At 46.2% G+C, this 70018-nt stretch overlaps 3 protein-coding genes across 12 annotated transcripts in view; 2 read left to right on the top strand and 1 right to left on the bottom strand.

The window, feature by feature from the left end:
- The first annotated feature begins 8979 nt into the window (after positions 1–8979).
- EIF4H (eukaryotic translation initiation factor 4H) lies at positions 8980–29918 on the top strand. Of its 2 annotated transcripts, XM_004380761.2 has the most exons (7): positions 9035–9140; positions 21462–21649; positions 23491–23555; positions 23640–23736; positions 24059–24118; positions 27369–27506; positions 27792–29918. In XM_004380761.2, the coding sequence occupies exons 1-7, from the start codon at positions 9082–9084 to the stop codon at positions 27929–27931; spliced, it is 747 nt and encodes a 248-aa protein (XP_004380818.1). In that variant the 5' UTR covers positions 9035–9081; the 3' UTR covers positions 27932–29918. The 2 variants fall into 2 exon arrangements, with proteins under 2 accessions (XP_004380819.1, XP_004380818.1); XM_004380762.2 differs by lacking the exon at positions 24059–24118 and having other exon boundaries at positions 8980–9140.
- Positions 29919–42427: 12509 nt separating this feature from the next.
- Positions 42428–59489, top strand: LAT2 (linker for activation of T cells family member 2). Of its 8 annotated transcripts, none has more exons than XM_023735285.1 (13): positions 43185–44465; positions 47737–47850; positions 48263–48302; positions 50906–50949; positions 51115–51175; positions 51429–51466; positions 51757–51792; positions 51864–51894; positions 52395–52450; positions 53399–53461; positions 53767–53835; positions 54156–54274; positions 58912–59489. In XM_023735285.1, the coding sequence occupies exons 1-12, from the start codon at positions 44336–44338 to the stop codon at positions 54257–54259; spliced, it is 786 nt and encodes a 261-aa protein (XP_023591053.1). In that variant the 5' UTR covers positions 43185–44335; the 3' UTR covers positions 54260–54274; positions 58912–59489. The 8 variants fall into 8 exon arrangements, with proteins under 8 accessions (XP_023591059.1, XP_023591058.1, XP_023591057.1 ...); XM_023735284.1 differs by having other exon boundaries at positions 43187–44465; positions 58907–59489; XM_023735289.1 differs by lacking the exon at positions 53767–53835 and having other exon boundaries at positions 42437–44465.
- Positions 59490–62719: 3230 nt separating this feature from the next.
- The window catches only part of RFC2 (replication factor C subunit 2), a 37744-nt gene continuing 30445 nt past the window's right edge, over positions 62720–70018 (bottom strand). For both annotated transcript variants that reach the window (XM_023735292.1, XM_004380763.3), the window contains 3 exons: positions 69527–69607; positions 68082–68195; positions 62720–63095 (listed from right to left, as the gene is read on the bottom strand). In XM_023735292.1, the coding sequence (XP_023591060.1) occupies positions 62985–63095; positions 68082–68195; positions 69527–69607 (306 nt within the window). In that variant the 3' untranslated portion in view covers positions 62720–62984. The remainder of the gene's footprint in view (positions 63096–68081; positions 68196–69526; positions 69608–70018) is intronic.

The following is a 70018-nucleotide window of genomic DNA, read 5'->3' on the forward strand; positions in this document are numbered from 1 at the left end:
GCAGAATGGGGTGAGCAATTATGGTCTCATAACAATGTATGTAAAAAAATTTTTTTTCGTATGGGCGACTAACTTGAAATGTCAACTTCATTTAATTACAAGAATAAAAAAATTAAAGACAGAAATCAAATGATGCATCGCATCGGGCAAATCTGCTGCAAAAGACCTCTTTAAAATGTTAAAAACCAAAGAGGTCATCTTAAAGACTACGGTGCACCTGATCCAAGCCATGGTGTTTTCAATCACATCATATGCATGCAAAAGCTAGATAATGAAAAAGGAAGACTGAAGAAGAATCGATGCATTTGAAGTATGGTGTTGGTGAAGAATACTGAATATACCATGGACTGCCAGAAGAACAAACAAATCTGTCTTGGAAGAAGTACAGCCAGAATGCTCCTTAGAAGCAAAAATGGCAAGACTTTGTCTCATGTACTTTGGACATGTTATCAGGAGTGATCAGTCCCTGGAGAATGACATCATGCTTGGTAACGTAGAGGGTCATCGAAAAAGAGGAAGATCCTGAATGAGATGGACTGATGCGGTGGTTGCCACAGTGGGCTCAAGCATAACGACGACTGTGAGGATGGCGCAGCACCAGGCTGTGTTTTGTTCTGTTGTACGTAGGGTCGCTATGAGTTGGAACAGACTCGACGTCACCGAACAACAGCATACTTTTAGTTACAGTCCCATTTGGGAATGGGTTTTCTGTTATGTCAATGAGGTAATATTAGTGTAGGGTGTGTCTTAAATCAATCTCTTTTGAGATATAAAGAAGAGCAGATTAAACAAGCGACTAAGTAAGCAAGCAGAGATGGGAGAAGACAGATGGCACACCATGTGAAGATCACCAAGAAACCAAGAGACAAGGACCCCCTCAAAGCTGACAGAGACAGAAAGACTTCCCCTAGATCCGGTACCCTGAATTTGGACTTCTAGCCTTCTCAACTGTGAGAAAATAAATGTCTGTTAAAGCCACCTGCTTGTGGTATTTCTGTTATAGCTGCACTAGATAACTAAGACAACCACTAACTAAAAGAATAGTGGTTTGAGACCACCCAGAGGCAACTTGGAAGAAAGCCTGGCAATCTGCATCTGAAAGGAGTGCAGTTCTACTCTACATACATGGGGTTGCGAAGAGTCGGACTTGATTCAATGGCAGTGGGTTTGGTTTTGGTTTTATAGAGTCAGAAAGCAGATTAGTGGTAGACTACGGCTGGGGGATTTGTGAGGGTAAGGCATGATAGCTAAGAGGAACGTGATTTCTTCTGGGCAATGACAATGTTCTAAAATTGTGTTGATGGATGCACAACCCTGTGGCTATACTAAAAGTTATTGAGTTGTACACTTTAAAACAGTGAATTATATATAAATCATATCTCAACAAAGCTGTTAAAGAGCCCTGGTAGCACAATGGTTAAGAGCTAAGGCTGCTAACCAAAAAGATCGGCAGTTTGAATCCACCAGCTGCTCCTTGGAAACTCTATGGGGCAATTCTACTCTGCCCTGTAAGGTCGCTATAAGTTGGAATCGACTCAACAGCAATGCGTAAAGCTGTTAAAAAATGAATGAATGGTGCCACTATTGAGTCACAAGTATATTATTTATCCAGTTGCTGCAAAGCTCTTAGGGATGCTACCTGTGGTGAAATGAGTTCCTTTATGTAGCTTTTCACCTTGGTTCTTAGTAGAAACAGCTTAAGAGACTTCCCCCCAAAGCCCTGTGGAGTTACCTTTGTCCTAGTTTTCTACCCCAGAGGGTTTGTTACTTTTGTCCAGGTTGATGATATTTCCAGAGTAAGATGTAAGCAACTTGAAGGTTTGATACTATTTGTCTGGCCCTGGGCTGCAGCCTGCCCCATGATTGATCTATTTTACACACCTTTCAGGGATTGGTCAATTGTTGTTGTCAGGTGCCGTTGTTGGTTGTGACTCATAGCGACCCTATGTACAACAGAACCAAACACTGCCCAGACCCGTGCCATCCTCACAATCTTTGTTAGTTTGAGCTCATTGTTGCAATCTTAATGCACATCTTTCCTGATTTTAAACCATGCAGTGTCCCATTGTTCTGTTCCAAAAAGTGCCTCTTGATCTATGTACAAGTACCACATGAGCCCAATGAAGTGTTCTGGAATTCCCATTCTTTGCAATGTTATCCATAATTTGTTATGATCCACACAGCTGAATACCTTTGCATAGTCAATAAAACACAGGTAAACATCTTTCTGGTATTGTCTGCTTTCAGCCAGAATCCATCTGACATCAGCAATGATATCCCTGGATATCCCTGGTTCCACGCCCTCTTCTGAATCTGGCTTCAATTTCTGGCAGTTCCCTGTTGATGTACTGCTGCAGCCACTTTTGAATGATCTTCAGCAAAAATCTACTTGCATGTGATATTAATGATATTGTTCGATGATATTGTTCGATAATTTCCACGTTCTGTTGGATCACCTTTCTTCGGAAAGGGCACAAATAACGACCTCTTCCAGTCGGTTTGCCAGGTAGCTGTCTTCCAAATTTCTTGGCATAGATGGGTGAGCGCTTCCAGCATTGCATCTGCTTGTTGAAATATCTCAGTTGGTATTCCATCAATTCCTACAGCCTTGTTTTTCGCCAGTGCCTTCAGTGCAGTTTGGACTTCTTCTTTCAATACCTTCAACACTTGAAATCTGCTGCAAAAGACCTCTTTCAAGTGTTGAAAAGAGTTGATCAGTTCCTGATCATATGCCATCTCCTGAAATGGTTGAACATTGACCAAATCTTTTTGGTACAGTGACTTTGTGTATTCCTTCCATTTTCTGATGCTTTCTGCGTCATTCAACATTTTGCCCATGGAATCCTTCAGAAGTACAACTCAAGGCTTGAATTTTTTTCTTCAATTCTTTCAGCTTGAGAATGCTGAGCGTGTTCTTCCCTTTCGGTTTTCTAACTCCAGGTCTTTGCATATTTCATTATAATACTTTACTTTGTCTTCTCAAGCTGCCCTGTGGAATCTTCTGTTCAGTTCTTTTACTTCATCATTTCTTCCATTTGCTTTAGCTACTCGATGTTCAAGAGCAAGTCTGGGTCTCTTCTAACATCAATTTTGGTCTTTTTTTTCTTTCCTGTCTCTTTAATGACCTTTCGCTCTCTTCATGTATAATGTCCTTGATGTCATTCCACAACTCATCTGGTCTTCGGTCATTAGTGTTCAATGCATCTATTCTTGAGATGGTCTCTAAATTCAGTGGTCTCTAAATTCAGTATGGTATACTCAAGGTCGTACTTCGGCTCTCGTGGACTTACTTTAATTTTCAGCTTCAACTTGAACTTGCATAGGAGCAACTGATGGTCTGTTCTGCAGTTGGCCCCCGGCTTTGTTCTGACTGATGATATTGAGCTTCTCCATCATCTCTTCCCAAAGATGTAGTCAATTTGATTCCTGTATGTTCCATCCAGCAAGGTCCATGTATATAGTCACGGTTATAGTGAGAAAAAGGTATCTGCAATGAATAAGTCATTGGTCTTGCAAAATTCTATCATGCAATCTCCAGCGTTGTTCTTATCACCAAAGCCACATTTTCCAACTACTGATCCTTCTTCCTTGTTTCCAACTTTTACATTCCAATCTTCAGTAATTATCAACACATCATGATTGCAGGTTTGATCAATTTCAGACTGCAGAAGTTGGTAAGTCTTCAGTTTCTTCATCTTTGGCATTAGTGGGTGGTGTATAAATTTGAATAACATTTGTATTAACTGTTCTTCTTTGTAGGCATATGGATATTATCCTATCACTGACAGCACTATACTTCAGAATAGATCTTGAAATATTGTTTTTGAGGATGAATGCAATACCATTCCTCTTCAAGCTGTCATTCCGAGCACAGCAGACCATATGACTGTTCGACTCAAAATGGCCAATACCACTCCATTTCAGCTCACTAATGCCTAGGATGTTGATCTCTGCGTTCTATTTCATTTTTGATAATTTCCAATTTTCCTAGGTTCATATGTCATACATTCCATGTTCCAGTTCTTAACGGATGTTTGCTGTTTCTTCTCATTTTGAGCAAATGAAGGCCCCAAAAGCTTGATTCCATCCACATCATTAAGGTTGACTCTACTTTGAAGAGGCAGCTCTTCCCCAGTCATCTTTTGAGTGCCTTACAACCTGAGGGACTCATCTTCCACCACTATATTAGACAATGTTTTCCTGCTATTCATAAAGTTTTCGCTGGCCAATTTTTTCAGAAGTAGACTGCCAAGTTCTTCTTCCTAGCTTGTCTTAGTCTAGCAGCTCTGCTGAAACCTACCCACCATGGATGACCTTGCTGGTATTTGAAATACTGGTGACATAGTTTCCAGCATCTCAGCAACATGCAAGCCACCACAGTATGACAAGCTGACAGACGAGTGGTGGGATTGGTCAATATACTTATGCAAATGAAGTGACTATAGCCTACTATGCAAATGAAACATCTGTAGCCTACTGAGAGGGGACTGATCAGTTTTTTGGTCCTGGTGGGAGGACCATGCCTTGAAATTGGCCAGAAGTTTGCTTATACTGGTAGTCCCTGACTTATGACATACTCGAGTTATGACAAAATGCACTTATGTCTTTTTTTTTGTACATCTTCTTAGTAATATGTACTACATACAAAGTTACAACACATAATTTGCTGATATTATCATTCTCAGGCCAACCCCCAAAGAGAAATAAAGATCAGATTTATAGACACTGAGAATAAAAGGCAATAATAATGAAAAAAAAAACCTGAGGTATTCAACTTATGTCAGAACCAACTTACAACAGAGTCGTCAGAACGGAACCCCATTGTAAGTTGGGGACTACCTGTATATGCAGTCAACCAGACAGAAGAAGGAAGAAAGAAGCAAGAAAGTAGAAAAGGCAAGACAGGCAAGAAGAGAGAAGCAGAGAGAGGAGGCAAGGAAACTCCTAAAAGAGCTGTAACACAGGTCAACCTCTCTAACACTGAAGACAGCAAGGGCCTGAAAGCGGTCCTGTGGCAGAGCTGACAGTGACAGCAGAAACCTGCTGCTAGGAATGCAGCTAAGAGAGCTGAACAAAACTGCTCCACTGGCTGTGAGCTGGGTCAGTTAGCAGTGAGAGGCTGTCAGCAGGGAGGCAGAAGACAAAAAGGCCTGTCTTGATGAGGATGAGAGGAAGTCTGTCCTCAAAGGGCCGAGAGGAATCCTGTACGGCTGAGAGGAGTCATGTACAGCAGAGAGAAGGACTTGCTTGCTTGCTTGCATGGCTGAGAGAACTGTCCTACACTGAAAGAAGGGATGTGCTCCCCTCTTTGAAAGAGCCTTCCAGGCTTTGTCTAGATGCTTCCTGATCCTAATCCCAAGTTGTACCTGTTACTTCCTTACTAAACCATTTAAATGTAAGTATGGTCTGTGAGTTCAGTGTAGTCATTTCAACAGATTATCAAACCCAGAAGTAGAGAGTGTCGTGGGAGACGGCTGATGTCAGAATTAGTAAAAAGATGGGAGAGTGAAAGTATGTTGGACCTCCACCTCATAGTAATCAGCTTTGGGCTGATCCTGGTCATTATCCCCTCTAAAGTTAGACAGGTTCTGACGCTACTGCTAGAATTTTACACTACCCAAGTTGAGGAAACGATGAGAAAATCGTTTTAATCTAACTAAATATTTCTGCCTGATTCTAGTTTTCATCGAAGCAACAACTATTGAGCGCCTTCTATGATGCAGGCCCTGAGCAAAACAAACTCCCTGTTTTCAGGGAAGACACATAAGTCAGGTGGCGACAAGTGCTAGGAAAAGAAACCAAGCAGGGTATTGGAGAAACAATTGGGATCTGTGAGAAAGGAAGAAAAGGTGGGAGCCTTGGGGGCATCAAAGGAAGAGTAATCCAGGCGGAGGGAGAGCAGAGGTGGGAGAGCAATGGTATTAGAGGAATAGCAAAGAGGCCAGCGTGGTGGGGAAAATGAGCAGACCGCACCTGGCCTTGTAGGCCACAGTAAGGACTTTGACTCCCACTGTGAGAAAGGAGGGTTTGAGCAGAGTGAAATGACCTGATTTGGGCTTTAGACAGAACACCACGACTGCTACATGAAAAACAGACAGGGTGGAGGAGGGGCACAAGAGCTGAAGCATCTTCTTCAAACGTTTCCATCTCTTACTTGATATATTTCAGGAGATCTTTTCTTTTCAGCTATATTGCAAAGTCTGTGTGTACTTAGTGCTAGCAAGCTAGTTTTGGTTTCAAAGGAAACATTTTTCGGTACATTTTTGTCTTTTTTTTTTTTTATCATGTATAGATGGAGATTCCATGTGTCAGTTTCAATTTCCTCACATTCACACTCTGGGAGTCTGGGAGTGTGGTCCAAGTGATTGGGCTAGGGTTCTGGCTGGATGGAAATGGCAACTAAGCCAGGAGCGAGGGGATAACCCATGGAGGTGCTGCTGCTGAGGGAGGCCCAGCCTTCCCAGAAGTTCTCCTTCCCTTTACTTTATTAATAATAAATTACCCCATTTTCCTCTCCTGTGGGGTTCTGTGGGAGATAACAGAGAGAACCTCTTCTACACAGTCCCTGTCCTCCAGGTATCACCTTGAGGTGACTTTGGACTAAAAATGAGGAGACTTTGGAATAAAAAATATAAGGCTACCCAAGAATAATTACTAAGGTTTCACTTACTAGAATGTGTTTGTTCGCCCTGACAGGGAATACAACAGAAAGTCCCTGATGGTGCAGGAGAAAGGTGGGGTGCAGAACTCAAATTCTAGTAATTAGACCAGACTTAATGGTCTGAGACTGGAGGAACCCTGGAAAGCATGGCCCCTGGATTCTCTATTGGCCCAGAACTAAAACAATTTCCGAGGCCAACTCTTCAGACAGGGATTGGACTGGACTGGAGGACATAAAGTGATATTTGTGAGGAGTGTGCCTCTTAGTCAAGTAGATACAAGGGACCAAAGGGGCAGCTTCTGTCCAGAGGTGAGATGGGAAGGCAGAGAGGGTTAGGAGCTGGTTGAGTGGACATGGGAAATCACAGGTGGAAAGGAGGAGTGTGCTGTCACAGAATAGGGAGAGCAATTAGGGTCACATAACAATGTATGTATAAATTTTTGTATGGGAGACTAACTTGAAATGTAAACTTCATTTAAACTACAACAATAAACAAAAATAAAATGCATTTGTTGTTGTTAACTGCCATCAAGTTGGCCTCCAACCCATGGTGACACCATGTACAACAGGATCAAACTGTTGTGATCCATAGGGTTTCCACTGGCTGACAGTCTGGAAGCTCCACTGAAACCTATTCAGCATCAAAGCAACACCAACGCTTCCACTGACAGACAGGTGGTGACGGTGCTTAAGGTATACTGATTTGGAATCGAACCCAGATCTCCTGCATGAAAGGTGAGAATTCTACCTCTGAACCACCACTGCCCCTAAAATGCATTCAGGTGCATTTTAACACTAATGGAGTTATGCGGCAGGGATGTAGAAGAGGGATCTAAGTTTAAACTGTGGAGGAAGAGAAAAAACCATTGGTTCTTCTCTGAGTCATGTGTAAGAGGTCAAAGCTGTGTGATCTCACTCAAGTCACTTGCTCAGTCTGGGCCTTTTCCGCAGCTGTAAATAAATTTGGAAATTATAAATGTAAAACACCCAGAATGGTACCAGACACATAGTACATGCCTTATATTATTGTGTGCCACGAATTTAACAAATATTTACTCATTTAATCTTTACAACATTGAAGAGTAGGTGCTGTCATTCCTTGATAGGTGAGAAAACTTAACTGTTAGAGAAGGAGCTTGCGTGAGGTCACAACCAGTAAGAGGCAGAATCCAGGTTAAGTCTGTTGTTGTTGTTAGGTACCATGTAACAGAGTAGAACTACCCCATAGGGTTTTCTAGGCTGTAATCTTTAGGGGAGCAGATAGTTAGGTCTTTCCCTCGAGGAGCCACTGGGTGGGTTCAAACCAGCAACCTTTTGGTTAGCAAACAAGCTCTTACCAGATGTCAAAGTTCCTGTTCTCTTACTCGGAAAGAAAAAGGGATAGAAAAACAAAAAATGAGTTAATAGCTGCTTTGCCAACCCCAGTATTGGAATAAAGTAGTGGAAAATGCTTAATATATAAAAGTACTCTGTAACGGTAAGATACCTGGGTATACACTGCAAGAACATTCTGTGAGATTCTTTTAAATTGGGCCTAAAACACAGTAGAGCTTGTCAACACTGGTGCACCCCAGGGTAGGAGTATCTGATATTACTACCATCTCAGTCTCAAATCTGAGAAATTAGCCAGTTTAATTAATCTGCATTGCAAATTCTTTCTTTCCAATTGCTATCCAATGGAATTCACGTCAGGATTGAATTGTTTTAATTGTTTTACGGCCCAACAATTTCCTAGTTTACTAACAACCTACACTCTCTAATCTCAAAACCCTCAATACCCAGGCAAGGGAGTGGATCCTTGAAGGCAGATTTCATCTCTGCAACCCACTGTCTCGGACGCTTGGATTTTAACCCCAGCTTTCTCAGCGTGTGCCAGCTCTGCGTGGTCCGTACCCTGGAGAAGGTGACTCTGGTGTTCTCGGGCGACCACCTGGCCGGAAAGAGGGGTATCGGGGCAGGCCTCCGGGGTTCCTGCCAGGTCTGGAGTTCGAAAAGCTAACCAACAGTAGAGAGGGCAGCGGGTACTATGCAGAGTCCAAGGCGAATCCGAAGAGGTGCAGTCAGCGAGCGCGGAGGCAGCCACGGGAAGCTCCCTCGGGGGCTGAAGGCCACGTCGGGGCGGGGCGCTGGACAACAGCCGGTTGCGGATGAGGCCGTCAGGCTAGCACACAATGGGCCGGAGCAGGAAGTCCGGCGCGAGGCCAAAGCGCCGCCGCACCACGTGTGCCAGAGAGCGCGCCGGGGCCAGGAGCGGCCCGGCGGCCCAGGCCGGGCGCGGCACGGCGTGCGTGCGCGCGCGCGCGCGTGCGTGCGATTTGCGATCAGGCGGCGCGGCGGACAGCCCCGCGGCGGGGCGGGGGGAGTTATATTGCGGGGTCCTTCCTCGCTCACCCTGGTTCCTCTCGGAGCGCAGACGACAAATGGCGGACTTTGATACCTACGACGATCGGGCCTACAGCAGCTTCGGCGGCGGCAGAGGGTGAGGCGAGCGTGCGCGGGCCGTGGCCAGGCGCGGGGGACGGGCGCAGTCGGGGACTCCGGGGCGGCGGCTTTCCCGCGCTCCCCTGGTATGGTGAGAGCTAGGGGCCCGGTGGGGCCCGTGGAGGCCTGGGAGGGGCGCTTGGAGAGCCGGAGCCTGGAAATGGCGCGCTCGGGGAGGGGGCGGTGGCGGTTAGGCTCCCGGGGTCTTGCTCGCAGGGCGGATCCCTTCCTCTCCCTCCCGCCGACGACAACTTGTCGTCTTATTCGTGCCACCGCCGCTAGGCCAGGCAGCAGCGGCAGTGCCAGGGAGGACGAGCTCTTGCTTGCAACCCCATCCCCCAGGACAGCAGGGCTAGCACGGGGCTCTGCTGCAGCGCGGGGGTGAGGGGCCGCCGCCTGCCCTGCTCCGGTGCTGGCCTCTCCCGCGGCCTCCTGTTGTCTGCCTCCGCTCCTGGCGCCTTGGTCCTCTTCGCCATGAGGCCAGCAGGCTGGGTAAGGTCGGGAGGCCGAGAGAGGGGCGATTTCCTTTCTCCCATGTGGGGACAGATTTGGCGGCTGGAGCCCGGGAATGGCCTGATTCACTCACTGCGGGCGGCGAGAGGGGGAACCAACGAAAACAAATAGATCATAACCTTTTTGTTATTTTCCTTTTAAATCTTTCTTGGGTCATGGTACTTATTGACAAGTACTGTGTGCTTCCTGGCAGAAAAATTTCTTTCTCCCTAGTTTTCTGTTCTGACCTGGAAAGGGAATTGCCTTTAGCATTTTTCTGATTTTGATCAAATACAGAAGACTGTAATTGAAGCACTTTGTTTAAAAGAAAGATCCTTGACTGGTGAATAAAAAGCTTACGGTGTTTAATTCCAGGAACCTTAACTGTTGTTGTTGTGTGTTTTTTTCGCCTCTAACACAACTTAACCTCGTACAGTATTTAGAAGATAGGGTATAAAACATCTTCCTATTTGTCAAGGGCACACTTGGCCTTTGTAAAAGAAACAGATTACTTTCCCAGGATAACACCACAGTAGTACCTACTGAGATGTCCAGTCTCCTGGGTTACAGCCCAAAAGTATCTTTGTTTGGTGACGAATGATCACTTTTAATACCTGACTTTGGGAAGGACTCGAACAAAGGCTTGTTTTGGTGCAGGAGTGTACCCAGTATCAATCGTGACACTATAACGTGGAAGTTGGGGGGTGGAGCTACCAGTTATTTCAAAGGATATTTTATTTGCTAATAAAAAAGAAATAGGTGTTGAACGATATAGAATTATTGCCTTTGGGATAGGTTTCTAGACACCAAATTTGTACTTCAGTCATCTTGAATCTAGTAATTAGTTGTTTTGAGGTGTTCCCCCCCCCCCAGGTTCGAAAAACGTTCAGTAGTACTTAGGAACTCTTCTGTGCTTAAACAGGGGAATGCAATTTAAGGCAGATCCAGTGGGGTTTAGTTGTAATGGAACTGTACAATAAGGTGGTCATAATATACTGAGCCTGGGTTCTTTGTTTTGTTTTTTAAATTCTCCCTTTAGACAATCAGCTATTCTGGTGACTTTAGGAGTTCAAGTTAGACTCTTCTGAGCCTCCTAATTTAAAGTCCCTGGTGGCGCAGTGGTTAAGAGCTTGGCTGCTAACCAAAAGGTCAGCAGTTTGAATCCACCAGCTGCTCCTTGGAAACCCTATAGGGCAGTTCTTCTCTGTCCTATAGTGTCATTATGGGTTGGAATCAACTCGATGGCAATGAGGTGTTTTTTTGTTTGTTTTGTTTTTTTCCTTTTAAGCATCTTCTACATGTGACCCCCTTGGAATTTTCCATTTGGCTTTATATTCATGTAAAAGTACATAGAAAATATTGGTGTTTCCTAAAAGTAGTTTTTAAAACCTGTTGGTGATATTTTGTGTTGATTTATGCTGTGTGTGGAGTGGGTCAGGGAACTTCACAGAGGACCAAGCATGGAGTGGTGTGGTTTCTGAAGAAGCTTTTGTATTCCAAAGCGTCACTGTTTTTAATTTTAGGAGATCAGGAGTTATCAGTTATTGCCATCTGAAATTTAGCAATACGGTGTTATAGTTGACCAACCAAAAAAAACGAAACCCCTTGCTGTCGAGTCATTTCCAACTCGTAGCGACCCTGTAGTTGACTAGATACCCTTTAATGATAATTTTTATTGCTGTTTGAATTATGCTTGTATCAACAAATGTCTCAGCGCTGTTGTTTGCTGACATCCAGATACACTGCTTGAGCATTAAAGATTCCTCCTATGGAAGGCCAGCCTCACGTTGTTTTGTTTGGTACTTTTGGGAGGCATCTTCCTCCTAGTCTAAAACACCTTAGACTAGATAAGAGGTCTCAACGCTTAGCCACTTGGGTCATAGGTGATCCAGGTCTGAAATGTACAGTTATAATCTAAAAACTTAGTATTAATCGATAGGTGTATATTCCCTGTAAGTTTATTTTGTGGTTGTGTTTGATAATCAGAACAGTTGTCAGGAAGCACTGTTGAATGGCTTGAATTTCAGATGCTTTATTTTCCAGTCCTATACTTGGAGGCATGTGGAATGTGCCAGCAGCCAAGGAGAGAACCAGAGACTTAGTAGTTGCTCAAAAGCAAATGTTCAAGAGTTGATTGTAACAGATCTTGAATGTACTTTGTTTTGCAGTTTGCTAATTATTTTTCGCCTGTCATTGGTGATAAAGTGGAGAGTAATTGCAACAAAGCTTTATGAGTGCTTAACAAAAAAAAAAAAAAATCAACTCTGAGAACTAGATCGGAACTTGGAGGTAGCAAGAGTTGAATTCTAGCCTTTGTGTCTTGGGGGCTTAAGCTTGTCATCTCTGCCTGAATGTATAGGCTTATACGTTAAGACTTATATTGAGAAGGAAAGCAGTATATAAAAAAGTTAGCTGTTTCCATTGATAGTAGAATTGTAAAGGTATTGAAAAGCTTATTCTAAAATCCCTTTTACCTGTCAGATGTTAAGTTTAGTTGTCATCCTTTTTTCTTCCCTCCCCAGTGTTCCACCAACATTACCATGATCACCAGTGCTTGATTTCAATTCATTATGAAAAGATTTACTAAGAGATCTCTGGGAAACAGTGCAGGCAAAACACCCTGGCTGTGGATTCAGGCAGACCAGAGTTTGAGTGTCAGCTCTGCCATGTTATTAGCTGATCTGTAGCAAGCTACTTTACCTCTCTGGGCTTCATTTCCCCAAATGTGAGGTAGAAACTCCTCTGTAGGGCTGTTGAGAGAATTAAATGAGATACTCTACTTAAAACATGGTGCCTCCAGTTAGCACTGTGTAGGACAGGCTGCACCCATAATCTCCCTTGTTCTGCACACTGTTCTATTAATTTATGTAGTCAGGTGCATTCTTGGAGCCTTTTAATAGCTTTTCAATCAACTAAAAGGCCTCTAACCTCTTCTATGGTGTTTACTTTGTCTGGAGTCCCTGGGTGGTGCCAACGATTAACGTGCTCAGCTGCTAACCAAAAAGTTGGAGATTCAAGTCCACCCAGAGCTCCTTGGAAGAAAGGCCTGGCGATCTGCTTTCGGAAAATCACCATTTGAAAACCTTATGGAGCACAGTTCTGTCCTAACTCATAAGGGGTCACCATGAGTCAGAATCGACTTGATGGCAACTGGTACTGGTATACTTTGTCTAGAATAGCAAATCACAAACTTATTGGTCTCAAAACCTCTTTACTCTTAAAATTATTGAGTTCTCCAAAGAGGTTTTTTTCTTTTCTTTTTATTTATTTTATTGTGGTTTAGGTGAAAGTTTACAGCGGAAATTATTTTGTGTTATTGGTTGCAGTCCCCACAATGTGTCAGCACTCTCGCCCTTTCCACCTTGGGTTCCCCATGTCCATCTGTCTAGGTTTCCTGTCCCTTCTACTCATCTTGCTTTTGGACGGAGTTGCCCATTGGGTCTTACATGCTTGATTGAACTAACAGCATGTTCCTCACGTGTGTTATTGTTTTATAGGCCTGTCTGATCTTTGGCTGAGAAGTGGGCTTCAGGAGTGGCTTCAGTTCTTAGCAGGGTGTTCAGGGGCCATAGTCTTGGGGGTTCCTCCAGTCTCTATCAGACCAGTAAGTGTGGTCTTTTTTTGTGAATTTAATTTTGTTCTACATTTGTTCTCCCACTCTGTCCTCTATCGTGATCCCTGTCAGAGCGGTCTATGGTGGTAGCCGGGCACAATCTAGTTCTTCTGGGCTCAGACTGTTGAAAGATGTGGTTCATGTAGTCCTTTAGTCCTTTGGACTAATATTTTCCTTTTTCTTTGATTTTCTTCATTCTCATTTACTCTGGATGGGATGGGACCATTACAAGCTTTTAAGACCCCAGATGCTACTCACCAAAGTAGGATGTAGAACATGCTTTATGAACTGTGTTATGCTAGTTGACCTAGATGTCTTCCAAGACATGGTCCCCAGCCCTCAGGCCCAGCAACGCGGTCCCTCAAGGTATTTGGATGTGTCTAGGAAGCTTCTGTGACTTTGCCTTGGTCAAGTTGTGCTGACTTCCGCTATATTGTGTGCTGTCTTTCCCTTCACCACAGTTGACCCTTGTCTACTCTCTAGTTAGTGATTTTCTCTCTCCAGAGCTTTTTTTCATATATGGACTATATCTCTCAACATTTTCCTTATTAGAAATTAAAACTAAGAACTTTTAAAAAAAAACCATAAATTTATTTTCCAAGACAAACAACGTTTGGCAATAATAGTGTCGCTGTTTTACATTTTACAAACTTTTAAAATATCTGGTTTAATAAAAGACAACTGGTTTCTCATAGGTGCTTTTGCATTCACTTTTTGCGATATGTTGTGTTGGAAATTGAAGGAGTATTTTAATAGCCTTTTCAGATAAGTCAGTATTCTTGCTTGATACTGCACCAAAACTCTGACAAGTGGTAGTTTCTTTAAATGTTAGTTGCATTGTGGAATCTGAAACCTTACCAGTGAACTTTTCATACTGTTCTATTAAAATGCATTGATAATAACTTGCACTTTTACTTTGAATGGATCCTTTACAATGCATGGTTTTGGAAATTGATGCATTGATCATTTGTAAAAAAAAAAAAAAAAAATCAGTCCTCGGAATTATGCAGATCTTCCAAATGTTGACACATTTTATTATACAGTATCAAAATCACATTGGCTAATCTCACCTCCAGTTTCATCAGACAAGCTTTCAATATTGGTGGCTGTCAAGTTTATGTTGGTGAATAAAAGTTTTCTGAAATTCTAATTTTTTTTTAAAGTTCAGATTTTATCATTGAAAATGAATAGTGTTAGTTGTTTTCCTTGAAGTGACAGGCTTACTTCGTTAATTTTCAAGAAAATGTCCACCCTAATACCCAAGTCTGAAGACTAGTTTGTCAGTCTTTTCAGGTAAAAATAGTGTTTCATGAGAAGAGCGGAGTTCAGCATACAGCTCAGTTGTGTGAGTGCTTTGCCTGGAGCCAGCCCTGTCTGTGCAGCAAGAGTGCTTTATGTGCCACCTATTTCATAATATGTACTATTTAAAAAACATGTTCAGAGGATCAAGATTTAATAAAACTAATAATTTTTACTGCTTCAAGGACATTCTTAATTGAAGCTGGCTTTAAAAAAAAAAAAAAAATACTGCGAGTGCTTGGTGGTGAAGAATACAATGAGTGATGGAGTTTAGTGCTACTGCCCTGATTCTGACTAAGTCCAGTTGCAAGATCAGTGTCAGTCTCTGCTAAATCTGGAATGTTATGATCAGTTCTGGAATCATATTTGAAGATGGCAACAAACTAGAGTCTATAAAGAAGAGAGTCAGGTGGGTAAGCTCTGGAAACTTCATACATAAAACTAGTTGCTGTTGAGTCGGTTCCAACTCAGCGACTCTAGGACAGAGTAGCACTGCCCCATAGGGTTTCCAAGGCTGTAAATCTAAGGAAGCAGACTGCCACATCTTTCTCCCGCGGAGCTGCTGATGGGTTGCAACTGCCACCCTTTCGGTTGGCAGCTGAGCGCTTAACCACTGGGCCGCTAGGCACCTTTAGTTAATGATAACTAAAGTATCAGTATTGATTCATCAGTTGTAACAAATGTACCACACTAATGCGAGATGTTAATAATACCAGAAACTGCAGTGGAGGTGGTTATATGAGAACTCTATGCTTAAGCTGCTCAAATTTTTTGTAAATCTAAAACTGTTCTAAAAAAAAGTCTATTAATGAAGTTTGAAAACTAAATGAAGTTACCTATTAGCATTTTAAAAAAGAAAAACTAAGCTAGTCTTGCCGACGTAAGAGAAAAAAACCCCAGAAGGAATGGATGTATTACTTGATTTTACATAATAAATAATTACATGCAAACATTTTGTTTAATTTTTAGGATCAGTTTTGTTTTTTATAGTATAAAATGGTTTTTATGAAATAAGAGTTTGAGAGGTTGGAGAGTTTAACCTTTTTTTATTATTATCCAGAAACCAATTAGGTTACAAATTGACTGTCATTTCTTTCTCTTTTTCTTTGATTTTTTAAAGCATGCTTACTGAATTTTGTTGCTTACCTGCATTTTATTGTTATAAAGACAGTCTTACTGAGATGATTTTGTATAGGATCTAGCATGGTGCCACATTTCAAATGATAGGTGCTAATAAGTGTTTCTGGTGGTACTTGAAAGACCCAAGTTGTTGGGCAGCCTGATGACATGATCTCAGTTATTCCCTGAGGAAAAGAGGAACTGCTTAATGTTGCTGATACCATGGAAGGAGCTTCATACTCTCCAGTCCGTGTATCTTGGCATTTGTTTTGAAGTTTTCATAGTGGTAGAGTGCAACAGTATTTGAATTCAGTGTAGTGTCTAATGCATCTAGAAATATTTATCCCAAAAATCGTTTCCCAAATATATTCTAGGTATAGCATGTGTCCTTCATTTTTTTTCGTTATCTTTTATATGCTGGAAATAAGTCTTGAGCACCTTAAGTTCTATTTCATCTGCTTACTGAATCTAATCTCAGCCCTAATAACCTCTACTCTTTTTTCTTTAGTTTCTTTTCTATTCACCCATCCTCTATTCGCCTTGCTCATGCATGTCTTTGCTAATTCACATGTAGTGGCCTTGTTAAGAGCTCAGTGGTTCCGGATCTGCTCTCTGGAAAGTGGAGTCCAAGTTTCCTGTTGCTCTATCATTTGGTCAGACCATCCCTCAACTGTTCTACTACGGAGAGGCAGCTCAGTAGTGTCTCCTAAATTTTCTGCAGTCCTTTGCTTGTGGTGTGATTTCTTTTGTCCAGATACCTTGATCCCTCAGTTAAATGATCAGCTCCTGAGGGCAGTAACTGGGTCTAAGGTTTGCACCCAATACTGCTGTGCTCTGGACTTCATAGACATTCAGATATTTGAGTGAAGAAAAGTGATTTGTCTGTAAAGGATTTTGATCATACTTGGAGTTGAAAGTTGGGTTCCTAAGGTTGATAGCTGGATTTCCTAAATTACTAAGAGTGTAATTTATTACTTTAAAACTTCTGCATGTTGTTTTTTAAAATCAGTAGACTGTTCCCAAGGGATGATGAGAAGCAGTAACAAACCAGGGAGGCTTATTGCTTGGTGGTGGGGGTAATATGGCCTGAATTTGCAGCACAGACCCTGAGTTCGGGTGCCTGTTCTGAACTGGGCTTTGGGGAGGAGGACCGGTCTGCACAGAACCTGTGACCTTTAGTTCTGTTGACTAGTTTCCTGTTCTGCCTTCGCCAGCTGCCCGTCCACATGCTTCTGTGTGAACAGTGTAGCCTCAAGCATTGTTCACTTCTACCATCAACACTGTAGAATTTTTATCAAGCCCTTCGGTTGCCATCAGTACTTATGAAGTGCTTTATGATCAATTTTAAAGTCTTTATAAAGGTTCGAAATATTTTTAAAATAACAGACAAGAAAACTAAGGCACAGAGGTCCCACACCAAGCCAGCTAATGTGTCAAATGCATCTGTTCTCCCCATGTGTTATTAGAACCTGTTTTAGAAAGTATTTTCATGCAACGCAGTTTTATCTGTTCAGATAATAGTATTGTGTCCACCCCCCCCCCTATTTTAAATCTAATGTCAAATCTAATCTCATAGGAATTTGAGCTCAGAGTTTTCTGACATTTGACTCATAATTGTTAGGTGGGTGGTAGGGTTGTATCCTTTTATTATATACGTATGCTCTGCAGGGTTTGTCTTACTCACCCTTGTCTCCAGTTTCTGACACACAGGGTACACTTCATAAGTGTTAGTATGAAGAAATTGAAATGTACCTAGATGGCCCTAACCCTCCTGCTCCATGAAAAGCTAAAAATCACTTAAGTCCTAGGACTGGCTAGATCAGGTAAGATAGTGTTCATGGCTGTTTTGTATTGTCTGTGCTCTGGAATTACATTACCAGTTAGCTGTTGGATGCTTTCAGTTAGTGATTAGCTAGCTCTTCAAATATTGCTTGCCTAAAATGGGATTCTTTTTGTCTTTCCCAAAGCCAGAGCAGACTCCTTATCCTATTGCATTTTTATCAATGCCCCATCATGTTATATTAGGGTTCACCTGGACAACAACCTGTGTCCTTATCAAGGGACTCGTTGCCCTTTTACTCAATAAGAAGTCAGAGCTGACTCATCTTTTCAGTCCTCCCTCTAGCGCCTTCCCTAAGTTTTCATGCAAGTTTTAAAAATCACTGTAGCTTTTTGCTTTTTTACATGTGTGTGTATATATACACACATATATACGCGTATATATAGTTATATATGATTCGTATATAGTAAGTTAAATGTTGAATAAATGAATATAAAGTAGGGGTTTTTAATTATAATTCATCCTTTGTGTTCTGACAGTCTTCCAAATGTTTATACTAAATCTCTATATATTTAGTATACAGTCCCAAAGAGTGTCTTACTGGAACTATTAGGTTTTATGGTTGTGGAGATAAGAATAATGAAGTGGTATTGCAAAGGATATTGAAATGCAAGGTAAATCACATTGACCTGGGGAAGTAGGAATAAGTGGGATACAATTCACTAGTAAACCTGTCTTTCTGGTGTTCTTAGAACCGAATGCAGGACATCTTGTTGGGAAGTAGAATTCTGAATTATTAAACTTAAAAATTTTAGTCATTTAAGAACCTTCATTGCTTAGTTCTTCTGTTTTAGAAAAATATCATTTTAGATAATGATATTATTCATTATCAAATATTTAAGATTGCTGGAATTTATCTCAGGGAAGGTGTGAGATTTCCTTATGATATTCTAGCAATGTAGAGATAGAAAATGAAATTGCTTTCCAAGACATTTTTAAATGATATTTCCCTGGAAAAGAGGATGACTGAACAGATCTTTGTTATGAGAGGACTTTTTGTTTTTAAATGTCCCTTAAAAAAGAAACAACACCCTCTGTAAAAATTTTTTTCTCCTGAGTTTTCCATATTTCCAACGTTTTATTTTGAAAAATTTCAAGCCTCCAGTAAAATTGAAAGAATGACACAGTGAACACTTGACAAACTCACAAGTTGTTAACATTTTGCCACGTTTTCTTTATCTCTCTCTATGTATATCTGTACACATACACTTTATGCCAGGCCATTTGAAAATAAATATTGGATATCTTGACAATTTACTGCTGAATATTTTAAGTCTCTCCTGAGAACAGAGGCATTCTACTACTACTGACTGCTGCAATATTATTATCACTTCTAAGGAATTTAACATTAATAAAATAGTATCTGTGCACACGATATTCACTTTTCCCCACCTGTCCTAGTGAATTCTGTTATAGCTGTTTGCTCATTCTAGGACGCAAAGATTGTACATATCATTTAGTTGCCGTGTTTCCTCCGTCCCCTGCCATTTTTGCCTTTCATGACCTTGGCATAGTGAAAGAATCCATGCCAAAATCAGGAGGCACATAATATAAGTTTGTCCCATTATTGACCATACTGAGTTCAGTCACCTGGTTAAGATGATGACTGCCAGGTTTCTCCATTTGAGATTAATAATAATCCATGGCTGCCTCATGGGATTGGTTTCCTGGGTTTGAAGAATTAGGACCATAGTCTTGGGACATCTTGGTCATTTGACATAATATAGTTCATAAAGTTTATGTTCTTCATCCTAGTTTGGTGAGAGGTGTCTAGGGTCTTAAATGCGTGCGAGTGGCCATCTAAGATACAGCTATTGGTCTCTCCTCATCCAGAGCAAAAGAAAAAGGAGGAAACCAAAGACTCAAGGAAGAAACTAGTCTACAGGGCAAATAGTCTACACAAACCGCAGCCTCATCGACCCTGAGACCAGAAGAACCAGATGGTGCCTGGCTATCACTACGAACCATTCTGATTAGGGCCACAATAAATAGATGGACCCTGATAGAATGGGAGAAAAGTGGGGGACAGAACCTCAAATTCCTTTTTTACAAAACCGACTTACTGGACTGGGTGAGACTGGAGGACTCCCGGAAACTTATGCCCTGAGTGAAATACTCTTTAAAGGGAGCCAAAACTAAGCCCCTGAGGTCACCTTGTAGCTAAATAACAGATTGGCTCACAAAATAGAGTATCAGCCATGAATACTGTGCTCCTTTGAAAAATTATCTCCGTGAGGCCAAATGGTCAACAATTACTTGAAAACAAAGATGAGAATATAAGCGGGCAGGGAAACTAGATTAATGGAAACAACAACCAGAAGGGAAATAATGAGAATGTTCACGCATTGTGAAGAATATAGCCAATGTCACTGAACAAGTTGTGTAGAAATTGTTGAATGGGAACCTAAACTGTGTAAACCTTCACCGAAAACACAGTGAAATACTATTTAAATATATATATATAATCTGTGGGTGAGGTCATGTGGGTATCTTGTTCCCCAAAAATCTTTCAGTCAGTGGTTTTAGCATCCATTGATGAGCCTTGCCTGAATTAGTCACTATGTTGGTGGTTGTAGGTAGTGATTTTCTAATTACACGAGTCTTTCTGCATTTATTAGCTGACATTCAGCTAATGTAAAAAAGAGCTTCCTTTCTCATTTATGTTTTCAGTATCAGTATATTTTTAACCTCAGGCTGTAGATGAGGTGATGGTGGTAATTGCTACTGTACACATGTAAACTGTCAGGCATTTCAATAACTCAAGGTCTGTGTTAGTATTAACCCAGTTTTTTTCCCAGTTGCCATCAAGTGGATTCTGACTCGTGACAACCCCGTGTGCGTGTCAGAGTAGATCTGTGCTCCGTAGGTTTTTTAGTGACTGGTTTTTCCAAGCTTTTCTTCTGAGGCACCTCTGGGTGGACTCAAACAGCCAACCTTTTGGTTAGCAGCCGAGCACTGTAACTGCACCACCCAGTGACTGCAAGCTTAGAGATGAGTAACTCCTCAAGGTTATGTGGCTAGGAAGTGGCAGAGCTGGACTTTAAACTAGTACCTCTGCACATTAATACTGGTGTGGTAGTCAGAGTCCTGCCTTTACCACTTTTAGCTATGTGACTGCTGACAAAGAAATAACTCTTACAGTTTAGGAATGACATTGAAGTGTAAATGGGTTAGTAATATGTACCATACATTTTAAGGACCCAGTGAAGTAGTCCATGAAGAGTATTATCTAAATGGTACTTGCTGCACAAAATCTAAAGTGTTAATTAGAGCATTCTTATTATCCATAATCAGACAATAGAGAAAAACAGTTGGACTATGAGTGTGTTTAACTCCAGCGGCTTCAGTAATCCCTCCTGTGCATACCGTGAGAGTCCGCAGGACTGCCTTTTTCTCCCGGATCACGCAGATTTCCGCCTCTGACAGGGTGCAGTCTTACCACTTTTTTGTCACTCTTATTAGTGGAAAATATTTGAGTTTTCCTTCTCTGGCAGGTTTCCACCTTAGACGAGTACTGACTTTCGCAGGTTTTATCATATAATGCATTCCTTCAGGACAGTCCACTTCTGTATATTATTGGGTGTGAGGGAGGGTATTTGCTCAGGTTTTAGGGTATTAACACTTTGCAGGTACTAATCCTAAATGAATAGGAAGGAACTAGTTGTCTTAGGATATATTATGTTTGAATTTGATTTTGCAGAGAAGAAGTTAATTTACATACTTTCTGCATTTCAGTGGACATTTCTTTTACCATTTTTCGTAAATGATACTTCATAACACTCTTTGTAATTTCCAAAAATGTTACTGTACATGACTGGGTAATGAATTAAAGCTGAACGTTTCACCTGTGATGCTGGTGCTGGCTGATGGGGCTGACTGGAACGTGGGCTTTCTTGTCCCCTGCGCTGGGCCATGAGTACACCACAGACCTGAATCCTGTCTGTCTGTCCTCTCAGGTCTCGCGGCAGTGCTGGTGGCCATGGTTCCCGTAGCCAGAAGGAGCTGCCCACAGAGCCCCCCTACACAGCATATGTAGGAAATCTACCTTTTAATACGGTTCAGGGCGACATAGATGCTATCTTTAAGGATCTCAGCATAAGGAGTGTACGGCTAGTCAGAGACAAAGACACAGACAAATTTAAAGGTGAGTTTGGGGGAAATCTTATTATGTATTACTGTAAAGGTGGGTCTGAGAGCCAGAATATATTAGTGAATCAGAGGACTCGCATCATGAATGCATTGTAAATATTTGCCTGGTCTGAGGAGCTGAAATGAGCATAGGTCTTTAACTCCTAGATCTCCAGTTTCACTTGGGCAAAAAATGTTTAACAGATACCTAGTTTGTAGAAATATGTGGCATATGCCCAGGTAAGTACTGCTGTATGCCTAGCCTGTATAGCAGTCCCATCTCTGCCAGTAAAAGAGACAAATAAAACTGAGGACTTTCAAAGAGGTGTTTTACTTTGGCAGACAACGAGATTTTTCTTGATAGTTTTCCTGTTACCTAGCTGTTTATTATAAAATCCAGAAGATAATCTAGTAAGTGTTGTCACTATGTACTCGTGACTTCAAAGCATGTGTTTCTGGGGTGGGTGGATCAGATTACAGGTACGGTTACAGAGTGTCTGTAGATGGCCTCGTTAGGGCACTTGAGCAGGAGAGGAGTGAGAATGAAGGCTCAGATGAACATTATCTTCCCGCTTCCAAGGTTTCCTTAAGGGAAATGTGTCCAGTATTTAAGTGCGTGCTGCAAGGCATAAGGACGTTGGGTTTCCATTATTCTCCCAGAGTACATCTGTGGAAAGTACAGAGTAACTTCTGGCAGGGGTGCCCAAGAAGTAGAGACTGTCTTGCTGACCTGAGTGGTTTTGTGTGTAGGTGGTAGGTACTCTTATCTTTCTGAGAGCTTTTTTACTTTAGAACCTGAGGCCGTGAACAGTACGTGAGCAGTGTGTCAGCTAAGCTTCTGAAAGCAGACATGTGAGTGGACCAGCCCTTGGGCTGGATTTGTAGCAGCAGGTTTAGAGTTGGTCTCCGAGACGATCGTCGTCAGTCCCAGCAGCCGTAGAGTTTGGCGGTCGTTCTTTGTGAAGTACTTGTTAAGCAGATGGTGAACAAGAATAATTTGGTCCCAAGCCGTCAGAGCAGTTACGATCTACTGGGCCTTGAAGATAAAATGTAATTATGACATAGGCTGATGAACGCTCTGGTTGGGGGCGGTGGGTACAGGGTGCAGTGCAAGCATATGGGGGCAGGGGGGTGGTGCTTAATCCAGATTAGAGTCCAGACAGGAGGACGGGACTTCAAAACTGAGGTTTGAGGCTAAATAGAAAATGGGTAAGAGAGGCAGGGACATGGACACGAGTGTTCCAGGTAGAGGGAACAGCTTGTTCTGAGCTTAGAGATGAGAGAGAAGGGGCAGAGCTGTGCCTAGAATTCTCTCCTCCCTCCTCTGCTTCCAAGCTCCGTCAGAATCCAGTATTGGGAAGATGGGTTATTGGTGACACCTGCGTCTGTCTTTTAATAACATCTGGAGGAGGTTGCCCTTGTTTCCTAGGGTCTGTTTTTTAGCTTTGTAAAGCAACTCTTAAATCTACTACCTGAATATTAATAGGCACCTTCAGACTCTTCCTTCAGAGCACTTTAGGTACTGAATTTGACGTTTGTGTCTTAAGGCTCCAGTTAGGTTCGATTAGAGAAAGTCATTCGGAAGTCGGAACTGAGAGCTCTGCAGTGGCCCAAGAAAGGTTTTTGCTGTTATGGTAAACACATAAAGAAGAAAAAGCTTTATAAAAATATAACTGCCATTTCAGTGCCTATTTGTTTAGCACTTTCTCACTGAAGTTCTATTTACTGAAAAGTAAAGTATGTTTTTACAGACTCAAAAATGGTAGTTCTGATGTGGGGAAAATAGTATGGATAGTTATCCCACCATGTCCTTAACCCAGAAGTACTTGAGTTGGGGCTTTCTTTTCTCTCTTCCAGGATTCTGCTATGTAGAGTTTGATGAGGTGGATTCCCTTAAGGAAGCGTTGACATACGACGGTGCAGTAAGTATCTTCAGGCTTTTTCAGTCATGATAGCAGTTGAGATGTTTTTTCTTGCCATTACTTACACTGTTTTCCCCTTATTAGCTGTTGGGTGATCGGTCACTTCGTGTGGACATTGCAGAAGGCAGAAAACAAGATAAAGGTGGCTTTGGATTCAGGAAAGGTGGACCAGATGACAGAGGTGATTGGTACTTCTAAAACTGAACATATAAACTTGCTGTATGCCCACAGATTACAACTCTTGAAAGTTACTAGTAGAACTCTCCCTCATACATCTGATAGGTTTTTGTGAGCTTTTAAAAATATGTATAAAATCCTAGAAAGAATGGATGATGCTTCTGCAGGCCTGGTATTTTTTTTCTCTCTTGACAGCAAAAACTCTTTTAAAATGATTTCATTGACTTCCCATCACATGACTTGTACATCTTCCAAGTGAATTTTTCCATGTTTGTGCAGCAGGGTAATGATACGACCTCAACTTTATCTTTTTTGTGTATCCTCAGGAATGGGTGGCTCTCGAGAATCTAGAGGTGGATGGGATTCCCGGGATGACTTCAATTCCGGTATCAGTATTTACAGTATCACCACATACCTTTTTTCCAGTGGCCTTGCTGCTGTTGCACAATTCTTGTGAGTAGCCCGCTTGGCCGGACTACTTCTCTAGTTCCTTTCACAAGTAAAACTTTCCTAAATGGTACCCAGGCATGCAAGTAAGCCTCTGTTAGACCCTCACTGTTTTGAGTAGGACCTGAAAGTTACCCCTGGGCAAGTAGGACTGATCCACCTCGTCTCGTTACCGTGCCTTGGCCTGCTGCTTCTCTTCTGTTTGTTGCCTTTCTCTCATTCAGAGTCCTCCTCAGGACCAAGGCTGGGGAGATTCCTTGGTGGGGGTTTTGTTACTGCACAAATAGAAGGACCTGTACTTCTAGTAATAGTACAGAGGTTCTAGAAACTTACAGAAAGCCTCATAACTGGTTCCTGGTGACTCCTGAGATGGTAAAGGTAGTCCTGATGGCCTGTTTTTTTCTCAAAGATAGTAGACTTGAATCCCATAATGGCAAACATGATCTTCTTTACCATTTCTTTTCTTAACCAGCCAAGACTGACCCAGGTGCCTCCATGGCTCACTCAAGAGGTCAGTTTGCACATCAGGCCTCTACTTTGAAGGGTTGATCTCCTAAGAACTTGTTAACCTCTAATGTATATATTTTTTAATTATAAAAGTAATTTGTATACATGGCAAAAATATCAGATATTACAGAAAGATAGAAAATGAAAAAAAATCAGTTTCTTTCCCACAAACTTGATTCTCTCTGCAATCACTACAATATAAGATAAGAATGTCAGGATCCCCTCTGTCCTACAATCCCTCCCCCCACCCCCACCCCCGAGTCAGAACAAAATTCAGTGTAAAGTAATTGGTAAGTCTGAGAAAGGCTGCTGCAAGGCATCTTGTGAGTCTAAAATTTTTTAAAAATTCATTTCCAGTACTGCTTTAGTTAAGCAGATGACTAATTATCTGTTCAATAATTTTATTCTTAAAAGTCCTATAGCCAATCAGAAATGAGCTTATTCATAAAAGTACAGCATAATCCAGTAAACCTGTAATTTTATTTATAAGCTAGTCTCTGCTTGAAACATACAACAAACAAATGTCTTCTCAGAGCCAACCCCAGTGCAGTAGCGGATCAGTGAGTATTGGTCTCTGACCCAGCAGTCTCGTGTTCCTTGGTGGTGTAGAAACCACATGGTAAGCTCCCAGGTCAGGAGCTGTGGAAGTTAACCTTGGTGGCTAAGGCCTTTCTACTTTGGCTTAGTTTGGGCTTGGGTTCTCGAGCAGAGACAGACAGTGAACGTAGCCACGGAGACTACCTTGCAACCCATCTGTTAAAATGTGAACTTCAGTGTTTTGGTGACATTTAAAACCAAAAGTGTTCACTTCTAAGTAATGTCTAATTTGATGTCTTATACATTATTTGTGAAAATAGATCTTTTTCCCTCTTTAGAAGAATGGTACTAATTTTTAAAATGACACATGCTTGTTAAAAAAAAAAAAATTCAAGCAATGCAGGAAAGTACAAAGAAAGCAGATTTAAAAATCCTACCACCAGTGTGTTAAACTAAACTTTGTAGCAGAAACTGAGAAGATTTTCATCAATACTGGGCTTCTTAGAAGCTATCAAAAGACTTGATTAAAGATACTTGTTAATGTCATACCTTGCTTTCCCTGCATAATCTCCCTGGTAATGGTATCATAAGCGATTTTGAAATGAGGCTGTCACTTGATATTAATGTCCACTGATTTTTTTCCCTCTGTGGTACTTTGTCTTGCTTGCCATTGTGGGCGTGAGCTTTTATCTGTTTTATGCTAAACTTTGGTAGTGAAAGTTTGCTTAATCTCATATTAAAAGGGAGTATCTGTACTTCATACTCACGTGGAAAGTTACCCTTCATAGTTCAGAATAGTTTGGGGAAATATCAGGTTAAATGTTTCAATCTTAACTTTGTTTAATGAACTGTATAAGGTCTGGTTGTTAAAGAGACTTCGTGAAGAATCTGATACTTGATTATATGCATCCAAATGCTTTTTCATCCAAAGCAGTGCTCCGGTTGGTCCAGATCTTTTTAGAATTATTTTCACTACTTGTTTTGTTAAAATTGATACTTGTTCAGCTCAGTCTCTGAACTGGGTTCCAGATAACTTGAGCTATTTCCAAATACCTTACCACCCTTCAAGACCAGCAGTGTTCCTCGTGTTGGAGGGTCTTCTCAGAGGTGAGGTCCTAAAAACTGTTGCGCATTGGCTCCATCCTGGGAGTAAGTGAAAGTAGTCATCTTTGAGAATTAAAAAAAAGGAGGAAGCTTGTTTGTTCAGTTACCATCTTTATTTCTTAAAGCTGGTTTTACTGAAAGCTCACTCTAACTTTCATAGGCTGTCGTGTTAAAAAGTTTGTTAGCTTGACACCCTCCCCCCAGGAAAGACTTTCACTTAAATACAAAACTAAAGCCTAAGCTTCTTAAAATCCGTGAGGAAATATTCTTCCTTCACCACACTGATGAGAATTGCAACTTACCCTTAACAGTTCTCAATGAAATGCAGTTTGTTTCTTTTATGGTTGTTTGAGCAGATGTGCAAGCGAGTGGAGAAGGTAGAAACCCTTTGCACAGAGAGGAGGCGCAGGTTGGGTCTGAGGCGCTCTTGCTCTCAGCACGCGCCGTCTGGAGGCAGTGGGCCTTACTTGGATAACTGCTTTGTTTACCACACAGGTGCTTTGATTTTAGAATGATCCACATCCGAAAAGCAGCAGGAACAGGAAAATGGGGAGTGTCACCCAGAGGTGACTTCGTTTTTTTATTTTGTCTTCATAGCTAACTTTTCTTGTGATTTTGTGTTCTAAATTGTAAATGCTTCTAAATTTCAGGTTTATCTTTTTCATTGACTAGATTTATGTTAGAAAACAGAATAAAGCCTGCTTTGAGGATTCGTTTTGTTTTGTTTGATGCTGTATTAGAACATCACTCTCGTAGTATTTTTCACTTCCACTGCAAGCTAAGAATTTCAACAACAGCTCATTTTATTTTTCTCTCCTAAGATTCTGATTCTTTTTTGCTTAAAGAGCCTGTTAGTGTTGTAATTGTCCAGCAGGTTCACATTTGGACTCATTTTCGGTGTATTTTCTTTGTTTTGGAAAAACTTCAGACTTTGGACAAGCTAACGAATTTGAAAATTAAACTCAAACAATTCTCAAAATACTGTGTAACCAGCTTGAGACAATAGTTTAAAAATAATTCGGTGTCATCTTCCTTCTTCAGGTTTCAGGGATGACTTCTTAGGAGGCAGGGGAGGGAGTCGCCCCGGTGACCGGCGGACAGGCCCTCCAATGGGAAGTCGTTTTCGAGATGGCCCTCCCCTTCGTGGATCCAATATGGATTTCAGAGAACCAACAGAAGGTATGGCAATAACTTGGAAACAGGGCCTCTTACATTGTAACATTGACTTCACCCCACAGAAGTAATTTGCCTTCAGGTACTAGACAGCTTTTACAGTAGACGGTCCTCTTCATCATAAGTGGAACATCGTCTACCTTTCGTCCAATACCTGCTGTTGGAATAGTCATTCCTCAAGGCTGTTAATTTTAGAAGTTGGCCTGGGTTGTTGAGATCAACCTCTTTGATCATTCTGCCTGGGTAGGGAGTGGGATCCATTCTTTACAAACCTTGTTTTTTCTCCCCCAGAGGAAAGAGCACAGAGACCACGGCTTCAGCTTAAACCTCGAACAGTCGCAACACCCCTCAATCAAGTAGCCAATCCCAACTCTGCTATCTTCGGGGGAGCCAGGCCCAGAGAGGAAGTCGTTCACAAAGAGCAAGAATGAGATTGCGGTTGGGAGGGAATGGGGTGTGGGGAGAGTTAGAGCGAGACAACAGCCTGGTCAGCCCCCTGGACCGGCGGCCCTGCAGTTACCGTTCCTGCGCCTGACGTTTGTCGTCCTTTCTTACAGCGGAGACACAGAGCTTGTGAATGCATGTCAGCCGTTAACAAGTGGTTTTTAGTACATTCTTGGCTTTGCTGTATCTATCTGGTGCCTGTTTTGTGCCTTTTTTTTTTTTTTTTTCCCTACCACCTCTTGCCCATTTTTCCTTCTGTCCTTTTTTCTTCTTGCTCCTTTTTTTCCTCACAGCACATGGCTTTCTGTAGAGGAGTTAGGCAGCCACATGTGGGAGGAGCTCTTTGGGTTGAAGTGCTGCTTCATCTGTCTCCTTTGCGTTCTCTCTCTTACTTTAGACACACTGGCCAGACTCCAGTCGTCCCCTTTGGTTTTCCTCACTGCTTCTCTTCTGACCTGCATGTGGAGTTTTGTATTGCTGTGGCTTCCAAGAAAAAAAGTTAGAAAAGAAGTCACTGACAAATTGAATGGCATCTTGGTTTTGTTCAGATCAACATAGAGAATTTGAGGCACCTTGTTTTCAAAACAAGAAAAAAAATCTGTTGATGCCTCGCAGATTCCTGCCTGTCCGCATTTCTAGGTGGTCCTATCTCCACTGCCCCTCCCCAAATGGATTATTGAAGCAGAATAGACTCACGTTTCAAAAGGCGAAACCTGAAAGAAGAGTGTTGTGAGGTGCTGGTGGGCATTCACGTGGAAGATGGGTTGATTGTGCTCATGGGCTGATGTTTTCTTTATGGGAGCCCTTTCAGGACCACGGTCCAGGCTAGTGACTCTTACCCTGGGCGTGTTGGAGGGCTCCTTCCTCTGGCTAGATGTAGCAGACTGCCTTCTTGTTCCGTTTCTGCTGGGATGAGGCGCTGTGGGGATCGGGGGGTGGTGGTAGAGCTGTGCCAGGCTGACTTTAAAATGCTGACATTGCTTTCCCAAATCCACGTTGTCCGTGTATTTTGCATCTGTCCCTGTGTTTTTAATCTCTTCCCCGGTATAAGTAACGTAATGAGAGATGTACGTCCCACCATCCCTTAAATTTGTAGTAAAAATGGGCGTAGATTCTGGCACTTTACTCTATTTCACTTGATGAATTGAAAATTTTACTATGCAGAACTATCAAGAATCTTAAAATAGCTTCCAGGTAGCTATAAATAACTAGTCTTGCTCCTCGTCTTCGGGACAGAGTTCATTATTCCCATGTATAGTGTTCAGCACTTACCTGTGGGTAGGGGGTCAGGCAGTCAGTTTTGAGCTTGAATACCTATGTGTGAACAACATAAACATTCTTTAAGCCCCAAGTCCCAGCCTGTCCCATTGGGAGCAGTTCAGGGTCAGCCAGCAGCTAGAGTCCTAGGGCAAGAGACCCTGGCCAGCATAGTGGGGAGCTGAATGGCAGCCTGGCCTGTGCAGTGTAGTGTGCTTAGGGTGGGGAGCTGAGTGGTAGCCTGGCCTGTGGGGTGGAGTGTGCTTAGGGTGGGGAGCTGAGCGGCAGCCTGGCCCGTGGGGTGGAGTGTGCTTATGTGGCAGCATACCGCTCACTTTCCAGCCTCGGCTTCTGCTGTGTCTTTGTTACAAGGTCTTGGCAGTTTACAGAACTCTCCTTCCTTGCCGTCCTCCTACCTGTCTTCTCTGCTTCTGAGATAAGAACCATTTGTGTAACACCAACACTTAATTTAAGAAAGACATGCATTATGTGGTTGTAGTCAAACCTGATGCTTTCAGATGACCTACTTACATCTTCAATGTGGAAAAGATTAAGAACAAAACAAATTCATCTAAACTTTTGGGCAATCCAGTTGACTTTTAAATGTAAGAATGGGATTCCAAACACTTAACACATTCAGCTATATGACAGAAAGTAAATCTATGGATATGGTATTTTGTGAATGATCTTTTAAATAAAAGAAAACCTTACATAATATTTAATGCTTGTCTTTTATTTTTTAGTTCTTTTTCAGCTGCTCATAAAATTAAAGTCAGTTTCAAATTTGGGTAGCAGTGTCCAAATTTAGAAGTGCATGCTGTAATTTAAATGAGAGAAGCATCTTGCTTTTGAAAGTTACAAATTTAGTGAGAGATTATTTCAGAAGCTAGTGATTAGAAATATGGTGCCAATCCCCCCCCCCCCCACGCCCCTTTTCCTATCCAGTAACAGTCTGGCAGTAGTTTTTGGTTAGGTAAATGGATGTAATTTTTTTACATAATATGTACCTGCTTTTAGTAACTGCTTGCCTTAAAGAGATTCTAGGTAGTCTCCATGCCAGGGAGTGGTGCTACCTCACAGCAAACCCGTCGTTTGTTTCTCTGGGATGCTGCTGGGTATTTGCAATCTGGCTTATTTTTCTTATCACTTCTGTAGGCAAAAAAAGGCCAACCAAGTGGGAAAGATGCAGAGTTTGAGGTATGTTTGGGAGAGCGCTGGCCCCATGCAGAACCCGCTCCCCTGAGGCAGGGGTGTCATTGGGTGGGGAGGGGGTGCTATTCCAGTAAGTGCCTGGAGTAGCAGTTTGCTTTGACTGCTCCCTGGCTGAGAGTGTTGTGGAAAGGACTTTTGAAGCCTTCTGGTCTTCCTTTTGAGAGGGGAAATATCTAAGACTAAAAAGCTCTTCTCTTGTAAGCTGGGCTGAGACTTTGTCCTCTGTAGAAGTGTCCTGGGGCTGTCTAGCCAGAGGCTTGAAGTTCAGCTTCATGAGACTTTTCCAAGGATCCATTGGATTCCATCTTTGGAGGGCCTGTGGAATGGTCAAATGTTTAAAAGGGTCCACTAGGTCTACCAGTAATCCAAGGTTTCCTCATGATTGAAATGAAGCTCTTGTGTGCAGCTCTCCCTGTCTCCCCCTATTGTTGCTATTTTAGAATGATTGCTTCTCACAGGCACCTATACCCTTGGGATGTACCATATTTTATGCAAATAACATGTGCCTTCTATGTTTGTTTGCCGGCTGCTCCCTTCTCCCATGAGGTATTTTTGTAAGCACTGCCATGCCTTTTTTTTAATTCTCGATTTATTTAAAAAATTGGTATAGCGGCACTTTGTGGAGGAGGGAGTGACTGGCAAACAGACATAGAAGGCACATGTTATTTGTGTAAAAATACAGTAAATATTTACAGAATGCCTTTTTAGTACCTACTTCCCATCTCTAAGTAACTGAATAAAGGGGCATTTATACATCTTCCCCAAATAAGCACCTGAATGAGTAGGGTTGTTTCCATTAGAGTTTGTTCCAACTACATCACTGTTCCAGAGACGGATTGCAACAGGTGGTTAATACCAGGTTTCTCTTTGGCATTCTTGAACTTAACATCAGAGAAACCAAACCAATGTAATGAAGTTCCCTTTTTGTTGTTGTTGAGAATACATGCAGCAAAGCATACACCAGTTCAGCAGTTTCTACATGTACAATTCAGTGACACTGATTACATTCTTCAAGTTGGGCAACCATTCTCACCTTTTCCGAATTGTTCCTCCCCCAGTAACGTAAACTCACTGCCCCCTAGGGTTCCTATCTCATCTTTTGAGTTGCTGTTGTCAGTTTGATCCCATATAGATCGATCTTAAAAGAGCATAATGTTCAAGGCAGTCATTACGAGTTAAACCTAACTACTGTTTGGTTTTAAGACTTCCAGGATATCTTCAGTATAACGTTTAAAGATTATCTTGGGGCAGTAGTTTCAGAGGTTCATCCAGCCTGCATGGCTCCAGAAGGTCTAGAGCTGAGAATTTGAAATTCTGTTCTACATTTTTCCCCTTTTGATCAGGATTCTTCCAAGTGAGGTCCTTTTAATAAGGGCTTAAGTTTCTAAAGAATGTGCTTGCCACTGGGGCCCATTTTGTCATGGACCAGATTGTTTCTCCAAGAGCAGCCTGGCACTGGGTTACTCACTTTTGACAGCATAGTCCTGTGGTAAAGGCATAGTTGGGCTCCAGGTCCAAGGAGGGGGAAGTGTCCACTGCTGACTTCAAGAAACCTGGGTTTCCACTATGATTCAAAAATGTTTTCCTCCTCTTCTTTTTTTTTTTTTCTTGTGCTTTAAGTGAAAGTTTACAGTTCAAGTTAGTCTCTCATATAGAAATTTATACATGCATTGTTATGTGACCCTGGTTGCTCTTCCTATACTGTGATAGCACACTCCTTTCCACCCTGGATTTCCCATGTCCATTCAACCAGCTCCTCACCCTCTCTGTCTTCTCATCTCACCCCTGGACAGGAGCTGCGATTTAGTCACATGTATCTGCTTGAGCTAAGAAGCACACTCTTCACAAGGGCCATTTTATATCCCAGAGTCCAGTCTAATCTTTATCTGAAGAGTTGGCCTCAAGAATGGTTTTAGTTCTGGGCTAACAGAGTTCAGGGGCCATGTCTTCCAGGGTCCCTCCAGTCTCAGTCAAACTATTATTAAGTCTGGTTTTTTTATTAGAATTTGAGTTCTGCAGCCCACTTTTTTCCTTCTCCGTCAGGGACTCTTGTGTTCCTTGTCAGGGTGGTCATTGGTGGTAGCCAGGCACCATCTAGTTCTTCTGGTCTCAGGCTGATGAAGTCTCTGGTTTATGTGGCCCATTCTGTCTGTTGGCCTGATACTTTCCTTGTGTCTTTCGTGTCTTCGTTCTCCTTTACTCCAGGTGGTTTGGAGCAATTGATGCATCTTAGATGGCCGCTTGCAAGCTTTTAAGACCCCAGATACCACTCACCAAAACAAAATGCCTTATTTCTTAATGGAAGCCTTGGTGAACAGAAGGCAAAAAAAAAAAAAGGGAAGAGATCAAGGTGTGTACATCTGCGTGAAGGAGGAGGTTGTTGGAATTGTTATCTAGTGACCCCCTTCCATTTCATGATTCTTAGGGAGTACCCTGGTTTTCTCAATGAAGGAGATTAAGTCTAGGACAAGAAGAGTCCATTTGTTAACTTCAACTTCTGAAGCCACTGTGGCTTGAAGAGACTCACTAGAAACAGCATTTCTTTGCCTTGTGATGAGACAATGCCCTGCAGCCTCTAGAGATTCTTAGACCTGTTTATTCTTGTAACTATTTTTTTAATCTATTTTCACAAGTTATACTTCGAATACTTTTTTATTGTTTTCCCCTCAGTTTTTTCAAATACCAAATGACCCTTGGGGGTTATTTTGGGGACACTGCCACCATAATGGAGCCCTGGTGGCACAGTGGTTAAGAGCTCAGCTGCTGACCAAAAGGTCAGCAGTTCAAATTCACCATCCACTCCTTGGAAACCGTGTGGGTCACTTCTACTCCCCTGTGGAGTTGCTATGCGTTGGAATCGACTTGACGCAGCAGGTCTGGTTTTGGTGTTTCAGGCCACCAGAACGAGATTCACTGTCTGGAATTACAACTGCAGGAGGAGCTGTCAGGGCCCTGTTTGTATCCATTGGGCTGTTTAGTCCAGTGCTGTGTGTTGCAGTAGGGTTGTTAAGGCAGCGCGTTTTCTGTTCAATTGATGTCTTTGTCCCAGTGGAACTTCTCACTGGTGCTCTTTTAGGGAAGTCGAGAGGGGAGACAGAGTGTCATGTCCCGGGCTTCCTAAAGCTCTTCTGCTAGCAGCAGTCCCTGATCCACTTGGAAGATGGCTGTAACCTGCCCCTGCACTCCTGTTGTGTAGGTGGAGAAACAGCCTGAGATGCTGTCACCACCCTCCCCACCCCCAGAAGGGCTCTGCCCAGGCGACTGCCTTTTGCATAGGCTCTTCCTGCTTCCTTGAAGGAGCGGGGGTGGGGGGGTGGCCCTGGTCCCGCCACATCTGTCTCTGGTGAGGCACTCTGCTCTTCCTTTTGTGTTTTCTTGGCCATCTACAATGCTGAAATTGTTCCTTACATGTGAGGTTGACAGGCTGATAAACACCCTCAGCATCTTAGAGTCGTCCCTTGGCGACTTTTTGTCCTGAAAATGAATTAAAACGATGAAGACTATATGCTTAACTATAACCACTACTGTTCTCTTCCCCATCTGTAAGCATGCCATCACTCTGAAAATATTACGTGTACAGATGAAATCATGGCCTTTCGCAGCGGCGGGTTTCTGGTGTTCAGACTGGGCGTTCAGGAGTCTGTATCCTGTACTTGTTCTTGTGTTGACTGTGGGAGATAAGGTAAATGTTCATGAAGTCATACTGGACTAGAAGCTCATGCCGCTGACAGGTTTGGGAGGGAAGGAGACGGAGAACCTTTTCAGATGTCCCAGAGGTTCTGTAGCCAGCACCAAGATTCTTGGAACTGGTAGAAATCTCTCCTACGCATTATGTTCTATTAAAATTAAGACTGTGCTCACTAGCTAACATCTTTATCATGACTTAGAAACAGTGAAAAGACAAGTTACAAACTGAAGAAAGGTAAAAAATACATGAACAATTCTTACAAATCAGAGGAAACACAATGGAAAGTAAGCAAAATATTAAGTTGTTTCATAGAAGAGGAAATACAGCCCAAAAACGATGTTTGGCCTCCTCAGTGATCAGGGAATTATCAATCAAGGCTTCAAAGAAATGAAATACTATTTTACACCATTCAAATGGCAAGAAGCCTGAAAAACCAGTTGGAGAGTTCGTGGATCTCTCACAGATTGATGCACCCTCTTAGGAAAGTAACTTGAAATAGCACCAACTTGAAAGTTGAAGCTTGCAGTACTCTACAATCCAGTGGATCCCCTCCCAGGTATGGGCCCAAGAGAAAAACATCACAGCAGCAAAAACCTGGAACCAGCTTGCTGTCTGCTGACAGCGGTTAAAAATTTATATTCAGATGATGGAATATCATATAGCAGTTTAAAGGAGTGAACTACAGCCCCAGCAATGTGAATGAGTCACGGTGATGTAATAGGTGGAAAAGAAGTCCCAATTGCTTCAGACAGCGTATTTTTTAATAAACACCCTTAGGAATACATGACAAAACAATAGCAGTCACTTAAAGTGGGAGGGCCAGAAGGGTAGGGGAATATTCTAGGTTATGTTAGGTAATGGGTTCACCCCAACAGTCAGTGTCACAAATGGCTAAGGTGATACACTTCACACCTTTGGAGATTGGGGGTGGCGGGGTAGCCAACTTCAGATGCAGGCTCTAGGTTGTGAATGATATACACTTAATAAATCCAAAAGGAATTGATGACCCCAGAAGATTCTCCGCCTTGGGAATTATTTATAGTTCTTTGAGCTGTTATTATTTAGGTACCTTGCTTCTACAGCAAAAGTACACACTACAGCTAGCTGTGAACTGAAAAACCAAATAGCCAGTTATGCCAGAGTATATACTGAGGGACATGAACTGTCTCTTGGGAGTCTAGCTTTTTAAAGCTTGTTTTCTAATTCTCAACTGGATGGTAGATGAGGTTTATAAGTAAAATTGAACTTGCAGGAATTTGGGGATTATCTAGGAAGGTAACATTCTCATTCCACCCGGGTCCAGGAAAAATCTTTGGGTTGATAACCCCTTGTTTTGTAGATGGCAAACAGGTTCAGAGAGGGTCCCACGGTGGGTGGGCCTCCCACAGAGAGACCTCCAGACTGCTAGCAGCAGGAGATTGCTTCTCCCCGCACCTAACCACCTCCGAAGCCCCCAGAGAGCACAGAGTAGGGACCCATTCCCAGTGAGAGGTATTCATGCTCCGTCGTTTGCAGGTAGGAAGCCAGGCACACAGTCCAGGAATAGCCAGACCAGTGATGCAGGCTTGGTCCCAGTAGTGTGAGGAGGAGAGCTGCTGGTGGCCACCCACTGACCTCCCTGCATTCATGGGATGGTGAAAAGACTGCAGGCTTTGGAGTCTGGACTCAAATTCACTTAACTGTTTGAATCTGTTTTCTCGCCTGTACGGAAAAACATTCAGCTGCAAGAGTTACTGCAGGAATTGAACATAGTGATGAACTCAGTGCACCTAACATTGCCTGGCACGGAGCAAGAGGGGCTCTTGGGCAGTAGAGCATAGCGGTTAACTGTCCAGGCACAGGTCTGAAGCCCGATGGATCTGGCTTTTTAATCCCAGCCCCACCATATTTGGGGATTGGACCGAGCTATGGCAGTGAAGATCCACGGGCTCTCCCAGCATGAGCTCCCCGTCCGTCTCCCCCACAGGGTGGCAGCACTGGGCAGGCCCAGCCCCTGGTTTCTGTTTTGATTGCGGCTTGGTCTGTCGCTCTTCACCCTAGCCTTGCCCTCCTGACTTGTGCCTTCCTGACTTGCGGGAAGTCTCAGCATCCCGGGGAAGGAGTGAAGGAGAAACCAGAGCCAGGCCATGAGCAGCTCCCAGGGCTGGAGTCCCAAATTCTGAAAGGCTAAACTTGGAGCTTGGGAGGCCCTTGTGGTCTTTCCTGGTGTCCCTAGCTGGTGGAGGCCGCTAATAGTTCACTGGCCTTGAGCAAGTTACTTAGTGACCAGTAACATAAAGCGTTCAGTAACTGTTTTCTGGGTGGACATTTACTGAGCTCTCCCAGGGTGCAAGGGACTGTGCAAGCACTTTAGGTGATGATCCCCTTCAGTGCTACTCACATTGACCCTGAGAGGCAATAATAGCCACATTGTACAACAGAGGGAAGGGGTAGACGTAGGACAGCCCGCAGCCAGAACGTGGGCTGTTGTCAGACTACCTGTGCTCTAAGCCTGCTCCACATACGCTACTTGACCTTCTGACTTGTAGGATTTTATCTTAAAGAAATGCTCAGGCTTGTCATGCATAAACTTATTTAGTTTATTGCAAGGCAGTCATAGCAAGGCATGCAAATAAGACCTCAAGACATTCCTTTTAGCACCAGAGAATCAGAATTAACAATTACAATTACAGTGTTAGTTCAGTGGTTAGAGTCCCAATCTGTAGTCTTTCAGGCTTTTACGAGAGGTTCTCATAGCTAGAGTCTGAGGTCAGCTGTGGTGGTAGGAGTCTCTGCAAGCTCTCAGTCTTCAGAGACTGAAGAGATTCTTTGCCTCTGCCTTCTTCAAGGTCGAAGATTAGGGGGTTGTTTATTACTTACCTAGTGTCTCAAGGCCACCTTACAGAGATAAATTTTTCATCATAATTCCTTTATTATATCATGTATGTGCTAAGCTAGCTTGGGGAAGTTTCTATCATATCATGTATTTGACAAAGCCAACTTAGGGAGGTGTAGTGCAATGAGTTTCTCGTATATGACCTTCCTGGCCTTGCGTTTATAATTCTGCCAGAGTTGATTGGCTGGGCCACGGTCTTGCAAGGAATTGGTCAATTACTGTGCAAATAGGGGCTTGAAAATCTACCCAGTAGAATTCACTGACTTTCGGTTCAGCTAGGAGATTGATCAGTTTTGCCATCCTGCTAGGCTTATATAAGGGCCAATCCCACAGAGGCTGAGGGAGGACCTCACTACCATCAAGAAGAGTCTGGAGCGGAGTGTGTCCTTTGGACCCAGAGTCCCTATGCTAAGAACGTTCTAGACCCAGAAGGGAGAGCTATAATACTGAAGACAGTTCGAGACGGCGAGAAACAGCAGTAGTAAGCACAGCAGAGCCCAGCAGCAGTACAAGCAGCAAGAACCAAGAGGCTGGTGCAAGATGGCATAGTGGGCTTGCCGGCCCACAGAGAGAAGCAGCTGTGGTGAGCTTGCCAGCCAGCCCATGGAGAGAGAGCTGAGCATCTTCAGGCAGGAGGCTTGCTGGAAGAGGTGAAGACCTGTAATACTTGCCTGAGGACGGCAGAGGCCGAGAGACAGGTCCGGCCTGTGGACACAGCCAAGGGAAGGGCCATTGGCTAGCATGGCTGAGAAGGAGCTAAGAGTTGTCTTGATTGGAAGTTGTCCTGATTGACAAAGTTGATCCTGATCCCGAGTTGTAGCCTGTTACTTCTCTATTAAACCACATAACTGTGAGTATGGCCTGTGAGTTCTGTGTGGCTATTACAATGAATTACCAAACCCAGTAGAGAAGTAGAGAGTGCTGTGGTGGGGGACAGCTGGTGTCAGAAATGGTTAAAAAGTTGAAGAGTGGAAGTATGTTTGACTTCCACCTCATAGGAACTAGCTTTGTGCTGATTCAGATTCTTACCCTTCATGAATCTAGAGAGTTCAGAGAATATTACATTATAGAAGGTTTCTATCATATCATGTATGCAACAAGCCAACTTAGGGAGGTTTAACTATATGTTACATCATTGTGACATACTTCACGTTTTTCTAATTCTAATTTAGAACCCCCCATCTAGTTATGAGTTGCAATTTCTTTATCATAGCACCTGAGTACAATGCCAACTTCTAGAGGTTGTTTACCGCATTCTTCTATTTATTAATTTCTAAAGTCAGAAATTTTCTAAATAACTTTCTGATGACATGGTTTCTAACAGCTTGTAAATTGCTAATGACTTAGAAGTTTTCTGGTCAGAGTGCATCACAGAAGTATATATATTTCTAGTTCTAGCTTCATATTATGAGTGAGTTGTACATAGGCATTTGAAAACATAACAGTATTGAAAGCCTGTGTGATTTGAGAACATTATATAGGCACACATAACAATCCACCCCTTGATCTCAAATCACATTTCAGATTTCAAATCTTAGCACACAATCTTTTTAAAGCAAATTTTAACACAAATATTCCCAATACAATTAGTATGATAAAAACAAAGGCTTCTTTTGTATCACTTAAAATCCATTCCCCAAAATTCCAAAAGCTTTAATTATTTAACTATCCAAACAAACTTCCCTGACAATTCTTTGTCCAGGTAAACATCATTTTTAACACACTTATGGGATTACAAATATTGGTAGCATATTCTACCACATGCACAGATGCCATAAATGCTTCATTTAAAGAAGTCATTATATTGGGGAATTTGTCCTTCTGTTTTTTACCTTTTGGAGCATGGACTGTATATGCTTCGTATCCTGCTTCAAATGGTTGCTCACCCAGTCATACTCGTGTAGGGTTGATTTTACATTAATCAGAGAAATATTTGGTTTAGTTAAATGATAAATTCCATTAGTAATTCTTATTATTCCTTTGTCCTGTATGGACTAGGAATAGTATGTTTTGCCTCCAATAGTAGTATTCAACCCCACACGTCTGTCAAGTTTGTCATACTGTGGTGTCTTGTGTGTTGCTGTGATTCTGGAAGCAATACCATCAGTATTTCAAATACCAGCAGGGTCACCCATGGTGGACAGATTTCAGCTGAGCTTCCAGGCTAAGACAGACTTTGAAAAAGGACCTGGCAGTCTACTTCTGAAAAAATTTGCCAGTGAAAACCTTATGAATAGCAGCAGAACATTGTCTGGTATAATGCCAGGAGATGAGTCCCTCAGGTTGGAAGGCACTGGGAAAGAGCTGCCTCCTCAAAGTAGAGTCAACTTTAATGACATGGATGAAGTAAAGCTTTCAGGGCCTTCATTTGCTGAGGTGGCATGACTCAAAATGAGAAGAAACAGCTGCAAACATGCACTAATAATTGAAACATGGAATGTAGGAAGTATGAATCTAGGACCATTAGAAGTCGTCAAAAACAAAATAGACCGCATAAAGATCAATAGCCTAGGCATTAGTGAGCTGAAATGGACCGGTATTGGCCATTTTGAATCAGACAATTATATGGTCTACTATGCCAGGAATGACAAATTGAAGAGGAATGGTGTCGCATTCATTGTCTAAAAGAACGTTTCAAGATCTATCCTAAATTACAACGCTGCCAGTGATAGGATAATATCCGTACGCCTGCAAGGAAGACCAGTTAATACAACTATTATTCAAATTTATTTTGGCCACTAGGGAAGTTGAAGATTTTTACCAACTTCTGCAATCTGAAATTAATCAAACATGCAATTAAGATGCACTGATAATTACTGATGATTGGAATGCGAAAGTTGGAAACAAAGAAGAAGGATCAATAGTTGGGAAATACGGCCTTGGTGATAGTAAACAACTCCGGAGATTGCATGATAGAATTTTGCAATACCAACTACTTCTTTATTGTAAATATCTTTTTTCAGCAACATAAATGGCCGCTATACACGTGGACCTCACCAGATGGAATACACAGGAATCAAATCGACTACATCTGTAGAAAAAGACGACGGAGAAGCTCAATTATCATCAGTCAGAACAAGGCCAGGGGCCAATTGCGGAACAGACCATCAGTTGTTCATATGCAAGTTCAAACTGAGCAGAAGAAAATTAGAGCAAGTCCATGAGAGCCAAAATATAACCTTGAGTATATCCCACCCGAATTTAGAGATCATGTCAAGAGTAGATTTGACACATTGAACACTAATGACTGAAGACCAGATGAGTTGTGGAATGACATCAAGGACATCATACATGAAGAAAGCGAGAGGTCATTAAAAAGACAGGAAAGAAAGAAAAGACCAAAATGAATGTCAGAAGAGACTCTGAAACTTGATCTTGAAGGTAGCCTGTTATTTCCTAAAGTAAAAATAAAGTAACATTTGCTAAAGCGAATGGAAGAAATGATGAAGTAAAAGAGCTGAACAGAAGATTTCAAAGGGTGGCTCAAGAAGACAGAGTAAAGTATTGTAATGAAATGTGCAAAGACCCGGAGTTACAAAACCAAAAGGGAAGAACATGCTCAGCATTGCTCAAGCTGAAAGAACTGAAGAAAACATTCAAGCCTTGAGTTGCAATATTGAAGGATTCTATGGGAAAAGTATTGAATGATGCAGGAAGTATCAAAAGAAGATGGAAGGAATACGGAGTCACTGTACCAAGAAGATTTGGTCAGCGTTCAGCCATGTCAGGAGGTAGCATATGATCAAGAACCAATGGTACTAAAGGAAGAAGTCCAAGCTGCACTGAAGGCATTCACGAAAAACAAGGCTGCAGGAACTGATGGAATAACAATTGAGATGTTTCAACAAAAGAATGCAGCGCTGGAGGTGCTCACTCATCTATGCCAAGAAATTTGGAAGACAGCCTCCTGGCCAGCCGACTGGAAGAGATCCATATTTGTGCCCATTCCAAAGAAAGGTGATCCAGCCGAATGTGGAAATTATCAAACAATATCATTAATATCACACACAAGTAAAATTTTGCTGAAGATCATTCCAAAGCGGTTGTAGCAGTACATCGACAGGGAACTGCCAGAAATTCAAGCCGGATTCAGAAGGGGATATGGAACCAGGGATATCATTGCTGATGTCTGATGGATCTTGGCTGAAAGCAGAGAATATCGGAAAGATGTTTACCTGTGTTTTATTGACTGTGCAAAGGCATTCAACTGTGTGGATCATAACAAATTATGGATAACATTGCAAAGAATGGGAATTCCAGAACACTTAATTGTGCTCATGAGGAACCTGTACATAGACCAAGAGGCAGTCGTTCGAACAGAACAAGGAGATACCGCGTGGTTTAAAATAAGGAAAGGTATGTATCAGGGTTGTATCCTTTCACCATACTTATTCAATCTGTGTGGTGAGCAAGTAATCCAAGAAGCTGGACAATACAAAGAAAAACATGGCATCAGGATTGAAGGAAGATTCGTTAACAACCTGTGATATGCACTTTCAGCAACCTTGCTTGCTGAAAGTGAAAAGGACTTGAAAATCAAAGACTACAGCCTTCAGTATGGATTGCACCCCAAAGTAAAGAAAACAAAAATCCTCACAACTGGACCAATAAGCAACATTATGAGAAGGGAGAAAAGATTGAAGTTTTCAAGGATTCCGTTTGACTTAGATCAACAATCAGCGCCCGTGGAAGCAGCAGTCAAGAAATCAGACGACATATGGCCTTGGGCAAATCTGCTGCAAAAGACCTCTTAAAAGTGCTGAAAAGCAAGGATGTCACTTTAAGGACTAGCCTGACCTGACAGGGTGTTTTCAATCCCCTCATATGCATGTGAAAGCTGGAAGACCAAAGAAGAATTGATGCCTTTAGATTATGGTATTGGCGAAGAATATTGAATGGACTGCCGGAAGAACCAACAAATCTGCTTTGGAAGAAGTACAGCCAGAATGCTCCTTAGAAGCAAGGATGGCAAGACTACGTCTCATGTACTTTGGACATGTTATCAGGAGAGACCAGTCCATGGAGAAAGACATCATGCTTGATAAAGTAGAGGGTCAGCAAAAAAGAGGAAGACCCTCAACGTGATGGACTGGCACAGTGGCTACAACAACAGGCTTAAGCATAGCAAAGATTGTGAGGATGGCACAGGCCGGGGAGATGTTTCGTTCTGTTGTGTACATAGGGTCCCTGTGAGTCAGAACCAACACAACAGCACCTAACAACAGTAGTATACAAAATACTATTTTAGTGCAACCTTGAAGGGGAAATTCACATTATTCAAATAATGTTAAAAACAACTCAATAAGTTAGATTTATCAAAATTTTGGAGCATGCTACAAAGGTTCAGTTCCTCAAATTATGGACAACTGGTTAAGAAATTAAGACCATAGTTGTAGGAACATTAATGTTTTCAGGGGTTGTCCAGTTATCATGGTTCCATGCTAGTAATTGATCGTGTGGAATGTGTATGCCTTCTCTGTGTAGAGGCATTTGTTCAGCACTAAGCATCCATTCTCACTTTTGAAATCATGGTATCGTCATGGTGTGATAGTCCGATTTCATAGTATTGTTTTTCAAAGCTGATATTTTAATTTCACATGCTCCGGTGGTGTTACATCCATTGTCAAATGTTATATTAATTTTAGACTTGGTGGGATTGTCTGTTTTAGCAGAGCTCCAGTTTCTACCTTTACTGTTATAAATGGTAGGTATTTAAAGTATTCCACATTGCATTTAATGCAGTCTGTAAGAGGTTGCATTGTGCCTCCATTTATAACTTAATCATTCTGTTATTATTTTGTTCCTGTTTAATAGCCTTTCTTTGGATGTCCATAGCGTGACCTGTTGTAGCATTATGTTCTTTAGTTACTGATTTGAGAAAGACCTAATTTGTGCACCTAAATAAACGTGACAAAGCTGCCATAGCATGAGAGTTAAAGTTCTGTTACAGCCCTTGAAAATCATCCAACTTTATAGTCAGGTCATTAATTTGGAATTGTGTTAGCAAGGTCCTTGTCAGGCCTCCTGTGAGACTACCGAAAAATTTAGGGTTTTCCTAGTGTAAGGAACCCCTGACAAGCATAGCATCAAGACAGAATGCTCACAGGTACTCATCTATTTGCCAAGAAGTAATAACAGAGAAAGTATAAGTGTTGTTGTACATGTTTTAAGCTTATGATTGTAGGGTCCACCTAAAGGGTGAATTCTTGTTTTGTCTAGGTGTAGGCTGCCCTGACAGGAACTAGCTGTCTACACAGGTTATGGTTGCCTCACTGGGAGGTTCCTCTGGCAGTGGACTTCCATGAGCCCATCGACTATGTGTATGTGTGGCTCTGTCAGCCGTGTAAATTATTCCTTCCAGCAAACCAGGTATATATTGTGGAAGATCTAGACAGAGACGTTATATGGTATCAAAAGCTGATTGGGTTTCATAGGTATGCAAAGGACCAATGTAATCTATTAATTTCAAAGGATCTGTCAGGCTTTATCTTGCCGGTGTATTCCTTAGGGTGTCTCCATGCCTTAAATGTCCTTCAGGGTACACTGAGTAACTACATATTGTAAAGTGTGTTGTGCTATAGGTAGATTTTGTTTGAATGCCCAGTTTTTGGTTATTATGGTTTAATTATTTCAGGTATGCTTTGTTTAATTTTCCATGTGGCCCGACACTTAGTGTCGTTTTGGTGGATGCGTTGAACTTAGCTTACCTGCTGCATTGGTGTATCGTGCTTCTTTGCTCTTTCTGAGTGATGCACGTAAATGTGTGCGATATAAATTTTAATGGTAGGGTTTGTAATGTGTTGCCGAATGTCTTTTCCCCAGACTTCTTGGTTGCCAATTTTCTAGTCATTTTGTTGACAGCCAAGTGCCAGGGCCATGTGGCCAAGTCTGGTTCTCTGGGACTGTTGTTCTCTGGATCTCTCTGTCTCTGGCTCTGTGTGTGTCTCTGACAGTCTCTGGTCTCTGTCTCTGCCTTTCTCTGTGTCTCTTGGTGGATCTCAACTGGGCTGTCTCTCTGCCTGTCTCTGTTTGTCTGTGTGTGACTATGTAATGTCCATGCACGTGTCTGTCTGTGTTTGTGTGCCTCTCTGCGTCTCTTCCTGCCCATATATCTCTTTTCTGTGTGTATGTCTCTCTCTGGTTCTCTTCCTCTGTGGGTATCTCTGTGTTCACGTGTTTTTTAGTGAGCATGTGTCTCTCCATGTCTCTCTCTCTTTCTCTGCCTGTGTTTGTGTGTTTCCCTCTCTCTCTCTGCCTCTCTCTCTATCTCGCTCTCTCTCTCTCTGCCTTTCTTTCTCTCTTCCTGTCTGTCTCTGTTAATAGCAGAGCCTGTCCGGCAGAGCAGCGGATGTGTGAGGGATGATTCAGTGGCTGACAGGAAGCCCGTCACCCTCCCTGCTGCCCATCAGTGTCTCTGGCATTGGCGTCAGCTCGGGCAGGTGTCTGGGCTCAGGATGGGGTGGCCGCAGTGAGGAGCCCCGACTCTCAGGTAAGCCTTTCCCGGGAGTGCCTGGAGCTGCCCCCTGCTCACCTCACGGGGGAGGGGGGTGGCCCTGCTGGCCCAGCAGGAGCACTTGGTGGTCCTGTTGGGTGGGGTGGAAGGATGCTGCGGGGCCTTCACCCCAGACCCTGTGGCGCTTGGAGGGGCAAACTTTTCTGGGGCTCCAGCCCCCTTTCCACCCTCACACAGCCCGGGGAGGCCCCCAGGTTGGTCCCCATCACTGCCAGATTGCTGAGGGGCAACCAAAAGGCCAGAACAGTGTCTCCAAGGAGGCCCAGGCCCAGGCCCATGAGCCTCAGTTTTTCCGTCTGTAAAATAGATACTAACATCCCTTCCCCAGGGCTGTGAGAGGATGGGTGGGATTCTCTAGGCAGACACTCCTGGTCAGCCCGGCTGCCCCAGGGCCCCAACACACACAACCAGCCCTTATCCCGCCGGCCAGCTCTCTGCTGGGGCATCATGGGGCTGCGTGCTGTAGGCCTGGGGAGCTCTGTCGGAGGGTGGGTCGGGCTCCCAGCCAGCCTGCCTTCACCACCCCCAGGGACAAGGGCTGCCCAGACCTCTCCACCAGCCACCCTCCTGCCCTCTCCTCTGGCCACCTGGCCATTCTGAGCCCCATTAACAGGGTCTCTCAGCCAGCCTCATTTGAAGCCCAAGGTTATTTGGAAAAAAATGGAACAGGCCCCAGAGCAGAGCCCCATGGATGAAACTTTCTGAGGACATGAGGCCAGCTGCCGCCTCTCGCTCCAGCCCCCGCCAGCTCTGCAAGTCCCTTGCCCTCACCAGGCTTCAGTTCCCAACTACAGCGTGGAGAGGACTGGGATACTGGACAGGCTGGTCACCAGGAGCCCTTCTGGGCGGGAGGCGCCCCAGCCAACCCCTAGAACGTTCCCGCAGCCGCTCACTGCAAACCTTGTTCATATGAAAACTGCCCACTTCCCTTTGTGCTATTTTGGCCGGCAGAGCCCCAGGGCTGCGGTGGCCTCTCTGCCCTGCCCCACCCAGCCCTGGCCCCTTGGGGCCCACTTGGGGCTGGCCCTGCCCCTCCTGGGAGCCCTCTGCCTTTCCCTCCCGCCTCATCTGCCCACCTGCTCTCAGAACCTGGTGTCAGAGAGGGGCCAGGACTCAGTCTGGGGGGTGGGCACATAAGTGTTTGCTAAATTAGCCTCTGTTTTGAATAATATTTCAAGATTAAAAAAAAAACGTGATATAAAAAATGGCAAGGAGCGTGGGGTCTGGAGTCAGCCTGCCCTGGGTTAGTCCTGGCTCTGTGAGTCACAGCTGTGTGGCTGTCACCTCTTGGACCCTTGGAAGAGACGGGCTGGGCTGGGGGTCTCAAGGCCAGTGATTGAGGGGGTTCCATGCATTCTCGCCTGCTCTCCTTTAGCTCCCAGCCCATCCTGGGCCCAGCCGCTCAGCCCATGTGGGTCGGTGGAGGGGATGGATGGGTCTGGCCTGTGTGTGTCTGTGGGGCAGTCCAGTCAGCAGGTTCCGGGCAGGGCTGCTCCAAGTTTCCTGTGGGCCGCCCAGGGCCTGGCTCTGACTGGCCACCAGCTGCCCGTTGCCTTCCACGGGGGCTGAGGAACCACAGTGAGGGCCGCAGTAGTGGCTGCAGCAGCCAGATCTGACCCGGCCTGGCTGCGCTTCACATGGCTCCTTTTGTTGCTGGGCCTCATGACAGACGCTCCCCAAGAGTGTCACCATTTTCCCAATCGCCCGAAGGCCAGTGGTGCTGGGATTCAGCAGCTGAAACCAGGTCCGCCCTCTCAGGCTCCCCTCCCTCCCCTCACCCAGTGCCCAAGGTGGGAGGGCCGTACCAGGCGTACCCAGCACCCGGCCTCAGACAAGATCATGGGGTGACGTGGACTTTCCTTCCTCCTCATGGGGCATCCACCTCATCATGTGGCTGGGAAATCTTGCTCTTCCCACTGACTCACTTGACTTTGGGGGGTGGGGGAGACAGGTGCTCCTGTCAGCCCCTGACTGTGGCTCAGCATTCGGAGGTGATGCAGCGTCATTGCCACAGCCATGGGGCCAGCACTGTTTCCCAGGCAGAGATTCCGGAAGTTGAGACTCGCCTAAGGCCACACGGCTGGCAAGCAACGCAGCCCAGGCCCAGCCCAGGCCTCAGGGGCCTGAGTGGTGTTTAATGGGAACCTGAAGCAGGAGGCAGGCAGTAGGAAGCCCCCCTTCTCACCCTGAGTACACCCTGTACCGTCTCTAAGCCTCACTTGCCCCAGCTGTAAGGTGGGGAGAAACCCCCCTCACAGATGGTGGAGGGGGGAAGACAGGTGAGTGCAGAGAGGGGCTTAGCAGTGCAGGTGCAGCGAGTGCCACAGAGGCCCCACTGCCCTCAGCTGCGTACCAGTCACTGCAAGAAGGCGGAGTCTCTACAGCCAGCAATTCCTTTGGAGGCCCACTCGAGAGTGGCACTGTGCACTGGGTGCGTGTGGCTCCCCTGAGGCCTCGCTTCACAGTTACTGACCAGGCTGCGGCCCCACACCAGCCTGGTGTCCAGGGTCTCCTCACCCCTGGCCGTCTCCCCACCAACCCACCACGAGCTACCACAGCAGCCTCTGTTCCACACTCCTCAGACCTTGGGCCTCTGACCTCCCAGCTCCACCACAGGAGGACAGGAGGGATCTGGGCATGCAGAGGGTTAAGAAATGGAAGCCCCCTTCCCAGGTCCCCCAGGAGGCCATGAATTGGGGGGCAGAAAGGTGCCCTAAGCCTGAGGGAGAGTGGGATCTTCCCAGAGGCTCTTGTGCAGAAGGGCCTGGACACAGACTTTGGGGAGCAAGATTAGGTTGACAGGGGCGGTGGGAGGTGGTGGACCAAGCCAGAGCTGGGGTAGGCAGGCCCAGGTTTAAATCCTGTCTTTCCACTCAGCAGCTGTAGGGTTTCCAGCCTCAGTTTCTCTGTTTGTGAAACGGGCGAACCTCTCCCTCCAAGGGCGTTCACATGATTCACGTGGATTAAGTGAGGGTGAGAGTGGACTGTGTACATGTGCATGCGGCTGTCTGGTGGGCCCAGAACCTTCCAGCAATGACCAAGCATTGGTGATGGGGCAGAGTGCTGGTTTGGGATCAGATAGGGGACAGGGCTGGTTCAGGCCCAGCCCCAGGAGCAAGGAGGGAACAGGACTCAGCTGTTGGGCTGTCAGGGACAGCGGGGTGAGAAACCTGAGCATGGGAGCTGGGCGGAGTCTGCCAGTGGGCTTGTGGCCCCTTGCTCACAGCCTTCACCTGCACCCCTGCAGGAGGGCTGCTGGGAGCAGACATGACCACGGAGCCGGAGCTGCTGTGGACCGGGGTGGCGCTGCTGCTGCTGCTGGGGGCAGCAGCCGGCCTGTGTGTGCGGTGCTCCCGCCCAGGTAAGGGCGGGGAGGAAGGGTCACAGAGGTGGAGGCGACCCTGTCAGGTGGAGACCTGGCTGGGGTTGGAAGAGGCAGTTCATGAGCCTCATGAGGCAGGGGTGAGACCCCCATGGGGTGGCCGGGGGGCTCTGAACAGCCCCCTGCAGACAATGGGTGTTGGGGCTGGGGTTTCGCTTTGGGCTTGCCCTGGACCGTGGTGGGGAGGCCAGGCTGCCCACAGCATCCACCTTCTCCAGTCACCTCTCCTAGGAAGTGGCGAGCAGATACCTTTCCAATGTCAGCAGCCATGGGCTGCTCGGCCAGGGTACCCGTGAGGCCTGTAGAGGGCACAGGGGGACAAGGTGAGGGGCCTGGGCCTCAGTTCCTGCCCCAGCACCAGGACCTTGCTAACTTGGGTGTGTTCTTGCAGGTGCAAAGAAGTCTGAGAAAATCTATGAGCAGAGGAGCCTGTGAGTTGCCTCCACGTCCCTACTGGTCCTGAGTGTATTTGTGTGCCCTGGCGTGGGTGCCGAGGGCATCTCTAGCACCTCTTCTCTCACCCCTTCACTGCTAGCTCCTCCAGGCCTCAGTGGGTCCCGAGCAAGCAGGAGCGGGAGGTACCCAGGGCCGTCCAGACCCTGCCCCAGCCTGAGGTCAGGGAGGGCTTCTGAGAAGAAGGGGCACCTAGGCTGTTAGACCAGCCACTTCTCCATCTTGCCCGCGAGGCTCTCCAGAAACCTAGTTGGCCTGTGGCCTCGGCCTCCCTCTGATACCAGCCTGGGAGCCGCTCCCAGGAGAGCTGCTGACTGAGTGCTGGGGCAGACAGAGGAATCCACCCTCTCAGACTCCACACAGAAACGCACAGTACGAAGCAAAATGTGGTATGTGTCCCTTGGGGGACCAGGAGGAGATAGGAAGGATTTTGAGGGAGAAAAAGTTGCAGCAAGAGAGGACGGGACAGCATGGGCAAAGTAGGACCGGGTTGGACACCTGCCTTTGGGGGTGAGGTGTCTGGCGGTGGGTGTGCCTTATGAGACTTGAGGCTGGGATTGAGGGAGGAGGGCCTGGACTGCCAGGAAGAGCCCCTGGCCTTTGTCGAAAGGGCCAAGGGGAGCCACAGGAGCCTGGGGAGCAGGGGCTGATCCACTGGGGGACGGACCACCGGGAGCTCGGGGAGCGGGGGCTGATGTGGAGCAGGAGCAGAGAAATGGGGAGCAGAAGTTCCAAGACAGGATCACTGACCCCAGGCAGAGTGGGGCAGGGTGGAGTGGAGTCCAGGCACCCCAGGCAGAGTGGGGCAGGGGTAAATGGAGTCCAGGCTGTCCGGGCAGCGGATCCTGTGAGCCCAGAGGGATGAGCTGTGCGGGACATCTCAGGCCGGGAGGCTGAAGCCCAAGAACAAGCCAGGACAAGGGCAGCAGCCATCGGTGTCCTTTTAGTGAGTGAGAGAGGGACTAACCACAGGCAGGGAGACCATGCCCACATGCTCGCTCACACACACACACTCACCCTTTCACACATGCTCACCTGCACACAGTTACCTGCACACGTGCTTACGTGCACGCACTCACGCGTGCACTTCTTACACATGCATGCTCAGGCGGGCAGGCACCCATGTACAAACATACACACACATCCTTTCTTATTTCCTTTTGTAACTGAAAAACCACAATGAGATTTGAAAATAGAATCTTCTCATCCCTACCTACCCCTGGGGCCAGGGCTGAACCTTTCTGGGCTTTTATGGCCACTTGTCCCTCTGGCCCAACTGCCCGCAACCTCTGCCAGGGGCGAGCTGAGCCCTCCTGGTGCCCCCATGCCCCTGGCCCTGCCCCTCAGCTCTCCCTCCTCTCTCAGTCCCTGCGGCTCCAGGCTCTGGTTGGTATTGGAGCAGTAGACTGTCAGGGCCAGAGTCTAGACCTCTTCATGTGGGAGAAGGCAGGAGGGGGCCTTGGGCTGCTCCCCTCCCTGGAACACCTTTTCTTGCCGCTCCAACTCCCACCTCTGTTGGGTTCAGTCCCGCCAGCCTGCATGAAGCAGCTACTGTGTGCACCAGTCCCAGCTCCTGCATCACCTCCTCCAGGAAGCCATGCCTGACTCCCTCCTGCGAATTTAGGGCATACCTCCTAAATCAAGTCACCCCTACCCCTGATTCCTCAGGATCTCCTGGAGGGCAGGGCCAGGTCTGCCCATTCTGGTCCTGGGGAGGCCCAGAGACCTCCCTGCTGATGAGCTAGTCTACTCACCATCCTTAGTGTGTGACCTCTGTTCTCAAGGACATGTCATGGTCTAAGATGGCAGCTAGAGCTCCAGCCCTCATCTCTGTATTCCAGGCAGTAAGAAGAAAGAAGGGGGGAAGGCTAGCAGTGGCCCTTCTAAGGAGATTTCCCTGGAAGTTCCAACAACTTTGGCTTACAGCTCATTGTCCAGAGCGTAATCACATGGCACACTTAGATGCAAGGGAGGCTGGGAAATAGTCTGTTAGGGGGGCACATGGCTACCTAAATAAAAACCAGGGTTCTTTTCAAAGGAAGAAGGGGAGAACAGTGTCAGTGTCTGCTAAGCTTTGGTGTTGTCCCATTGGTTATTTGAGAATAAATGGTGTGTTTGAACATCCCAGGAAGGGCATGCTCCCATGGGAATGTTAGATACCCCTGGGGGTGGGGGGAGGTCTCTTTGCCCTTCCTGGTTGCAGTCATTTTCCAAAGTCACAGCTGGGTCCCTGAGCAAGGGGCCAGGGTCAGAGACCTTTTCAGCTGCCCTCATGCCCCCGACGTCAGGGCTGCTTCCTAGCCCTGCCCATAGACCCCTGCCAACTGTCTTCGGCGGGCTTGTGGCCCCAGGCAGGGTGGGCCATGTCGGGGGTGGGTCTGGCTGGCCATGTGAAGGCTGGGCACCCAGTGAGGGCAGCAGTCCAGAAAACTGGGGTATCAGGAGAGGCCCTCCTTTCCGCTCTCACCCTGGTCCATCCCTCCCTTCTCTGTTCCCCGTCTGTTTGTCCATCTCTCCTGTCCCCTATCCCCTGGGCTGGGGGAGGCCAGGACCCAGCTCATCACAGCCCCTGTGTTTACAGACAAGAGAATCAACAGAGCTTTGCAGTGGCTCGGACATACTCCTGTGAGTCCCCTCAGGGCCTGGGCTGGCTCAGGGCTGGGGGTGGTCACGTCTAGGTCCCTTCTGTCCCCATCACCCTGTGGGCCAGATCTGGTAGGATAAGGAGGTGGTGGGGCTACGCCAGCTGGGTGGGCTGGGGACTGACTGAAACCCCCTTGCCCTTTGCAGTGATCAGGCAGGCATGGGCAGACCCCCTGGTGGACGCAGCCCCTGACACGGCACAAACAAGGTAGGAATGAGCTCCCTGTCCTGGGCCCTGAAAAGGTCACAGCCCCACAGGGGGATGAGAAGGAGGGTCCTGGGGGTCTCCACCTGGCTGAGCCCAGGCCAAGACCTCTATCCCTCCGCGGGTCTTAGTGCTTGATCGCGAGGGCCCCACCAGGGAGGCTGTGGGGTGAGGCCCGGGCCTTCAGGCCCCCAGAAGCCTTGGGGCCTATCCCCCTGGCACCTCTTTCAGCCTCTTCCTACCCCAACCCCTGCAGGAAGGACAAGCTGCTGCAATTCTCCCCCAGCGTTGAGGGTGAGTGACCCCGGACACAAGGGTGGGGCAGGGGCAGGCCTAGCTGAGGTGCAATTGAGGTAGGTGAACACATGGCCGGACAGGTACTGCCAGGGGATGCCTGGGGAGCCAGGGATCACAGGCCTGACAGGGAGGCCTTCTCAGAGGAGACACTGGGCTGGGAGGGCCAGGGAGCTGGCCTGGTGGATAGAGGCAGGTGCAGAGGGGTGAAGGCACCTGCCCTCCTGGGGGGTCAGCTGGGCAGGGGCAGGCCAAGGAGAGGGCAGTAATGAGCCTGGCCTTCCTTCCAGGGTCTGCAACCCCCAGGTACCAGAACTTCAGCAAAGGTAGGCGGGCTCCAGGGGTGGGCCGGGGTGGGGTCACAGCCCAGCTCAGGCCTAACTCTCTCCTGCTGCAGGAAGCAGGCACGGATCAGATGCAGCCTACGTGTGAGTGGCCTTCTCCCTGCCCGTCCCCTGTCCGCCACTGCCCTGGCTTCCTCATCTAGAATAGACTCTGGATCCACTGTTGCCCCTCAGGCAACCATACCTTGGTGGGAGAGGGACAAGGGCCTGCTCTGGGGGGAGGGGCATCTATTCAAAGACAAGTTAGGTGAAGCCTGGAAACCCAGGAGGAACGGCCTCGGGGCTGTCTTCTCATTTCACAGATGGGCAAACTGAGGCCCAGGGCAGGCAGGGACCCGTGCTCATAGCAAGGGCAAAGTGGCTAGAGCCAGGCTGCAGCCTCCTCCAGCCCCAGGGTGGCTCAGGGGGGCCAAGGGGGGGAGATAGAAAGAGGAGCGGGGGTGGGGAGATGCTGGCAGAGGCCCCTGGGACCCAGGGAGCTGATGGCTGGAGCAGCCCTAACCTCATTGTTCCCCCATGCTGCCCCCCCACCCCCCACCACGGGCCTGCCATGCAACCCCTGCTGTGTCTGTTTTCCTGGCCAGAGACCCCGTTGCCGTGGACTATTACAACTGGGGGCAGTTCCGGAAGCCCCTGGAAGGTGAGGGAGAGAGCGAGGTGTGGGGTGTGGGAGGAAAAAGCACGAGAGCTGAGCCTCAGAAGCCACACTTTGGTGGCAGAAAAGGTGCTTGGTGGACACAGAGGGGGCGGCTGGGCCCAGGTTTGGGTGGGTTGGTGGGAGCTGGATGAGTAGACAGTGGGAGGCTGGTGCCAAGAAAAGGGGCAGGAGAGAGTGGAGTGGCCCACAAAAGGGAGGAAACGGGAGAGAGAGTTGGAGGTGGGGGCAGGAGGCTGGGCCCTTGTCATCCAGTACATCTGGGGCCTGGGAGGAAGGCTCAGGACAGGTAGCCGTGCTGGTGGACGCCAAGCCCAGCACACTCTGAGGAAGCTGGGACTAAAGACCTTTTAACACCTTAGCTTTAGAAGGGTGGGGAGCACCTGCTAATGGGTACCCTGGCCTGGAGCTTGAATCCAGCTCCCAACCGGCGCTCCTTGCTGGGCCATGCAGGGGAAGGGCACCATGGTGGAGAGAGAGGGGCTCTTCTTCCCCCTGAGAAGGGCTAGGTGGGGCCCCTTTCACACAGCTCCTCGTGACATGCCCCTAAGCCGGGCTCCTGGGCAAAGAGCTCTTAAGCCTCATGGAAGGAGTCTGGCCTCAGGATGTCTCAGGCTGCTTCCTGGTGCTGCCCAGCCCCTCCCAGCACCCAGCGGCTCCCTGGCCGGAGCCTCTGAGGCTGTCACTTCCTCCCTGCCTCTGTGCACAGCCCCTTCCTGATTCCCTCCCCTGTGCACCCAGTGCCCTGGGAAGACAGAGCAGGAGCCAGGTGGAAGCTGCTGGAGCCATGCCAGCACCTGCCAAAAAGCTTCCTGGGGAAGGTGTTTGAGGCCCTGGGGGCCCACAGGGCCAGGAGCAAGCAGGACAGGTCACCTGAGAGGGAGGGAGGGAGGGAAGAGGGAGCCTGCTCAGTGGGCGGGGCCTTTCTGGCAGATGAGGACGACTCCAGTTCCTACCAGAACGTGCTCATCTGCAGGCCAGGAACCCCCGAGCCAGGTGAGGCAGCTGGGCCGAGGGGTGGGCAAGGGGAGTGGGCCTCCGTGGCCCTGTCTGGGCCAGACTGTGAGGGTTGAAGTCCCCCTGCCCAAAGGCATTGTTCTTCTCTGGTGCCTTTGGGTAAAGCATTGCCCCAGGGGTCCTGGGGGGTGGCACCCTCAGCACCTGGTGACAGAGGGGATGTGCTGGGGGCACCGTCCTCCCTCACCGAGCTGCCCGAAATGAGGGCAGGATACCTGGTAGAGTGGGCCCTGAGGAATCACCGTGGCCGTCCGTCTGCCACCCCCATGCTCGCCCCAATACAGATGACAACTCCGAGGACTACCAGAATTCGGCATCCATCCAACAGTGGCGGGAGTCCAGGAGGGCTGTGGGTACGTGGCCTGAGGGCAGAGCTTGCCAGCGGCCAGCTTAAACAGGCTCCAAGAGTGGCTTGGGGTGAGGGCGAGGAGAGTCTGGGGGGCTTGGAGGAGCTGGTCTTGGAGGTCCTCCCTGGCCAGCCCAGCCAATCCCATAGTTCCGCTCCCAGAGACCCCCGCATGGAGACAGGACAGACAGCACCCAAGTCCTATCCAGTGTGTCCTTTCACACGGGCTGGTTCGTGGAGTCTGTCTGCAGCTGGAGCACTCAGCAGGGGGACTGGGGCCGTGTGTCCCGTGACTCATCTGACCACCCACCTGCCCATCATCCACAGAGCTTGTCCTGGGTGAAGCACCTCCTTCCCTGGCAGGAAGCCCCGACGAGGACGACAGTGAGCCAGACTATGTGAATGAGGTCACGGTGGCCAGGGACACCTAGCAGAACCACAGGAAGGTACAGCCCCCTGGGGCAGCCTCACTGGGCTCCAACAGAGTTTGGCTGCAGGCAAGGTCTCCTGGGGGAGCACACGGTGCTGGAAGGGGCGGCCCGGCAGGGTGAGGGCTCTGTATCTCAAGCAGAGGGGAGATGCCCCCAGCATGCCTGCCTGGCTCCCCCTGCAGCCGCAGGCCTGGCAGGGGCCCACAGCAGCGCTTGGCCAGGCGTCTGGGAGTTGTGAAGTAAAGGGGTGGGTCTCCTAGTTCCACTCTCGACTCACTGCGCGCCCAGAGAACGCACTTCCTCACTTGCAGAATGGAGCTGTTGGTGTCTACCTCTTAGATAAGACTGCAGGTGAAGCATCAGGCAGGACCTGGTCATGAGGGCAGGAATCAGGCAAGTGGAGAGGTGGGGACTGAGAGGTGCTGGTGCTGTTGACAAGTGGCTGAAATGTGTTGAGGCGCCCCCGTGGGCCAGCATGGCCCTCAGTGCCCCACACACGTCTCTTGAGAGGCTGGGTGGAGAAGGGGACAGGGACCCAGCAGCCAGACACTGGCACCAGGCTATGACCAGGCTATGCTTGGGAGGCAGGACGACCACGCAGACTTGGGCAGGGCTGCCCACAGGCCTGACGTGGAAGAAAGGGCGCACATATCAGCCGGCAGGCTGGAGGATTCATAGTCACGGTGCCCCGGGGGCCAGCACGGCGTCAGCCACAGGAGTTTGAGCCCAGGGTCCAGAGCCCCGCCATTCATTCATTCATTCATTCATTAAATATGGGTAAACACCTGCTACGGGCAAGTTTAGGTTCTGGGGACACAGTAATCAACAAAACGCACAAAATTCCTGACCTCTTAGAGCTTACCTTCTTGTGGGAGAGATCATAAATATTAACAGAGTAAGTAAACCCAGTGTGGAATGGTGATAAATCCTGTGAAGATAAATAAGGCAGGGAAGGGGAGCAGGGAGTAATATGGGTGGGGGGAGAGGCAGTGTTGTAATATAAATGCCCTTCTTTCTGTCTGAGCCCCTTCCTCACCCCTCTGGGGAAGGGCGTTCCAGGCAAGGGGAACAAACAGCACAGGCCCTGAGGCAGGAGCATGCCCAGCAGGTGGCAACAGCAAGGAGGCCAGGGAGTCCCTGGAGTGCAAGCAGATAAGGCACTCAGCGGGTAACCAAAAGTTGACAGTTCGAATCCACCCAGAGGTGCCTTGGAAGAAAGGCCTGGCGAACTACTTCCAAAAATCAGCCATAGAAAACCCTGTGGAGCACACACAGTTCTACTCTGACACGTGGAGTCAAGTCAACAGCATATGATTTACTGGTTAAGGGGGGCAAGGGGGCTGGAGCAGGGGGAGTAAAGGGGAAAGTAACAAAGGTCGAGGTAGGACGCGGGCATAGGAACCTGAGTGTTTTCTGAGTGAGAAGGGGAGGCATCAGGAGGTCTTAAATGGAGTGCCTCAATGTTTTTAAGGCCCACTGGCTGAGAAATGAACACAGGGGACAAGAGCAGAAGCAGGGAGACCAGTAAGGAAGTGAAGGCCCCAATTCAGGAAAAGCGGTGACAGCACCCTGGAGCAGGGTGGAGGCAGCGCAGCCGGTGAGATGTGCGGCTGAATGCACTTTGCAGGAGGGCCAACAGCACTTACTGCTCTGCTGGATGTGAATGAGGTGGGAGAGAGGAGTGGAGGGTGGCTGAAGTTTTTGCCTGAGCAAATGAAGGATGTTGTCAGCCACTGGGATGTGGACAGCGAGAGGTGCAGCACGTTTGATGGGGAAGGCCAGGTGATTTTTGGACACAGAGTCACTGTACCAAAAAGAATTGGTTGACGTTCAACCATTTCAGGAGGTAGCATATGATCAGGAACTGATGGTACTGAAGGAAGAAGCCCAAGCTGCACTGAAGGCATTCACGAAAAACAAGGCTCCAAGGACTGATGGAATAACAATTGAGATGTTTCAACAAACAGATGCAGCGCTGGAAGTGCTCACTCGTCTGTGTCAAGAAATTCGGAAGACAGCCTTCTGGCCAACCGACTGGAAGAGATCCATGTTTGTGCCCATTCCAAAGAAAGGTGATCCAACCAAATGTGGAAATTATTGAACAGTATCATTAATATCACACACAAGTAAAATTTTGCTGAAGATAATTCAAAAGCGGTTGTAGCAGTACATCAACAGGGAACTGCCAGAAATTCAAGCTGGATTCAGAAGAGGACGTGGAACCAGGGATATCACTGCTGATGTCAGATGGATCCTGGCTGAAAGCAGAGAATACCAGAAAGATGGTTACCTGTGTTTATTGACTATGCAAAGGCATTCAACTGTGTGGATCATAACAGATTATGAATAATATTGCAAAGAATGGGAATTCCAGAACACTTAATTGTGCTCATGAGGAACCTGTACATAAATCAAGCAGAACAAACAGAACAAGGGGATACTGCATGGTTTAAAGTCAGGAAAGGAGTGCCTCAGGGTAGTAGCCTCTTACCATACTTATTCAATCTGTATGCTGAGTAAATAATCTGAGAAGCTGGACTATATGAAGAATGAGGCATCAGGATTGGAGGAGGACTCATTAACAACCTGTGTTATGCAGGTGACACAACCTTGCTTGCTGAAAGAGAAGAGGACTTGAAGCACTTACTGATGAAGATCAAAGACCACAGCCTTCAGTATGGATGACACCTTAGCATAAAGAAAACAAAAATCCTCACAGCTGGACCAATAAGCAACATCATGATAAACACAGAAAAGATTGAAGTTGTCAAGGATTTCATTTTCTGTGGCTCCACAATCAACATTCATGGAAGTAGCAGTCAGGAAATCAGATGACGCATTGCAATGGGCAAATCTGCTGCAAAAGACCTCTTTAAAGTGTTAAAAAGCAAAGATGTCACTTTGAAGACTAAGGTGTGCCTGACCCAAGCCATGGTGTTTTCAGTTACTTCATATGCATGTGAAAGCTAGACGATGAATAAGGAAGACCAAAGAATTGATGCTTTTGAATTGTGGTGTTGGTGAAGAATATGGAATATACCGTGGACTGCTAAAAGAACGAACAAATCTGTCTTGGAAGAAGTACATCCAGAATGCTCCTTAGAAGGGAGGTTGGTGAGACTTCTCTCACATACTTTGGACATGTTATCAGGAGGGATCAGTCCCTGGAGAAGGACATCATGCTTGGTAAAGTAGAGGGTGGGTGGATTGATACAGTGGCTGCAACAATGAGCTCAAGTATAACGATCATGAGGATGGCGCAGGACCGGGCAGAGTTTCATTCTGTAATACATAATGTCGCTATGAGTCGGAACCTACTCGACCGCACCTAAGAACAACAAAGGATGAGATAGACGCATACTGAACAGCCAGGTGGAAGCAGGAAGTGGGCAGCTAGATATCTGAACCTGGACTCGGGGGGATGGTTCAGGCTGGAGACACAGACTTGGTTCAGTAACCTGAACAGATGGTATGGAAAGGCAGAGAAACTAGAGAGAAAAGGCCCAAGCACTGAGCTCCGGGCCCTCCCATGTGCAGGGCTGTCAGCGAGGTGAGAAACCAGCCAGGGGAAGTGTCCTGGGGGCCAAGGACAGTTTCAGGGAGGTCGTGAAGATGAGGACTGGGAGCCGAGCACCGTGTTCACTGGTGACCCGAGCTGGCGGGTGGAGTGGTGGTGGGGAAAGGCCTGTTTGCACTCCACAGAGAACAGGGGAGGAGTCAAAGACAGGGAGTAGAGATCATTCTGGAAGTTTCACTTTAGAGAGAAGCAGACTAGCTGGAGGGGATCGTGAAGGTTCTTGAGATGAAATCAATCGCAGGATGCTATATGCTGACTGAAATGACATAGTAGGTAGAGGTGTTTGGGTCAGACTCTGGCAACCAAAAAACCGAACTAGCTGCCCAACTCATGGCTACGCTGTGTGTGCAGAGTAGAACTCTGCTCCATAAGGTTTTCAATGGCTGATTTTTCGGAAGCCAGGCCTTTCTTCTGAGGTGCCGCTGGATGGATTCAAACTGCCAGCCTTTTGATGAGTAGTCGAGTGCCTAACCAGGACTCCCAGGCTACGGCAGGATGGAACCATTCACCTCCTGAATCACATCCAGGCACAGAAGGAAGGGCCTGATCCCACATTTGAGCATTCCCAGTGGGCCCCAAGAAAACGCTGGAGTGGCCCAATCACTGTTCTAATCTGAAGGGCTGTCAGTAAGGCAGACGACAGGTGAGCTGAGTCCATCAAGCAGAAGACAGCACTTGAGAAAACTTGTAGGTACTGTCTGTATATTATGGGAAAGGACGGATCTCGAAGAGGTGCACCCTGGCATGGGACATGTTCAGGAAAGGCCACCAGCAGTTCTGCAGAGGAAGTGCCTGCAGTAGGTGCGAGGGCAGAACCACCACAGCCTTTGCCGAGATCAAGAGGTATAGTTGAGACTTCAAACTAAAAGCAGAAGTGCCTGGAGTAAGAAACACAGGTCAAAGCTGCTTGATGGCAGGTGCTCCTCAGCCGCTGCAGGGGGGGCGGCTGAATGCTGGGGGTCACTGGGTAGCACCTGCTCCCCTCCCTCAGCCAGCTGCTCCAGTGCTGAGGGAACAAAATCCCAGCAAAGGCAAACCTTTTCCTTTTAACAAACTCTTTGCTTCTTCAGTGCAGGAGCCAAGGCAAAAGAGCAAAGGAAGTCGCTGAGCTCACAGAACCGCTTGCTGCCTCTCAGGGATCACTTTGCCACAACTGCTCCAGTTTACACACCTAGCCGCGTCGTTCTGGAAGGGCCGTGGGCAGCACGGCCTGGGAAGAGGCGCTAGGGATGGACAGTTACTCTGGGAATTGCAGAGCCCTCTCCCTGACCTGGGCTTCCACAGGGCGGGGCCGAGTGGTGCGAGGGAAAGGTGGTTCCCACTGTGATCTGATGCCAAGAGTGAGGGCAGGTGCACCGCCCACCCCCTAATCTAAAACATCCTACAACACTTGTATTCGCGTCCTTTTTTGCTTTGGATTTGGATCCTAAATTGATGATTACTGTCGGCTGCTGCCATTTCTTAGTGACTGATAAGCTTGTACAGTTAATTTATATAGGTGGAGCTATATTTAATATTCTACACTTCAGCCTAGAGATTTTTGTCTACTTTGTCGCCTATAAAGCATTACATGGACTTAACTTCAGCATATTGATTTGGGGGAGCCTTTTCTCTCCTTTACCCTCTGTGGGGCACTCTTGTCTCTGGGCCTCAGAACACTCAGGAAATGCAACTATAACCATCTTTTATAGCGTCGTGTGCCTTTGATGGAAATGTTTCTGTGGACAAAATGTACATCACAGTCTTGGGAGGCAGCGGTCAGACAGTGGCCAAGGCCCCTGGACCAGGAGGGGATCCCGACAGTTGCCCCGAAAACTCCCCTGCTCTGGGCTGGCTGACTGGGCAGTAACATGGCTGTCCCAGGGGAAAGGCAGGGCCCAAGGGGACCATTCTAAGTCAGAAAAACCACAATCAGGAAAAGAAAGCGCCTCAACCTAAACCTGTCAATAAACCATTTCAGTTTAAGAGCAGTCGTTCTCCTGTGTTCTTTCCCGTTTCATGTAAACAACCAGACTGAGAGGCCTAGAGTGGCCTGTAAAACATGGATGCGCAGGGGCATCTGAGCTCTTCTAACTTCACAAAGGGAAGGAGAGAGACTCATTATCAGCGTCAACAGCCCAAGGCTGATTCCTATGAAGCAGAGGTCAGACATACCTCCTCTCCAACCTTTTTACCAGTTCTGACACCAGCCAGCCCTCCCATGGCACTCTCTACTCCTCTGCTGGGTTCAGTAATTCATTGCAGTGGCCACAGAGAACTCACAGACAATACTCAATGATTATGGGGTCAATATTATTACGTTACAATTCAGGATCAGGAACAACTCAGGATACAGTTCTTCAGTCAGGACAGCTTCTTGGCCATGCCCACAGGCAGGCCTCTCGGCCCCTCGGGCCTCTTGGCCCAGCCTCTGCCCTGCTCAGGCAAGTGTTACAAAGCTCTTTTGCTCCACTGATAAGTGCCCAGAGTCACCCCACCCTGCCGGCAAGCCTCCTGCCCAAAGGCACTCAGCGCTCTCACTCCGTGGGCTGGGAAGCCCACCACGCCATCTCCTGCTGGTCTCCTGGTTCTGCTGTTGCTGGTTCTTTGCCACGCTTGCCACCACTTCTTGTCGTCTCGTGCTGTCTCCAGTGTTACAGCTCTCTCTCTCTCTGTCTCCTGGGTCTAGGAGGTTCTCAGCACAGGGACTCCAGATCCAAAGAATGCGCTCTGCTCCCTGTCTCTTCTGCTTGGTGGTAGTGAAGTCCCCCCTTTCCACCTCCGGGATTGCTCATTTAAGCCTAGCAGGATGGCAAAACCGACCAATCCTCTCATTAGGGTTTCATACACCTTACTTCCATTGTCTCACCCGTACAAGGGTGCCATGCACCTTATTTGCATAATTAGCAAGCTATCCAACTCCCTTGGTGGACCACAAGCACCTTATTTGCATAGTCCCACTCAATCATTTGGTGGGGGTTACGAGATCATGGCTATTAAGGCCATATAAAAGTGATCCATTGCACTGCAGGGCCTCAAGGTAATCAAGGTCAAACCTCCCATTTAACAGAAGGGACCCAAGGCCCAGAGAGGTGGGGCTGGGACAGGATCCTGGTCCCTGAGCCTAACACCCTTGCAGGATGCCCCACCATGCATGAGAAGAAGTTAATGCCACAAGTTCAAAAACGCAAAAAAAAACCCATCTAGGACACAGCTGTTGGCTACTTGTCACTTTCCACACTGAAGTCCTGACCCCACAAGCTCAGAGGCAAGAGACTCTAAACCAAGGTTCAGTGTTGGGCTGTGGTAATTATGGACACCAGCTCTGGAGCTAAAACCCCAGGAGTCTTGGCTCTCCCACTGCAGACTGTTGGACACAAGACCCCTCTCTGGGCCCAGTATTCTCACAGACAAAATCATTCCTTCACCTCACAGGGAATGTGAGGCTCAAGATAAAAAAAAAAAACTGAAGACTTAGAATCATGTGAAAGTGTTTTGTAAAACTTTACCTTGCAATTTTTGAGGGCCTTATTTTTTTCCTCTTAATTAAGACCCTAACTCAAAGTGCCAGGAATCTTGGAGCCTTTCCTGGGTCCATTTTGTGTCCCTATTTGACAGTGCAGTCTGGGAAGTGACTGAACCTACCCGGGAGGGATGGCACTAAGTAGGAATGCTAGCAGGTCCCTCCCGCTCCAAATGAAGCTGGGGCTGGGAGTGAAAGGGACAAGAGAAAGCACATGGGCCAGCCCAGCTGCCCCAGCACTATCTGCAGAGGAGGATATGCAGCCACACCTCTGGGAGCCCGCAGGGTGGGGGAAGCCAGCATGACACACAAGTATGTTGTCAAAGCTTTGCACATGAGGCCACCAGTCATGGAAGATATGTCACCTCCCTCCCCTTAAAAACATCATTTTAAAATGATGTCTAGTCCTTGCTTCAAAATAACCTGGGAGTTGGGTTGGGTGGTGGAAGTACACAGGAAACAAGATGGGCCATGTGCTGATGAAATTGTTGAAGGTGAATGATGCATATTGAAGGGTTCACTATCATCATTCTATCTCCTTCTGTATAGAGGGCAGTGGGGGTTCTTACCTTCCATGCGGGAGACTCGGGTTCCCACCCAATGTGTCTCATGCACAGCCACCACCCATCTGTCAGTGGAGGTTTGCATGCTGCTATGACCTTAAACAGGTTTCAGGGGAGCTTCTAGACTAAGATGGACTAGGCAGAAAGGCCTGGCAATCTACTTCTGAAAATCAGCTAATGAAAACCCTATGGATCCCAGAGTCTGATGACAACCAATCATGAGGACAGTGCAGGACTGGGCAGCATTTCATTCCATTGTGCATGGGGCCACCGTGAGTCGGGGCTGACTGGACAACAGCTAACAAAAACTTTTCTATACAACTGAAATTTTTCAAAATTAAAAAAAAAGTACCTTCCTAAGAAAAGCAATTCTACAAATTCATATAAAATCCCCTGGGGGGTTCTACAGCTGTCAGCACAGATCACTACACAGCAGGGACGGTGCCGTGGCTGGAATTTCCCTGAGCATATGCTCTGTGTCCCCTTTAGGAACGGCTCATCGCCCCGAGCAGTTCTGAGAAGTCAAACAGTCAGCAAAGTACACCAAACCCTGCCCTCACCCCAGGAACCGGTCCCTTCAGGCTTCCAGGGACACTGAGATTAGCTTGTCCACTCTGTTATCTAAACCACCTTTTCTACTGTCGGAAGCCGGGGGCAAGCACAGAGACAGGCGGAGGTTTTCCTCGAGACCTTGTGTTGTCCCCTTATTGACACGAGGGGAGACTGTACCCACTTGCAGATGCTTCTCCACAGACCTTCTCCAGCACTAAAGTCAAGTCTGAAGGCAGGGCAGGAGAGAGAAGAAAGCTCCCAAACTGTCCACATTGAAAGGCTTTATTATATAATGCCAGCACACACAGAGATCCCATGCCGTGCCCCTGAGTCTCTCTGGGGACTTTCTGCCTGTCACACACCTGTGAGTCTAAGCAGCTGAGAGATGTGAGATGCGCCAGCAGCAGTGGTAGTTTAAAGGAGACACACTCCAGCACCAGCCTGAGGCATCGTCTCCAAGTCAGAAGGCTGTGACCCCTGTCTCTCAGGAACGAGGACTCACGCAGCCCAGTCAAGGACGACGCCTCCGCACTAACTGGCAACTGGGGCCATTGTCTTCTGACACAGCCTGGCCAGGAGCCCAGCCATCTGCAGGAGGGAGTTCACACCTTCTGCAATTTTCATATGAGTGTATCCAATTTCCTGGAAAACACACCAAATTTAAATCTGGTTAACAACTGAGAGTGGAGTTTATTCTTTAAATCTGATCCAGGGGTTTATTCAAAACCAATGCAACGAACTCAAACTCTAGTTGGAAAATGAACTCTAAGATGTAATGGATTATGTTTAACCAAAGTTCAATTTATTTCCTAAAAGGATGCTGATATTTTATGACAACCAAGCAGAAACTTCTTAACCTTGGACTTTGGAGGGTCTGAGAACTGGCTCTGGAAGGTTCCTGAGAACCTCTGAGATGGTGTGCAAGGCTGAGTTCCTGTGTGGTGTTCTGTGGAGAGGACCCACAGTCTCAGATGCAAAAAGGTCAGGCCTGAAAAAAGGGTAAGAGCCCCTCAAACCAAAACCATGGCCTTCAAAGGCAGACCCACTTCAGGTGGAGCAGATAAGTCAGGCCACCTCATTCTGAGGTAGCCAGTGTTCAGGAGTCACCCATCGAGACCACCCTGGGGCCCTGAGAATTCCTTCATGAAGAAACAGAAAAGACAAGCAAGCCTGTAGTGAAGAGAGGGCTCTGCTTCCACCAAGGATGATGAGGGCTGGAAAGGACGTCACTCCCATCCTAACAACAAGAAAAGCCGATGATCTACAAAATTATGACTTTTCTTCACTGAGTGAGAAATCCAAGAGACACCGAAGTCTGAAGTTCCAGGGAAGACAGGCACCTCCAAGGAGAGCTGCACGTTAGCACTGGCTCACCTGAGGGAGAGCACAGGAGGGAGAAACACAGCCTGTACAGGGCAACAAGTTTAAGCAACTGCTAATGGCTAAGTTTGTGTGGCTCCATGGAGGGCTAGATCAGGTGAGACCGCACCCCCTCGAAGCTCCTCCTGTGCTGGCAGCAGGACAGGAGAAACACAAAGCCTCTCCTGGACATGTCTCCCCTGAGTAAGAAAAGCCTTAAGTCACTGAGGGCAGGGCAGCCTTAAGTCATTGAGGGCAGGGCAGCCGGCAAACCCTGTCACCACTAGAGCACGGGTAGTGACCCATTGTGGTCCCCCACACCAGGCTAGCAGATACGGAGTAACAACCAACAGGGGTCTACCACTGAGGAGGGGCAGGAGAATGGCAAGAGTCTGCCCTGAGGAGAAGGTGCACACAGAGGGCCTAAAGCTGAGGGCTACTGTTGTTGTTAGCTGCTGCTGAGTCGGCCCCCAACTTAGGGCGAACCCACATACAACGGAATGAAACGGTACCTAGTCCTGTGCCATCTCCATGATCACTTGGGGACTGGACTGTGTGATCCATGGCTGATTTTTGGAAGGAGACTGCCAGGCCTTTCTTCCTAGTCCATCTTAGTATGGAAACTCTACTGAAACCTGTTCAGCATAGCAACACGAAAGCCTCCACTGACAAGACGGTGGGTGGCTGTAAATGAGGTGCACTGGCTCAGAACTGAACCCAGTCTCCTGCATGGAAGGGGAGGATTCTACCACTGAACCACCGCTGCCTCCCAAAGCTGAGAGTAGAGCAAAAATATTGAGGAAAAAGTACAAGGTAACAATAAAGAAGTCTGAAGCTGGTAGTACAATGGAGGTAATCATAACAACCCAAAACCCAAACTCAGTTCAACTCCTGACTAGTTTGACTCAAAGCCCCACACGATGCTCAGCAGAAGAAAAGGTGTGCCCATTTTCAGGCATAAATACTATTTATCTCCGTTTTTTACTGTCCTATACAATGTCTGGCATTCAACAGAAATTATAAAACTCACAAAAAAGCAAGAAAAACAACCCACTATCTAGAGACAAAGCAATCAACAACCTGACTAGATAGGACTCAGATATCAGAGTTATCAGACTGGGAATTTAAAATAATAATGATTAATATGCTAAAGGCTCTCGTGGAAAAAGTGGACAACATGCATGAAAAGATGGAGAAACTGTAAGAGTAAAATGAAAACACCAGAAAAATAAAACTCAGTAATAACAACAAAAAGATAAACAAGCCAATTAAAAAACAAGTAAAGGATCTGAAAAGATATTTCTCCAAAGAAGATATACAAATGGCCAATAAGCACATGAAAATGTGCTCAACATCATTAGTCATTAGGGAAATGTAAATCAAAACCACAATGAGATACCACTTCACACCCAGTAGGATTGCCGGTGGGAATGTAAAATGGCATAGCCACTGTGGAATAGTTTGGCAGTTCCTCAAAAAGCTAAACATAGAACTACATATGACCTAGCAATTCCACTCCTAGGTATATATCCAAGGGAACTGAAAACATTATGTCCACAAAAACTTAATGTTCCTAGTTGCATTATTCACAACAGCCAAAAAACAGAACAACACAGATGTCCACCAATAGAAAAACACAGTGTGGTACACCCATACAATGGAAGATCATTCAATAATAAAAAGGAACGAAGTTCCAGACTTTCTGGAGCCATGGGGGCTGGATGAGCCCCTGAAACTACTGCCCTGAGATAATCTTTAAACCTTAAAACAAAAATATCCCCTGAAGTCATCTTAAAACCAAACAACAGTTTAGCTTAACTGGTAAAAAATGTCTGCCTTGAGCATCATGCTCTTTTAAGAACTATCAATATAGGATGAAACTGACAACAGCAACTCAGTAGAACCTTAGGGGACAGTGAGTTTATGTTAATGGGGGAGGAACAACTCAGAAAAGGAGGGTGAGAATGGTTGCACAACTCAAAGAATGTAATCAATGTCACTGAATTGTACATGTAGAAACAGTTGAATTGGTTTATGTTTTGCTGTGTATTTTCTCAAACAACAATAAAATTAAAGAAAAAAAAACAAAACAAATGATTGAGGACCCAGAAGTAAATCCATCTACCTATGGACAGCTGGTCTTCAGCAAGGGGCCAAAATCCATTAAACAGGGAAGAGATAGTCTCTCTAACAAATGGTGCTGGCACAACTGGATATCCATTTGCAGAAAAATGAAACAGGGTCCATATCTTACACCATACACAAAAACTAACTCAAGATCAGTCAAAGACCTAAATGTAAAACCTAAAACTACAAAGATCATGGAAGAAAAAATAGGAGCAAACCTAGGGGCCCTAATTTATGGCATAAATAGACTATCACACATAACTAAAAATGCACAAACAGCACAAGATGAACTAGACTGGGACCTCCTAAAAATTAAACATTTATGTGCATCGAAAGACTTCTCCAAAAGAGTGAAAAGAGAACCTACAGACTGGGAAAAAATTTTTGGCAACATATCTGACAAGGGACTAATCTCTAAAATGTATAGAAAACTTCAACCCCTCAACAACAAAAAGACAATCCAATTAAAAAGTAGGCAAAGGACATGAACAGACACTTCACCAAAGAGGACATTTGGGTGGCTAACAAGAGATGCTTGTGATCATTACCCATTAGAGAGATGCAAATCAAAACCACAGTGAGATACCACCTCACCATGGTAATAATAGTAATGATCAAAAAAACAGAAAACAACAAATGCTGGTGGGGGTGCCAGGAGATCAGAAGTCTAATACACTGCTAATGAGAATATAAAATGTTACAACCACTGTGGAAATTGGCATGGCACTTCCTTAAAAAGTTAAAAATAGACACCTTATGATGCAGCAATCCCACTAAAAACTCACTGCCATTGAGTCGATTCTGACTCAGTGACCCCATAGGGTTTCCAAGGAGCAGCTGGTAGATTCGAACTACCAACCTCTTGGTTAGTGGCTGAACGCATAACCACTGTGCCACCAGGGCTCCAGCAATCCCACTACTAGATATATATTCTAGAGGAGTAAGAGCCATGACACGGATATATGCACACCCACGTTCATGGCAGCACTGTTCACAATAGCAAAAAGATGGAAACAACCTAAGTGCCCATCAACAGATGAATGGATAAACAAACTATGGTACATACACACAATGGAGTACTAAACAACGTTAAAGAATCTGTGAAACATCTCACAACATGGATCAACCTGGAGGGCATTATGCTGAGGGAAATAAGTCAATCACAAAAGGGCAAATATTATATGAGACCGCTATTACAAAAAGTCAAGAAAACACACACAGTAAGAAACATTCTTTGAGGGTTATCAGGGATGGGAGCGGAGGGGAGGAAAATCACTAACTAGACAGTAGACACATATTAACTTGGGTGAAGGGAGAGACAACACACAATAAGGTGGATGTCAGCACAACATGATCAAGGCAAAGGAAGACACTGGGAGGTACACAAGAGCAAAGGGCAACACTTGCCATTCAGCTAAGCAGTCTCATTCCAGGGAATTTACCCAAGGAAAATGAAAACTTACGTTCACATTCACCCTGACTCCTGTATGCAAATGTTTATAGTAGCTTTACTGATAATCACCCAAACCTGGAAACCCAAATGTCCTTCAACTGGTGAACAGATAAACTGCGATACATCCACACAATGGAATATTACTCAGCAAAAAAGAAGAATCAACCATTAAGCTAAGTTAAAGACACCAGACTCAAAAGGCTACATTCTGCATGATTCCATTTATATGCATTCTAGAAAATTCTGTGGCCAAAATTATAGGGACAGAAAATAGATCACTGGTTTCTAGGGGCTAAGGAAAAGAGCTGACCATAAAGGGGCCCAGTAAATTTTTGGGGGGATGACAGAGCTTTTATATTTTGATTGCTGGCAGTGTTTACCCAACTGAATGCATTTGTAGCATAATGTACCTATAAGCAATTAAACTATACCTCAATTAACCTGACCTAAATAAAAATATTTTTTAAAAGCCCTCTAATGAAGAGTCATCCTACGGAACACTCAGGCCACTGACTGGCAGAGCTGGCTTAAACAAACACCTGGCCCTCAGGACAGCCGACCACCCTCCCTTCCATTGCAGTCAGGAAACACTGAGCATCTTCCAGGTGCCAGGACTGTGAGCAAAACAAAAAAGCACACACCATGGTCCACAGTCTTGAGGAAACAGGCATGTCTATACTCTTACTGACCTTAATAAACTCCAGTTTCAAGTATTCTGCCATCTGGAAGGTTTTACACACTCGAAAAATGTTACCAATGATGTCCTCTGGTGAATAACCAAGATGCCACAGGTGAGCAAGAATCTAGACAAAAGAAGATACTGTGAGGCTGTTTAACACTGTAAACTATAAGGACTCTAGGGTGAAATGAAGTCAAACCCATACCAATCTTCAGCCTATCACACCATGAGAGAGTGCCTACTGGGAGCAGACAGATCAACTCAGACAACTCATGTCATTTTGAGAATCGCCTGAACACCACAGAGCTGTTGGTGGGCCAAGCAACACCTCAGTTTGCCAGGCCTTTTAAATCATGAGGTGTAACGTAACTGATTCTCCCAGCAGACGCAGGTAACATTGCAAATGTTTTAAATTATACTGTGGATGGTCTACTACCATACCACGTAATGAATGCCCTTACCTAAGGCTCTTAAGATGCGTAATTAATCATCTTACTAAGAAGGACATCTGCTATGCTTTCCCCAGCTGCTGGAGGCATAACGCACGCCCCGTAGGGTTAGGCCCAAACAAATCCTGACCATGGCAGAGATTAACCGTAGTCTCAGCCTTGTACCTTCTCAAATCCCAGAACCCAGCTCTAGAAACCGCATCCCACCCCCACCCAGACTGTAGGGTCTGGAATCAGTCTTTTTTGCCTTTGCTTTGGCATCTTGGGGTGAATTCAGGGGGCAGGGAAGCTCTGTGGCCATCAATGTGAAGCCTTCCTTCGGGCTCACTCGGTGACCCTGTGCCTGGGTCTATGCCTCAGCATCCCTGCCCTGCACTCCAGTTTCACACTAGGTCTGGCTCTGCCCTAAACCCAGTCAACTTCTACCCTACTTTAGCTGGGGGCAGGAGGGGAAAGGCAGGGAAAGAACCTGCTGTGATCAGACCAGTGGCCTTAAATCACACCACTGCCACCCATGTGACTTGAAGGTCACCTAAACCCAAATCATGCCTGCAGTATCTGCTCAGAGCCAGGCTCCATAATCAGGCTAGAATCCCCCTAGTCCCTCTTCTCCTGGTGGACCAGGGGGATACTAGCCTGATTACAGAAGGCCTGTTCTCGTATTCCCCAGGAGGACGGAGACGGAAGCCTCCCCTCACCAGAGAAAAAGATGGCTTCACTGGACAGGAAGGAGATGAACTGGTCCTTCCTCATATCTTAGGTTGATAAATTCCTCTTGTAGAAGACATCATTATAATATAAAGAGCTGACTGTGAATTCCAGGTCTGCTACTTCCAAACACTGCGATTTAGGGTAAGGAATTTAACCTCTGAGTCAGTTTTCTCCTTTGTAAAGTGAACCCAACTCCTAGAATTATTTTAAGAATTAAATGGAGCAACACATGTCAGGGTTCCTTCTAGCAGCTCAAGAGACAAAAGGTTCCTCCTGAGTCAGGGAAGAGGCAAACCTTGTAGGCTTCGTCGATATCAGCATTCACACAGTGCTGGATCATCTCCTTGACGAGCAAGGGGTGGGGCTCATCGCAGACCTGCCCAAACAAAGAACAAAGGCTTGTCAGGAGTGGGAGGAGCCAGCAACGGAGGCCCTAACAGGCCAACTGCTGGGCAAAACATGTGCCAACTTCTCAACTTCTCTTTTCACGGAATTCTCCAGCAAACAAAACTGGGTCTGGGAAGGCCCCTTTCACCACCGAAGTCAACCCAAGAGAAAAAGTACATGTCAACCTGTTGCAGTGAGGAAAAGCTTTCAGCACCATAGTTACAAATTTCTCAAACAACAGATGAATTAACAGCAAAACAGACAATGGTCAGTAGAGAGTCTTTGCTTGGGGGCAGCTTTAAGACCATTAATCACCTTCTTGGATCACCTGGGGAATCACCGGCCCAGAACCACTTCGAATCTTCCTATCTTAAGAATTAAAAGGTCATTTGGGCTAAAT

This window comes from Trichechus manatus, unplaced genomic scaffold, assembly GCF_000243295.1.
Source record: "Trichechus manatus latirostris isolate Lorelei unplaced genomic scaffold, TriManLat1.0 scaffold00077, whole genome shotgun sequence".
NCBI lineage: Eukaryota > Metazoa > Chordata > Mammalia > Sirenia > Trichechidae > Trichechus > Trichechus manatus.

What these genes read in the sequence shown, in the direction of transcription:
- EIF4H (XM_004380761.2), top strand. Translation starts at nt 9,082, where the DNA reads ATGGCGGACTTTGATACCTACGACGATCGGGCCTACAGCAGCTTCGGC. An exon ending in AGACACAGACAAATTTAAAG is followed by an intron (nt 21,650 to 23,490) that starts GTGAGTTTGGGG and finishes TCTCTCTTCCAG; the next exon opens with GATTCTGCTATGTAGAGTTT. An exon ending in CGTTGACATACGACGGTGCA is followed by an intron (nt 23,556 to 23,639) that starts GTAAGTATCTTC and finishes TCCCCTTATTAG; the next exon opens with CTGTTGGGTGATCGGTCACT.
- LAT2 (XM_023735285.1), top strand. Translation starts at nt 44,336, where the DNA reads ATGATTCAGTGGCTGACAGGAAGCCCGTCACCCTCCCTGCTGCCCATC. An exon ending in AGTGGCTCGGACATACTCCT is followed by an intron (nt 50,950 to 51,114) that starts GTGAGTCCCCTC and finishes TGCCCTTTGCAG; the next exon opens with TGATCAGGCAGGCATGGGCA. An exon ending in GTACCAGAACTTCAGCAAAG is followed by an intron (nt 51,793 to 51,863) that starts GTAGGCGGGCTC and finishes CTCCTGCTGCAG; the next exon opens with GAAGCAGGCACGGATCAGAT.